Source organism: Lithobates pipiens, unplaced genomic scaffold (assembly GCF_037356315.1).
Source record: "Lithobates pipiens isolate NorthernLeopardFrog02 unplaced genomic scaffold, aLitPip1_a1.2 Scaffold_1, whole genome shotgun sequence".
NCBI lineage: Eukaryota > Metazoa > Chordata > Amphibia > Anura > Ranidae > Lithobates > Lithobates pipiens.
The window spans coordinates 115,835,664-115,897,774 of NW_027507685.1; the positions used below are offsets into that span (position 1 = coordinate 115,835,664).

At 51.9% G+C, this 62,111-nt stretch overlaps 2 protein-coding genes across 3 annotated transcripts; both read left to right on the forward strand.

Moving 5' to 3' along the window:
* Positions 1–21,376: 21,376 nt before the first annotated feature.
* LOC143972287 (mitochondrial ornithine transporter 1-like) lies at positions 21,377–31,928 on the forward strand. Of its 2 annotated transcripts, none has more exons than XM_077474394.1 (7): positions 21,377–22,022; positions 23,523–23,598; positions 24,456–24,714; positions 26,349–26,489; positions 26,563–26,658; positions 28,416–28,574; positions 31,728–31,888. In XM_077474394.1, the coding sequence occupies exons 2-7, from the start codon at positions 23,529–23,531 to the stop codon at positions 31,807–31,809; spliced, it is 807 nt and encodes a 268-aa protein (XP_077330520.1). In that variant the 5' UTR covers positions 21,377–22,022; positions 23,523–23,528; the 3' UTR covers positions 31,810–31,888. The 2 variants fall into 2 exon arrangements, with proteins under 2 accessions (XP_077330520.1, XP_077330519.1); XM_077474393.1 differs by having other exon boundaries at positions 21,681–22,022; positions 26,563–26,729; positions 31,728–31,928.
* A 1,107-nt stretch (positions 31,929–33,035) lies between these two features.
* On the forward strand, positions 33,036–58,618 carry LOC143972563 (cysteine and histidine-rich domain-containing protein 1-like). Its single transcript, XM_077474395.1, has 12 exons — positions 33,036–33,166; positions 37,300–37,436; positions 38,203–38,252; positions 38,333–38,389; positions 40,221–40,357; positions 41,693–41,796; positions 41,935–41,990; positions 42,913–42,983; positions 52,787–52,898; positions 55,363–55,473; positions 57,423–57,485; positions 58,291–58,618. Exons 2-12 carry the CDS (start codon positions 37,307–37,309, stop codon positions 58,504–58,506), a joined length of 1,107 nt encoding a protein of 368 aa, XP_077330521.1. The 5' UTR covers positions 33,036–33,166; positions 37,300–37,306; the 3' UTR covers positions 58,507–58,618.
* Positions 58,619–62,111: the final 3,493 nt, after the last annotated feature.

The following is a 62,111-nucleotide window of genomic DNA, read 5'->3' on the forward strand; positions in this document are numbered from 1 at the left end:
GCCAGGTTTTATTACAAGGGTTCTTCTACTTTTCATAACAATAAAAGTGCTAAAAAAAAAAAAAAAAAAAGAGTAAAGGGACAGTGAAAAATAATGTTAAAGTGCCCCGCCCCATCGAGGCGACCGCCCACACGTAGGACGCCCCCGCATATGTAAAGGGTGTTTTGCCCACATATACGCGGTATCGCCATGAACACCAATTCTCCCTCCAGACCTCCTCTGTAAACGGGAAACCTGCGAAAATGTTTAATGTGTCGCTTATAATGGATTTTAACCACTTCAGCCCTGGGAGGTTTTACCCCCCCCCCGCTTGGTGACCAGGCTATTTTTTGCCATATGGCACAGTGTTACTCTAACCAACAACTGCGCAGTCGTGCACCGCTGTACTTGAATACAAGTGATGTCTTTTTTTCCCCACAAATAGAGATTTCTTTTGGTGGTATCACCTCTGAGTTTTTTATTATTTGCGCTATAAACAAAAAAGATTATTTAAAAAAATTTATATATTTTTTACTTTCTGCTATAAAACATCCAATAAAAAAAATCGAATTTCTTCATAAATTTTTTCCAATACCTACTTTCCTACATATTTTTGGTAAAAGAAATCCCAATAGGCGTATATTGATTGGTTTGTTATGGCATTTTTTTTTTTACACTAGTAATGGCGGTGATCAGCGATTTTTAGCGGGATTGCGGCGGACAGATCGGACACCTAGCTGACACTTTTTTTCGGAACCAATGACATTATTACAGTGATCAGTTCTAAAAATATGCACTGTCACTGTACTGACACTGTCAGGGAAGGGGTTAACATCAGGGGTGATCAAAGGGTTAACAGTGTTCCCTCTGCGTGTTTCTAACTGTGTGTGTGGGGGGGGGGGGGGTCAGCTCACTGCATGGACGCTCTGATCCCTGTTCCTGATTAGCAGGAATAATAGATCAGAGTCGGTGGTCTGCCTGTGTACATCGACAGGCCGCCGTTCTGTCCCTACGCGATCGAGCGTGGCTGGCGGACATTGTATCAGTTGGGCCCGCTGATTGGCTCCCTTTGTGTCCAATCAGCGCGTGATCGTGACTCCAGGCCACATGCCAGGTACACATTCAGGTACATAATAGAGCCTCATTGTCGCAGTATGTTTGTTGGTTAACCCCTTCCCACCCGTGCTATAGCCAAAAGACTGCCACAGCGCAGGGTTACTTTGTTGGGAGGGCATCCATTGACATTGCGTACACTGCAGGGCTCAATGACAGCGGCTCTTTACCACATGATCAGCTGTGTCCAATGACAGCTGGTCATGGATGTAAACACAAAGCGAGTGGCGCCCTGAGGACTGTAGTTGAGAAACACTGATAATCAGGGCAGTTCCAACAGTGCCCGGCAGTGCTGCCTATCATAGCCCACCAGTGCTGCCAATCAGTGCCTACCTGATAGTTAATATTTTAAACAAAGCAGGAGTGTCCTTTTATTTTCTATATTGTGAAAGATGAGGTTACGCCGAGTAAATTGATACCCAACATGTCACACTTCAAAATTGTGCCCTCTGGTGGAATGGCGGAAAATTTTGGCACTTAAAAATCTCCATAGGCGTTTAAAAATTTCTACAGGTTACCAATTTTGAGTTTCAGAGGAGGTCTAGGGGTAGAATTATCGCTCTCGTTTCACTGATCGCTGTGATACCTCACATGTGTGATGTGAGCACCGTTTACATATGTGGCGCAGTTTGCGTTCTGCTCAACTGGATGGGGCACTTCAGAATAAAAATAAATCGGGAAGTGGAGAATAAAAATCCAGGAAAAGATCTTTTTGACATTCATTATATTTATATGTTGGGTGGTACTCCGCAAACCATTTCCATAACTGCCACTTTGCGGGGGGGGGGGGGGGGGTACGTGGGAGGAGTCTGTCTACAGTGGGAGTGGCCATTATGTTGAACAGTTCTGCACTAGAGAGAGTAAATTACCCCCCCCCCAGTGCCAGTTGATGGGTCATCTGTAAATGGCCCCTCCAGTGACAGTTGATGGGTCATCTGTAAATGGCCCCCCCAGTGGCAGTTGATGGGTCATCTGTAAATCCCCCCCCCCCCCAGTGGCAATTGATGGGTCATCTGTAAATCCCCCCCCAGTGGCAATTGATGGGTCATCTGTAAATGCCCCCCCCAGTGGCAGTTGACGGATCATCTGTAAATCGCCGCGCCCCCCCCCCCCAGTGGCAGTTGACGGGTCATCTCCTCACCACAGCTCATCACACGTGGTTGCAGTGTGGTACACATGAATGGGTTGCGATTGGTGGCGGTTCTACTGGGTGTCACATGAACAAGCCCAGAGCGACCAATCACTGGAGGGTTTACATCTGCAGAAGGTAACATGGTCTCCTATGGGAAACGCTCACATCTGTGTGATTTTCAGCCGCTGCGTTCTTGGAAAGGGGCGGGGACTTGCTTTTAAACGCAAAACAGGGAGTTTAGGTTCTCTAGACTTCAATGGACAAGCTGCAGAAAAACTTGTAATGTGTTTTTTTTGCTGCGATTTAAATTTTTTAAAAATCTGCCCACCAACAAACTGACCAAAAAAACGCATAAAAATCCTGTGTGCGAAATGCACCGCAGAAATGGAGAAAACTGCATAGGAGCGATTTCTGGTGTATCTGCACCCGGCGTGTGCACCTCCTGAACCAGGTGTAAGTACTTACCTGGGGGGGCCCTACCCTGGTAGAGGCTGCACACCTCCCGAGCCAGGTGTACTTACCTGGGGGGCCCTACCCTGGTAGAGGCCGCACACCTCCTGAGCCAAGTGTGAGTACTTACCTGGGGGGGCCCTACCCTGGTAGAGGCCGCACACCTCCTGAGCCAGGTGTGAGTACTTACCTGGGGGTCCCTGCCCTGGTAGAGGCCGCACACCTCCTGAGCCAGGTGTGAGTACTTACCTGGGGGGGTCCTTCCCTGGTAGAGGCCGCACACCTTCTGAACCAGGTGTAAGTACTTACCTGGGGGGCCCTACCCTGGTAGAGGCTGCACACCTCCCAAGCCAGGTGTACTTACCTGGGGGTCCCTACCCTGGTAGAGGCCGCACACCTCCTGAGCCAAGTGTGAGTACTTACCTGGGGGGCCCTACCCTGGTAGAGGCCGCACACCTCCTGAGCCAGGTGTGAGTACTTACCTGGGGGGGCCCTACCCTGGTAGAGAACGCACACCTCCTGAGCCAGGTGTGAGTACTTACCAGGGGGGCCCTGCCCTGGTAGAGGCCGCACACCTCCTGAGCCAGGTGTGAGTACTTACCTGGGGGGTCCTTCCCTGGTAGAGGCCGCACACCTTCTGAGCCAGGTGTAAGTACTTACCTGGGGGGCCCTACCCTGGTAGAGGCCGCACACCTCCCGAGCCAGGTGCACTTACATGGGGGCCCTATCCTGGTAGAGGCTGCACACCTCCTGAGCCAGGTGTAATACTTACCTGGGGGGCCCTGCCCTGGTAGAGGCCGCACACCTCCTGAGCCAGGTGTGAGTACTTACCTGGGGGGGGGGGGTCCTTCCCTGGTAGAGGCCGCACACCTTCTGAGCCAGGTGTAAGTACTTACCTGGGGGGCCCTACCCTGGTAGAGGCCGCACACCTCCCGAGCCAGGTGTACTTACCTGGGGGGCCCTATCCTGGTAGAGGCTGCACACCTCCTGAGCCAGGTGTAATACTTACCTGGGGGGGGCCACACACTCCTCCTGAGCCAGGTGTGAGTACTTACCTGGGGGGGCCCTACCCTGGTAGAGGCCGCACACCTCCCGAGCCAGGTGTACCTACCTGGGGGGCCCTACCCTGGTAGAGGCCACACATCTCCTGAGCCAGGTGTGAGTACTTACCTGGGGGGCCCTACCCTGGTAGAGGCCACACATCTCCTGAGCCAGGTGTGAGTACTTACCTGGGGGGCCCTACCCTGGTAGAGGCCACACACCTCCTGAGCCAGGTGTGAGTACTTACCTGGGGGGCCACACACCTCCTGAGCCAGGTGTGAGTACTTACCTGGGGGGCCCTACCCTGGTAGAGGCCACACACCTCCTGAGTCAGATGTAAGTACTTACCTGGGAGGTGGAGCCCCCGGTAGAGGCTGAACACCTCCTGAGCCAGGTGTGAGTACTTACCTGGGGGGGGGGGGGTCCTACCCTGGTAGAGGCCACACACCTCTTGAGCCAGCTGTGAATACTTACCTGGGGGGTCCTACCCTGGTAGAGGCCACACACCTCTTGAGCCAGGTGTGAGTACTTACCTGGGGGGTCCTACCCTGGTAGAGGCCGCACACCTCCTGAGCCAGGTGTAAGTACTTACCTGGGGGGGCCTACCCTGGTAGAGGCCACACACCTCCTGAGCCAGGTGTGAGTACTTACCCGGGGGGCCCTACACTGGTAGAGGCCACACACCTGAGCCAGGTGTGAGTACTTACCGGGGGGCCCTACCCTGGTAGAGGCCACACACTTGAGCCAGGTGTAAGTACTTACCTGGGGGGGGCCCTACCCTGGTAGAGGCCACACACCTGAGCCAGGTGTAAGTACTTACCTGGGGGGGGCCCTACACCTCCTGAGTCAGATGTAAGTACTTACCTGGGAGGTGGAGCCCCTGGTAGAGGCTGAACACCTCCTGAGCCAGGTGTGAGTACTTACCTGGGGGGTACGTAATAGAGGAAGTTTGGGACTTTAAAATGAAGCACTTGGATAATGGAGGTAGGTTTTAACCATATTAAAAAAAAATAATAATAATTTTTTATTGATTGTTCAGTAACAGATCATAAAAAATAATAAAGATCAAATTCATAAAGTATATAGGCGTAAGTACAGTAGAAGCATGATATATAGTATTCACATATAGCAGCACATAGTAGTAATAAATAAAATAATTGGGTAGTATGGCATGGTAGTGCCTATGACAGCAAAACCGACATCAGCAAGTACATCCACATAATAGATATGCATCCACTAGATGTAAAACAAAAATAAATTTAGTATATAGTTAAAAAAGTAAATTCATAATAAAATAAATATAAATTATATTTATTTTATTATGAATTTACTTTTTTAACTATATACTAAATTTATTTTTGTTTTACATCTAGTGGATGCATATCTATTATGTGGATGTACTTGCTGATGTCGGTTTTGCTGTCATAGGCACTACCATGCCATACTACCCAATTATTTTATTTATTACTACTATGTGCTGCTATATGTGAATACTATATATCATGCTTCTACTGTACTTACGCCTATATACTTTATGAATTTTATCTTTATTATTTTTTATGATCTGTTACTGAACAATCAATAAAATTTTTTTTTTTTTTTTTTTTTTTTTTAATATGGTTAAAACCTACCTCCATTATCCAAGTGCTTCATTTTAAAGTCCCAAACTTCCTCTATTACGTACCGATTACCGGGATGGAGGCACATACTTGTGCTTCATTTAACCACTTGCCGACCGCCGCACGCCGATGTACGTCGGCAGAATGGCACGGGCAGGCATAAGCACGTACATGTACGTGATTTGCCTCCCGCGGGTCGGGGGCCCGATCGGGCCCCCGCCCGGTGCCTGCGGCGGTCGGTTTTCGTTCGGGAGCGATCCCGGACGAGGGGACGGCCATTCATTCATGGCCACCCCCTCGCGATCGCTCCCGACGAATGGAAATCCCCGGTGACATCACTTCCTCTCCTGTAATGTAAACACAGGAGAGGAAGTGATGTATTCTCTCCTCCGTGTCGGTATTTTTCGTTCCGACACGGAGGAGAGCGGATCAGTGAGTTGCACCAACACATCCCACACACAGTAGAACATGCCAGGCACACTCACACCCCCCCTTTACCCCCCGATCACCCCCCCAATTACCCCTGCCCCCCAGTCACAGTGACACCAATGTCATTTTTTTTTTTTTTTTTTTTTTTTTGCATTGGTGTCATTTGTGACTGTAATAACTGTTAGGGCAGTTAGGGTTAGCCCCCTTTAGTTCTAATGTACCCCCCTAACCCCCCCAATAAAGGTTTAACCCCGTGATCACCCCCCGTCGCCAGTGTCACTAAGGCTGGGTTCACATTGCAGCGGTTTATGAGAACGAATGTGATTCGCACCGCACTGCAGTGCAAATCACATCCGATCTCTGTGCGATTCGAGTTCAGCCATTCGCCGCACCCGCCGCACCCGCCACACCCGCCGCACCCGCCGCAAATTCGCACGGGACCCTTTTTTTGGCCCGCAGCAGAATCGGATCGCATGGGTGTTCACACCATGCGATCCGAGTTTGCAGATCGCACTGCGATATGCGAACTGATCTGGGGGTGTCAGTAACATTTCACTGACACTCCCAGCAGTTCGCATAGGGCAGTGTGAACTGCCGCCGGGAGGCATGCGATGCGGGAACCCGCCGCGGATTCGCGGCGTTTCCGCATCGCTCCAGTGTGAACCCAGCCTAATAAGCGATCATTTTTCTGATCGCCGTATTAGTGTCACAGGTGACGCTAGTTAGGCAGGTAGGTATTTAGGTTCGCCGCAGCTTTTTATAGCGCTAGGGACCCCCATATACTACCGCATAAAGCCCCCTGATTGCCCCCTAGTTAACCCTTTCACCAGTGATCACCATATAACTGTTACAGGTGACGCTGGTTGGTTAGTTATTTTTTTATAGTTTCAGGGCACCCGCCATTTATTACCTAATAAAGGTTTAACCCCCTGATCACCCGGCAGGTGTCATTTGTGACTAATAACTGTTAGGGCAGTTAGGGTTAGCCCCCTTTAGTTCTAAGGTACCCCCCTAACCCCCCCAATAAAGGTTTAACCCCGTGATCACCCCCCGTCGCCAGTGTCACTAAGGCTGGGTTCACATTGCAGCGGTTTATGAGAACGGATGTGATTCGCACCGCACTGCAGTGCAAATCACATCCGATCTCTGTGCGATTCGAGTTCAGCTATACAGATAGTATGGCTGAATTCGTGTCGCACCCGCCGCACCCGCCGCAAACTCGCACGGGACCCTTTTTTTGGTCCGCAGCAGAATCGGATCGCATGGGTGTTCACACCATGCGATCCAAGTTTGCAGATCGCACTGCGATATGCGAACTGATCTGGGGGTGTCATTAACATTTCACTGACACTCCCAGCAGTTCGCATAGGGCAGTGTGAACTGCCGCCGGGAGGCATGCGATGCGGGAACCCGCCGCGCATTCGTGGCGTTCCCGCATCGCTCCAGTGTGAACCCAGCCTAATAAGCGATCGTTTTTCTGATCGCTGTATTAGTGTCACAGGTGACGCTAGTTAGGCAGGTAGGTATTTAGGTTCGCCGCAGCTTTTTATAGCGCCAGGGACCCCCATATACTACCGCATAAAGCCCCCTGATTGCCCCCTAGTTAACCCTTTCACCAGTGATCACCATATAACTGTTACAGGTGACGCTGGTTGGTTAGTTATTTTTTTATAGTTTCAGGGCACCCGCCATTTATTACCTAGTCTCACTAGTGTACCCCTAAATTTAGGGGTGTCTACTTTCTAAAATGGGGTCATTTGGGGGGGGGGGGTTTGTGCCATCTTGGCATTTTATGGCCTTCAAAACTGTAACGCCCTTAGAAAGCCTGAAGGCGGTGCTTGGTTTTTGGGGCCCCGTACGCGGCTAGGCTCCCAAAAAGTCCCACATATGTGGTATCCCCGTACTCAGGAGAAGCAGCAGAATTTATTTTGGGGTGTCATTTCACATATGCCCATGGCATGCGTGAGCAATATATCATTTAGTGACAACTTTGTGAAAAAAAAAAAAAGTTTGTAATTTTCCCGCAACTTGTGGCAAAATATAAAATATTCCATGGACTCAACATGCCTCTCAGCAAATAGCTTGGGGTGTCTACTTTCTAAAATGGGGTCATTTGTGGGGGTTTTGTGCCATCTTGGCATTTTATGGCCTTCAAAACTGTAATAGGTAGTGAGAAGTGAACTCAAAAAATTACGCCCTTAGAAAGCCTGAAGGCGGTGCTTGGTTTTCGGGGCCCCGTACGCGGCTAGGCTCCCAAAAAGTCCCACATATGTGGTATCCCCGTACTCAGGAGAAGCAGCAGAATTTATTTTGGGGTGTCATTTCACATATGCCCATGGCATGCATGAGCAATATATCATTTAGTGACAACTTTGTGAAAAAAAAAAAAAAAAAAAAAAAAGTTTGTAATTTTCCCGCAACTTGTGGCAAAATATAAAATATTCCATGGACTCAACATGCCTCTCAGCAAATAGCTTGGGGTGTCTACTTTCTAAAATGGGGTCATTTGTGGGGGTTTTGTGCCATCTTGGCATTTTATGGCCTTCAAAACTGTAATAGGTAGTGAGGCGTGAAATCAAAAATTTACGCCCTTAGAAAGCCTGAAGGCGGTGCTTGGTTTTCGGGGCCCTGTACGCGGCTAGGCTCCCAAAAAGTCCCACATATGTGGTATCCCCGTACTCAGGAGAAGCAGCAGAATTTATTTTGGGGTGTCATTTCACATACGCCCATAGCATGTGTGAGCAATATATCATTTAGTGACAACTTTGTGTAAAAAAAAAAATAAATTTTTTTTTTGTCATTATTCAATCGCTTGAGGCAAAAAAATAAAATATTCAATGGGCTCAACATGCCTCTTATCAATTTCCTTAGGGGGTCTACTTTCCAAAATGGGGTCATTTGGGGGGGTTTTGTACTGCCCTGTCATTTTAGCACCTCAAGAAATGAGATAGGCAGTCGTAAACTAAAAGCTGCGTAAATTCCAGAAAACGTACCTTAGTTTGTAGATGTGACAACTTTTGCGCAAACCAATAAATATACAATTATTGACTTTTTTTTTACCAAAGACATGTGGCTGAATACATTTTGTCCTAAATGTATGACTAAAATTGAGTTTATTGGATTTTTCTAATAACAAAAAGTAGAAAATATCATTTTTTTTCAAAATTTGCGGTCTTTTTACGTTTATATCGCAAAAAATAAAAATCGCAGAGGCAATCAAATACCATCAAAAGAAAGCTCTATTTGTGGGAAGAAAAGGACGCAAATTTTGTTTGGGTACAACATTGCATGACCGCGCAATTACCAGTTAAAGCAGCGCAGTGCCAAAGTGTAAAAAGACCTCTGGTCATTTACCAGCAAAATGGTCCGGTCTGAAAGTGGTTAAAGTCCCAAAATTCCCCTCCTTTTTTGCACTTACCTGGGGGGGTCCTACCCTGGTAGAGGCCACACACCTACTGAGCCAGGTGTGAGTACTTACCTGGGGGGGTCCTACCCTGGTAGAGAGCGCACACCTCCTGAGCCAGGTGTGAGTACTTTCCTGGGGGGCCCTACACTGGTAGAGGCCGCACACCTCCTGAGCCAGGTGTAAGTACTTACCTGGGGGGGCACACACCTCCTGAGCCAGGTGTAAGTACTTACCTGGGGGTCCCTACCCTGGTAGAGGCCGCACACCTCCCAAGCCAGGTGTACCTACCTGGGGGGCCCTACCTTGGTAGAGGCCGCACACCTCCCGAGCCGGTTGTAATACTTACCTGGGGGGGGCCCTACCCTGGTAGAGGCCACACATCTCCTGAGCCAGGTGTGAGTACTTACCCGGGGGGCCCTACCCTGGTAGATGCCACACACCTGAGCCAGGTGTAAGTACTTACCTGGGGGGGCCTACCCTAGTAGAGGCCACACACCTCCTGAGCCAGGTGTGAGTACTTACCTGGGGGGCCCTACACTGGTAGAGGCCACACACCTCCTGAGCCAGGTGTGAGTACTTACCTGGGAGGTGGAGCCCCTGGTAGAGGCTGAACACCTCCTGAGCCAGGTGTGAGTACTTACCTGGGGGGGTCCTACCCTGGTAGAGGCCACACACCTCCTGAGCCAGGTGTGAGTACTTACCTGGGGGGGTCCTACCCTGGTAGAGGCCACACACCTCCTGAGCCAGTTGTGAATACTTACCTGGGGGCCCCTACCCTGGTAGAGGCCGTACACCTCCTGAGCCAGGTGTAATACTTACCTGGGGGGCCCTACCTTGGTAGAGGCCACACATCTCCTGAGCCAGGTGTAAGTACTTACCTAGGGGGCCACACACCTCCTGAGCCAGGTGCAAGTACTTACCTGGGGGTCCCTACCCTGGTAGAGGCCGCACACCTCCCGAGCCAGATGTACCTACCTGGGGGGCCCTACCTTGGTATAGACCGCACACCTCCCGAGCCGGTTGTAATACTTACCTGGGGGGGGGGCCCTACGCTGGTAGAGGCCACACATCTCCTGAGCCAGGTGTGAGTACTTACCTGGGGGGCCCTACCCTGTTAGATGCCACACACCTCCTGAGCCAGGTGTGAGTACTTACCTGGGGGCCCCTACCCTGGTAGAGGCCGCACACCTCCTGAGCCAGGTGTAAGTACTTACCTGGGGGGGGGGCTACCCTGGTAGAGGCCACACACCTCCTGAGCCAGGTGTGAGTACTTACCCGGGGGGCCCTACACTGGTAGAGGCCACACACCTGAGCCAGGTGTGAGTACTTACCGGGGGGCCCTACCCTGGTAGAGGCCACACACCTGAGCCAGGTGTAAGTACTTACCTGGGGGGGCCCTACCCTGGTAGAGGCCACACACCTGAGCCAGGTGTAAGTACTTACCTGGGGGGGGCCCTACACCTCCTGAGTCAGATGTCAGTACTTACCTGGGAGGTGGAGCCCCTGGTAGAGGCTGAACACCTCCTGAGCCAGGTGTGAGTACTTACCTGGGGGGGTCCTACCCTGGTAGAGACCGCATGCCTCCTGAGCCAGGTGTGAGTACTTACCTGGGGGGCCCTACACTGGTAGAGGCCGCACACCTCCTGAGCCAGGTGTAAGTACTTACCTGGGGGTCCCTACCCTGGTAGAGGCTGCACACCTCCCAAGCCAGGTGTACCTACCTGGGGGGCCCTACCTTGGTAGAGGCCGCACACCTCCCGAGCCGGTTGTAATACTTACCTGGGGGGGGCCCTACCCTGGTAGAGGTTACACATCTCCTGAGCCAGGTGTGAGTACTTACCTGGGGGGCCCTAACCTGGTAGATGCCACACACCTGAGCCAGGTGTAAGTACTTACCTGGGGGGCCACACACCTCCTTTGCCAGTTGTGAGTACTTACCTGGGGGGGCCTACCCTGGTTAGAGGCCACACACCTCCTGAGCCAGGTGTGAGTACTTACCTGGGGGGCCCTACCCTGGTAGAGGCCACACACCTGAGCCAGGTGTAAGTACTTACCTGGGGGGGCCCTACCCTGGTAGAGGCCACACACCTCCTGAGTCAGATGTAAGTACTTACCTGGGAGGTGGAGCCCCTGGTAGAGGCTGAACACCTCCTGAGCCAGGTGTGAGTACTTACCTGGGGGGGTCCTACCCTGGTAGAGGCCACACACCTCCTGAGCCAGGTGCGAGTACTTACCTGGGGGGGTCCTACCCTGGTAGAGGCCACACACCTCCTGAGCCAGGTGTGAGTACTTACCTGGGGGCCCCTACCCTGGTAGAGGCCACACATCTCCTGAGCCAGGTGTAAGTACTTACCTGGGGGGCCACACACCTCCTGAGCCAGGTGCAAGTACTTACCTGGGGGGGCCTACCCTGGTAGAGGCCGCACACCTCCCGAGCCAGGTGTACCTACCTGGGGGGCCCTACTTTGGTATAGGCCGCACACCTCCCGAGCCGGTTGTAATACTTACCTGGGGGGGCCCTACGCTGGTAGAGGCCACACATCTCCTGAGCCAGGTGTGAGTACTTACCTGGGGGGCCCTACCCTGGTAGATGCCACACACCTGAGCCAGGTGTGAGTACTTACCTGGGGGGGGCACACACCTCCTGAGCCAAGTGTGAGTACTTACCTGGGGGGCCTACCCTGGTAGAGGCCACACACCTCCTGAGCCAGGTGTAAGTACTTACCTGGGGGGGGGCCTACCCTGGTAGAGGCCACACACCTCCTGAGCCAGGTGTGAGTACTTACCGGGGGGCCCTACACTGGTAGAGGCCACACACCTGAGCCAGGTGTAAGTACTTACCTGGGGGGGCCCTACCCTGGTAGAGGCCACACACCTGAGCCAGGTGTAAGTACTTACCTGGGGGTGGCCTACACCTCCTGAGTCAGATGTAAGTACTTGCCTGGGAGGTGGAGCCCCTGGTAGAGGCTGAACACTTCCTGAGCCAGGTGTGAGTACTTACCTGGGGGGGGGTCCTTCCCTGGTAGAGGCCGCACACCTTCTGAGCCAGGTGTAAGTACTTACCTGGGGGGCCCTACCCTGGTAGAGGCCACACATCTCCTGAGCCAGGTGTAAGTACTTACCTGGGGGGCCCTACCCTGGTAGAGACCACACACCTCCTGAGCCAGGTGTGAGTACTTACCTGGGGGGGCCCTACCCTGGTAGAGGCCACACTCCTCCCGAGCCAGGTGTGAGTACTTACTTGGGGGGGCCCTACCCTGGTAGAGGCCACACACCGCGTGAGCCAGGTGTGAGTACTTACCTGGGGGGCCCTACCCTGGTAGAGGCTGCACACCTCCCGAGCCAGGTGTGAGTACTTACCTGGGGGGGGGGGGTCCTTCCCTAGTATAGGCCGCACACCTTCTGAGCCAGGTGTAAGTACTTACCTGGGGGGGCCCTACCCTGGTAGAGACCGCACACCTCCTGAGCCAGGTGTAAGTACTTACCTGGGGGGCCCTACCCTGGTAGAGGCTGCACACCTCCCGAGCCAGGTGTACTTACCTGGGGGGCCCTTCCCTGATAGAGGCCACACATCTCCTGAGCCAGGTTTAAGTACTTACCTGGGGGGGGGGCACACACTCCTCCTGAGCCAGGTGTGAGTACTTACCTGGGGGGGTCCTACCCTGGTAGAGGCCGCACACCTCCTGAGCCAGGTGTGAGTACTTTCCAGGGGGGCCCTACACTGGTAGAGGCCGCACACCTCCTGAGCCAGGTGTGAGTACTTACCTGGGGGGCCCTACACTGGTAGAGGCCGCACACCTCCTGAGCCAGGTGTGAGTACTTACCTGGGGGGCCTACCCTGGTAAAGACCACACACCTCCTGAGCCAGGTTTGAGTACTTACCTGGGGGCCCTACCATGGTAGAGGCCACACTCCTCCCGAGCCAGGTGTGAGTACTTACCTGGGGGGGCCCTACCCTGGTAGAGGCCACACACCACCTGAGCCAGGTGTGAGTACTTACCTGGGGGGGCCCTACCCTGGTAGAGGCTGCACACCTCCCGAGCCAGGTGTGAGTACTTACCTGGGGGGGTCCTTCCCTGGTAGAGGCCGCACACCTTCTGAGCCAGGTGTAAGTACTTACCTGGGGGGCCCTACCCTGGAAGAGGCCGTACACCTCCCGAGCCAGGTGTACTTACCTGGGGGGCCCTACCCTGGTAGAGGCCACACATCTCCTGAGCCAGGTGTGAGTACTTACCTGGGGGGGTCCTACCCTGGTAGAGGCCACACACCTCCTGAGCCAGGTGTGGGTACTTACCTGGGGGGCCCTACCCTGGTAGAGGCCGCACACCTCCCAAGCCAGGTGTACTTACCTGGGGGGCCCTACCCTGGTAGAGGCCGCACACCTGCTGAGCCAGGTGTAAGTACTTACCTGGGGGGACCACACATCTCCTGAGCCAGGTGTGAGTACTTACCGGGGGGGGGGTCCTACCCTGGTAGAGGTCACACACCTCTTGAGCCAGGTGTGAGTACTTACCTGGGGGGGTCCTACCCTGGTAGAGGCCACACACCTCCTGAGCCAGGTGTGAGTACTTACCTGGGGGGGCCCTACCCTGGTAGAGGCCACACACCTCCTGAGCCAGATGTAAGTAATTACCTGGGAGGCAGAGCCCCTGGTAGAGGCTGAACACCTCCTGAGCCAGGTGTGAGTACTTACCTGGGGGCCCCTACCCTGGTAGAGGCCGCACACCTCCCGAACCAGGTGTACTTACCTGGGAGGCCCTACCCTGATAGAGGCCACACACCTCCTGAGCCAGGTGTAAGTACTTACCTGGGGGGGGCACACACCGCCTGAGCCAGGTGTAAGTACTTACCTGGGGGTCCCTACCCTGGTAGAGGCCGCACACCTCCCAAGCCAGGTGTACCTACCTGGGGGGCCCTACCTTGGTAGAGGCCGCACACTTCCCGAGCCGGTTGTAATACTTACCTGGGGGGGCCCTACCCTGGTAGAGGCCACACATCTCCTGAGCCAGGTGTACTTACCTGGGGGGCCCTATCCTGGTAGAGGCTGCACACCTCCTGAGCCAGGTGTAAGTACTTACCTGGGGGGGCCACACACACCCCCTGAGCCAGGTGTGAGTACTTACCTGGGGGGGCCCTACCCTGGTAGAGGCCACACATCTCCTGAGCCAGGTGTGAGTACTTACTTGGGGGGGCCCTACCCTGGTAGAGGCCACACACCACCTGAGCCAGGTGTAAGTACTTACCTGGGGGGCCCTACCCTGGTAGAGGCCGTACACCTCCCGAGCCAGGTGTACTTACCTGGGGGGCCCTACCCTGGTAGAGGCCACACATCTCCTGAGACAGGTGTAAGTACTTCCCTGGGGGGGGCACACACTCCTCCTGAGCCAGGTGTGAGTACTTACCTGGGGGGGGCCCTACCCTGGTAGAGGCCACACACCTCCTGAGCCAGGTGTGGGTACTTACCTGGGGGGCCCTACCCTGGGAGAGGCCGCACACCTCCTGAGCCAGGTGTGGGTACTTACCTGGGGGGCCCTACCCTGGGAGAGGCCGCACACCTCCTGAGCCAGGTGTGAGTACTTACCTGGGGGGCCCTACCCTGGTAGAGGCCACACACCTGAGCCAGGTGTAAGTACTTACCTGGGGGGGACCACAAACCTCCTGAGCCAGGTGTGAGTACTTACCGGGGGGGGTCCTACCCTGGTAGAGGCCACACACCTCTTGAGCTAGGTGTGAGTACTTACCTGGGGGGGGTCCTACCCTGGTAGAGGCCACACACCTCCTGAGCCAGATGTAAGTAATTACCTGGGAGGCAGAGCCCCTGGTAGAGGCTGAACACCTCCTGAGCCAGGTGTGAGTACTTATCTGGGGGCCCCTACCCTGGTAGAGGCCGCACACCTCCTGAACCAGGTGTACTTACCTGGGAGGCCCTACCCTGATAGAGGCCACACACCTCCTGAGCCAGGTGTAATACTTACCTGGGGGGGGGGCACACACCTCCTGAGCCAGGTGTAAGTACTTACCTGGGGGTCCCTACCCTGGTAGAGGCCGCACACCTCCCAAGCCAGGTGTACCTACCTGGGGGGCCCTACCTTGGTAGAGGCCGCACACTTCCCGAGCCGGTTGTAATACTTACCTGGGGGGGGGGCCCTACCCTGGTAGAGGCCACACATCTCCTGAGCCAGGTGTACTTACCTGGGGGCCCTATCCTGGTAGAGGCTGCACACCTCCTGAGCCAGGTGTAATACTTACCTGGGGGGCCCTACCCTGGTAGAGGCCACACACCTCCTGAGCCAGGTGTGAGTACTTACCTGGGGGGGCCCTACCCTGGTAGAGGCCGCACACCTTCTGAGCCAGGTGTAAGTACTTACCTGGGGGGGCCCTACCCTGGTAGAGGCCACACACCTCCTGAGCCAGGTGTGAGTACTTACCTGGGGGGGGGGGTCCTTCCCTGGTAGAGGCCGCACACCTTCTGAGCCAGGTGTAAGTACTTACCTGGGGGGCCTTACCCTGGTAGAGGCCGCACACCTCCCGAGCCAGGTTTACTTACCTGGGGGGCCCTATCCTGGTACAGGCTGCACACCTCCTGAGCCAGGTGTAATACTTACCTGGGGGCCCTACCCTGGTAGAGGCCACACATCTCCTGAGCCAGGTGTAAGTACTTACCTGGGGGGGGGTCCTTCCCTAGTATAGGCCGCACACCTTCTGAGCCAGGTGTAAGTACTTACCTGGGGGGGCCCTACCCTGGTAGAGACCGCACACCTCCTGAGCCAGGTGTAAGTACTTACCTGGGGGGCCCTACCCTGGTAGAGGCTGCACACCTCCCGAGCCAGGTGTACTTACCTGGGGGGCCCTTCCCTGATAGAGGCCACACATCTCCTGAGCCAGGTTTAAGTACTTACCTGGGGGGGGCCACACACTCCTCCTGAGCCAGGTGTGAGTACTTACCTGGGGGGGGTCCTACCCTGGTAGAGGCCGCACACCTCCTGAGCCAGGTGTGAGTACTTTCCAGGGGGGCCCTACACTGGTAGAGGCCGCACACCTCCTGAGCCAGGTGTGAGTACTTACCTGGGGGGCCCTACACTGGTAGAGGCCGCACACCTCCTGAGCCAGGTGTGAGTACTTACCTGGGGGGCCTACCCTGGTAAAGACCACACACCTCCTGAGCCAGGTTTGAGTACTTACCTGGGGGCCCTACCCTGGTAGAGGCCACACTCCTCCCGAGCCAGGTGTGAGTACTTACCTGGGGGGGCCCTACCCTGGTAGAGGCCACACACCACCTGAGCCAGGTGTGAGTACTTACCTGGGGGGGCCCTACCCTGGTAGAGGCCGCACACCTTCTGAGCCAGGTGTAAGTACTTACCTGGGGGGCCCTACCCTGGAAGAGGCCGTACACCTCCCGAGCCAGGTGTACTTACCTGGGGGGCCCTACCCTGGTAGAGGCCACACATCTCCTGAGCCAGGTGTGAGTACTTACCTGGGGGGGTCCTACCCTGGTAGAGGCCACACACCTCCTGAGCCAGGTGTGGGTACTTACCTGGGGGGCCCTACCCTGGTAGAGGCCGCACACCTCCCAAGCCAGGTGTACTTACCTGGGGGGCCCTACCCTGGTAGAGGCCGCACACCTGCTGAGCCAGGTGTAAGTACTTACCTGGGGGGACCACACATCTCCTGAGCCAGGTGTGAGTACTTACCGGGGGGGGGGGGGGGTCCTACCCTGGTAGAGGTCACACACCTCTTGAGCCAGGTGTGAGTACTTACCTGGGGGGGTCCTACCCTGGTAGAGGCCACACACCTCCTGAGCCAGGTGTGAGTACTTACCTGGGGGGGCCCTACCCTGGTAGAGGCCACACACCTCCTGAGCCAGATGTAAGTAATTACCTGGGAGGCAGAGCCCCTGGTAGAGGCTGAACACCTCCTGAGCCAGGTGTGAGTACTTACCTGGGGGCCCCTACCCTGGTAGAGGCCGCACACCTCCCGAACCAGGTGTACTTACCTGGGAGGCCCTACCCTGATAGAGGCCACACACCTCCTGAGCCAGGTGTAAGTACTTACCTGGGGGGGCACACACCGCCTGAGCCAGGTGTAAGTACTTACCTGGGGGTCCCTACCCTGGTAGAGGCCGCACACCTCCCAAGCCAGGTGTACCTACCTGGGGGGCCCTACCTTGGTAGAGGCCGCACACTTCCCGAGCCGGTTGTAATACTTACCTGGGGGGGCCCTACCCTGGTAGAGGCCACACATCTCCTGAGCCAGGTGTACTTACCTGGGGGGCCCTATCCTGGTAGAGGCTGCACACCTCCTGAGCCAGGTGTAATACTTACCTGGGGGGCCCTACCCTGGTAGAGGCCACACACCTCCTGAGCCAGGTGTAAGTACTTACCTGGGGGGGCCACACACACCCCCTGAGCCAGGTGTGAGTACTTACCTGGGGGGGCCCTACCCTGGTAGAGGCCACACACCTCCTGAGCCAGGTGTGAGTACTTACTTGGGGGGGCCCTACCCTGGTAGAGGCCACACACCACCTGAGCCAGGTGTAAGTACTTACCTGGGGGGCCCTACCCTGGTAGAGGCCGTACACCTCCCGAGCCAGGTGTACTTACCTGGGGGGCCCTACCCTGGTAGAGGCCACACATCTCCTGAGACAGGTGTAAGTACTTCCCTGGGGGGGGGCACACACTCCTCCTGAGCCAGGTGTGAGTACTTACCTGGGGGGGGCCCTACCCTGGTAGAGGCCACACACCTCCTGAGCCAGGTGTGGGTACTTACCTGGGGGGCCCTACCCTGGGAGAGGCCGCACACCTCCTGAGCCAGGTGTGGGTACTTACCTGGGGGGCCCTACCCTGGGAGAGGCCGCACACCTCCTGAGCCAGGTGTGAGTACTTACCTGGGGGGCCCTACCCTGGTAGAGGCCACACACCTGAGCCAGGTGTAAGTACTTACCTGGGGGGGACCACAAACCTCCTGAGCCAGGTGTGAGTACTTACCGGGGGGGTCCTACCCTGGTAGAGGCCACACACCTCTTGAGCTAGGTGTGAGTACTTACCTGGGGGGGGTCCTACCCTGGTAGAGGCCACACACCTCCTGAGCCAGATGTAAGTAATTACCTGGGAGGCAGAGCCCCTGGTAGAGGCTGAACACCTCCTGAGCCAGGTGTGAGTACTTATCTGGGGGCCCCTACCCTGGTAGAGGCCGCACACCTCCTGAACCAGGTGTACTTACCTGGGAGGCCCTACCCTGATAGAGGCCACACACCTCCTGAGCCAGGTGTAATACTTACCTGGGGGGGGGGCACACACCTCCTGAGCCAGGTGTAAGTACTTACCTGGGGGTCCCTACCCTGGTAGAGGCCGCACACCTCCCAAGCCAGGTGTACCTACCTGGGGGGGCCCTACCTTGGTAGAGGCCGCACACTTCCCGAGCCGGTTGTAATACTTACCTGGGGGGGGGCCCTACCCTGGTAGAGGCCACACATCTCCTGAGCCAGGTGTACTTACCTGGGGGCCCTATCCTGGTAGAGGCTGCACACCTCCTGAGCCAGGTGTAATACTTACCTGGGGGGCCCTACCCTGGTAGAGGCCACACACCTCCTGAGCCAGGTGTGAGTACTTAACTGGGGGGGCCCTACCCTGGTAGAGGCCGCACACCTTCTGAGCCAGGTGTAAGTACTTACCTGGGGGGGCCCTACCCTGGTAGAGGCCACACACCTCCTGAGCCAGGTGTGAGTACTTACCTGGGGGGGGGGGGTCCTTCCCTGGTAGAGGCCGCACACCTTCTGAGCCAGGTGTAAGTACTTACCTGGGGGGCCTTACCCTGGTAGAGGCCGCACACCTCCCGAGCCAGGTTTACTTACCTGGGGGGCCCTATCCTGGTACAGGCTGCACACCTCCTGAGCCAGGTGTAATACTTACCTGGGGGCCCTACCCTGGTAGAGGCCACACATCTCCTGAGCCAGGTGTAAGTACTTACCTGGAGGGGCCACACACTCCTCCTGAGCCAGGTGTGAGTACTTACCTGGGGGGGGTTCCTACCCTGGTAGAGGCCACACACCTCCTGAGCCAGGTGTGGGTACTTACCTGGGGGGCCCTACCCTGGTAGAGGCCACACACCTCCTGAGCCAGGTGTGAGTACTTACCTGGGGGGTCCTACCCTGGTAGAGGCCACACACCTCCTGAGCCAGATGTAAGTAATTACCTGGGAGGCAGAGCCCCTGGTAGAGGCTGAACACCTCCTGAGCCAGGTGTGAGTACTTTCCTGGGGGGGGTCCTACCCTGGTAGAGGCCACACACCCCCTGAGCCAGGTGTGAGTACATACCTGAGGGCCCCTACCCTGGTAGAGGCCGCACACCTCCCAAGCCAGGTGTACTTACCTGGGGGGCCCTACCCTGATAGAGGCTGCACACCTCCTGAGCCAGGTGTAATACTTTCCTGGGGGGCCCTACCCTGGTAGAGGCCACACATCTCCTGAGCCAGGTGTAAGTACTTACCTGGGGGGGAGCCACACACCTCCTGAGCCAGGTGTAAGTACTTACCGGGGGGTCCCTACCCTGGTAAAGGCTGCACTCCTCCCGAGCCAGGTGTACCAACCTGGGGGGCCCTACCTTGGTAGAGGCCGCACACCTCCCGAGCTGGTTGTAATACTTACCTGGGGGGCCACACACCTCCTGAGCCAGGTGTGAGTACTTACCTGGGGGGGGCCTACCCTGGTAGAGGCCACACACCTCCTGAGCCAGGTGTGAGTACTTACCTGGGGGGCCCTACCCTGGTAGAGGCCACATACCTGAGCCAGGTATAAGTACTTACCTGGGGGGGCCCTACCCTGGTAGAGGCCACACACCTGAGCCAGGTGTAAGTACTTACCTGGGAGGTGGAGTCCCTGGTAGAGGCTGAACACCTCCTGAGCCAGGTGTGAGTACTTACCTGGGGGAGTCCTACCCTGGTAGAGGCCGCACACCTCCTGAGCCAGGTGTGAGTACTTACCTGGGGGGCCCTACACTGGTAGAGGCCGCACACCTCCTGAGCCAGGTGTAATACTTACCTGGGGGGCCCTACCCTGGTAGAGGCCACACATCTCCTGAGCCAGGTGCAAGTACTTACCTGGGGGGCCACACACCTCCTGAGCCAGGTGTAAGTACTTACCTGGGGGGCCCTACCCTGGTAGAGGCCGCACACCTCCCAAGCCAGGGGTACCTACCTGGGGGGCCCTACCTTGGTAGAGGCCCCACGCCTCCCGAGCCCGTTGTAATACTTACCTGGTGGGCCCTACCCTGGTAGAGGCCACACATCTCCTGAGCCAGGTGTGAGTACTTACCTGGGGGGGCCCTACCCTGGTAGATGCCACACACCTGAGCCAGGTATAAGTACTTACCTGGTTGGCCACACACCTCCTGAGCCAGGTGTGAGTACTTACCTGGGGGGGCCCTACCCTGGTAGATGCGACACACCTCCTGAGCCAGATGTAAGTACTTACCTGGGAGGCGGAGCCCCTGGTAGAGGCTGACCACCTCCTGAGCCAGGTGTGAGTACTTACCTGGGGGGTCCTACCCTGGTAGAGGCAACACACCTCCTGATCCAGGTGTACTTACCTGGGTGGCCCTACCCTGGTAGAGGCCGCACACCTCCTGAGCCAGGTGTAATACTTACCTAGGGGGCCCTACCCTGGTAGAGGCTGCACACCTCCTGAGCCAGGTGTAATACTTACCTGGGGGGCCCTACCCTGGTAAAGGCCACACATCTCCTGAGCCAGGTGTAAGTACTTACCTGGGGGGGCCACACACCTCCTGAGCCAGGTGTAAGTACTTACCTGGGGGCTCTACCCTGGTAGAGGCCGCACACCTCCCGACCCAGGTGTACTTACCTGGGGGCCCTACACTGGTAGAGGCCACACACCTCCTGAGCCAGGTGTAATACTTACCTGGGGGGCTACACACCTCCTGAGCCAAGTGTGAGTACTTACCTGGGGGGCCTACCCTGGTAGAGGCCACACACCTCCTGAGCCAGGTGTAAGTACTTACCCGGGGGGGCCCTACCCTGGTAGAGGCCACACACCTGAGCCATGTGTAAGTACTTACCTGGGGGGGGCCCTACCCTGGTAGAGGCCACACACCTCCTGAGCCAGATGAAAGTACTTACCTGGGAGGCTGAGCCCTTGGTAGAGGCTGAACCCCCTCCTGAGCCAAGTGTGGAAGTACTTACCTGGAGGTGGGGGCCATGGTAGAGGCCGCACACCTCACGAGCCAGGTGTAAGTACTTAACTGGGGGGGCATACACCTCCGCCAGATGAGACAACCTGACCCCCTCAACAATGCTTCCCGGTCATAGAGGGGAGATTTCTTGGCTCCGGGGGATGGGATCCAGAATGTTCAGGTTTCCTCCTCCATAGACTATCCCACCCCTCCCCCACATCCCTCTACATGGGGGGCAGATGGGTGACTACAACACACACACACACATTACACAGACATGATCCTCTGGTGTCACCGTCAGGAAACCCCCCCCCCCCCTGAGAAATGACATTGCTGCAGTGGAGGGAGGCAGGAAGTGGCTGCAGGAGATCAGCAGCACTGAGATGTGACAAAGGAGGAAAAAAAAAGCATAATTTTAAAAAATAGTGGCAATTGTTTATAATACAGAGAGATGTGTTGCCCAATGCGAGCTTACAACAGCCAGGTAACAGGCATTTTCACAGCCTGGTCCGCTCTTCCATCCTTCCTCTTGTATAATGATCACTGACCGGTGATGGGAAATCCACTCATCATTACCCCCCCCGGTGTGGAATGCTGGTGGGCGTGGTCCCTGGAGATCAATGGACAACCACACTTACCTGCAGAGACAGGCCTGAGGAGGAGGAGAGCAGGTAGGTGGCCACAGAGTCTCCACATTCATCCATTCCATGGAAGGCAGGGCTTACACCACCAGAGGCAAAATGCTGATTCACCGCACTGCGACTGTGCGCGTTACAAGAGGCTGGGGGCGTTACATGGGGGGCTGTGCTCGTTAAACAGGGTGGGGCTGTGCGCATTACACTGGACTATGCGCGTTACACGGGGGAGGCTGTGGGCGTTACACGGGGGGTTGTGTGTGTGTGTTTTATGGGGGGGTTGTGTGTGTGTGTGTTTTATGGGGGGGGTTGTGGGTGTTACGCGGGGGCTGTGTGCATTACAGGGGGGGGCTGTGTGTGTTGTTGCACGGGGGCACATTGGGGGTACAGCTACAAATTATGGGGGGCCACATAGCAATGTTTGTAAGGCCCCCCACCAGCTAACAACTCCCTGGCTGCATTCACACCTGAGCATCGCGTTTCGGAAATTTTTTTGGGGTATTTGTGCGTTCATGAGCTGCGACATTGTTTATTAGCAAAAAGAGAAAAATATCATCCGTCTCCCCAATTGTTGCTTTTTCATCCACTTTTATTTACTATAAGTCCTTTTACTTTTCTTTCCTCTGGGTTAATATTAGGTTCAGGGTCCTTTTTTTATTAATGAATATTTATTTGTGTATTTTATTTATTTGTATTTAATTGTTGCATTTGAGCAGAGAGACTGGAGAATGGAGTGTTTCCATACTTCTCTATGTGTAACCCCCACCCCGGTGATGCTCCCAAACTTACCCGCCGGGTGTAGCTGCCTTGGCTCATTGTTGAGGATCGATTTGATTTCATTCTTAAGCCCCGCCCATGCGATCCCGTCCACATGATCCGATTGTCGGCAGGGATTGTGTGATGAGACTGTTGGCCTAAAATCTGAAAATTTTCGGGTGACAATGGTCTGTTGTCAGATTTTCCGATCGTCTGTACACAAGTCCATCACACAAAAGTCCAAAGTACAAACATGCATGTTTGGAATCAATGCTTACCTAATACGACATTAGCAGAAGGTGCCCAAAGGGTGGCGCTCAAGAGCTGTAATTCCTTGTAGTACATCGCTATGTTCGTGTTTTCATACTGGCTGCATTTGGTGGGCACAGTGGCTGCGTTTTGTGCACAGTGGCTGCGCTTGATGAGCTCAGTAGCTGCATTTGGCACAGTGGCTGCGTTTTGATGGGCACAGTAGCTACGTTTGGCACAGTGCTGCAATTGATGTGTGTTTTTTTTTTTTTCAGTTTGTTTGCACCCTCCCAAAAACTTTGAGCACCAGCCGCCACTGGACAGCTCAGTCCCTACATTTCCTCCCAGCATGTACCCCTCGCTGTGTATCATTCGGAAGGAGTGGGGCCCCTAAATCCTGTTTATTTTTTAATACTAGGGACCTGCCCGGCGATAGATGCCCAGCCCCCGTGGAAGTATTAGAGAAGAGGATGTGATAGTGTTGAAGTAGATTGTTCTCATCTCCTGATGCCTGTCCTCTTCCTATCACAGGTCATCATGTCACCTGATGCCGGTCCAGCCAATCCCCTCACAGAGATCCTCATTAATGTGACTTCGGGAGCCATGGGTGAGTTCTATGTACTGAGCGTGTTCCATCAATCCCGTGTTTATCCCCTGCCACACTGCCGACCGGGGGGGGGGGGGGACAAATATGTAACTGCAGTCATTGGGGAAAAATAGTGCCCCATCATTGGTGTCAGTGGGAGGAATAGTGCCCCATCATTGGTATCAGTGGGACTAATAAATGCCCCTTCATTGGTGTCAGTGAGAGGAATAAATCCCCCTTCATTGGTGTATATCACTAATTGATCATTTTTTGCAAATATTTCAATGTGGATTTAAAAAAAAAAAACCTTCCAAACATAAAAAATGCTGACCCAGCTTCTCCGATTGTGTCATCCAGTGACTGCAGTACTGGGTGTGACCACAAGGTGCCCCCATGTAACAATCTCAGGCCATGGAATACATTGTATTCAGATTTCTGTATTTTTATTTCATCATCTTCAGTTTCTCATTTGATTTTAGGTATTTGGTTATGTTGTTGGATTTTCTGATTACATTTCAGAAGTAATTTTTCAATCTTTATCTTTCATTAAAGTGATCCTGCCCTGCCTTGCTCAGGCACTTCCTATTATATGGTGACCACACTCTGTCTGTCTCTTTATTGGTCACACATGTTGTCACCCGGTCACATGGACTCGCTTTGGAGACTACAGGCGGCCATTTCACTGGAGTGTAGGGAGGCGGGAAGTGGCTGCAAAGAGGCCGCAGGAGATCAGCAGCACTGAGATGTGACAAAGTACATGTATATAATGCACAGTTGGATGTGGAGGGGGGGGGGGTTCAGATGAAGGAATTATCGGGGGGGGGACTGACCCATGGATATATCCAGGTAGGTGTGATGACGGGTGCACTTTGTTGCAGGGGGCGTGGCATGTGTCCTCAGTGGGCAGCCCTTCGACACGGCCAAGGTGAAGATGCAGACGTTTCCTTCCATGTACCGGAACTTCCTGGACTGCACGGTGCGCACCTATCGTTCGGAGGGGCTGCGGGGGCTCTACCACGGCACCATCCCCGCATTGGTGGCCAACGTGGCGGAGAACGCCGTGCTCTTCGCCTGCTACGGCTTCTGTCAGAATCTGGTGTCCTACATCCTGGGATTTCATGATCTGTCCCAACTCAGGTGAGCCAGGGAGTCTCCTCCCCCCATCAGGGGGACTCCTCCTCCCACCAGGGAGTCTCGACCCCTCCCCCCATCAAGGAAACTCCTCCCACACTCAGGGAGACTCCTCCCCATCAGAGAGACCCCTCCCCCCACCAAGGAGACCCCATCAAGGAAACTCCTCCCACACTCAGGGAGACTCCTCCCCCTGAGGGAGACCCCTCCCCCTCTCAGGGTGACCCCCAGAGAAGAAAGGTGGACATCAGCAGAGATCTGGGATTAATAAAAAGGAAACATTTGCTGTATAGATATAAAAAAAACTCCCAAAGATCCCCCATCAGGCCAAGGGGGGCGCTGTTTCTGGTGGGAATTGCTCCTTTGTTTCTATAAATTATATCCTTTGTTATTGTCGGGGATTCTCTTCTTATGATGTCACAGTTCTGATTTGTGGGTTGTCCTCTGTATGGTTGGAGCTATGAGATTGGGTGATACAACCTCTGGGGGGGCACTAATGCCTCCCTTGCCCCCGGGGACACGCCTCATAAATCCACGGTGTGAGGAACCAATAAAAAACAAGCATTGTGTCTTTTTATCTCTATAATCCCGCCCCCTGCAGGCTGTTATCTGTGAAGATGCTGCTTCCTGCCCTCCCCCTGCAGTGCTGTATGAGAACAGAGCTGAGTAATAGCCACACCCCTCATCACAACTGTCCTGCAAAGAATGGTAGGGGGCGTGTGTGACCAGAGAAGGGCATGTGTGACCAGAGAGGCGGGTGTGTGTGTCTGACCAGAGAGGTGGGTGTGTGTGCCCAGAGAAGTGTGTCTGACCAGAGAGGCAGGCGTGTGTGCCCAGAGAAGGGCGTGTCTGACCAGAGAAGGGGCGTGTGTCAGACCAGAGAGGCGGGCATGTGTGCCCAGAGAAGGGCGTATGTCTGAGCAGAGAGGCGAGCTTGTGTGACCAGAGAAGGGCGTATGGCCAGAGAGGGTGCATGTGTGCCCAGAGAAGGGAATATGTCTGACCAGAGAGGCGGGCATGCATGACCAGAGAGGTGGGGGTGTGTGCCCAGAGAAGGACATGTGTCTGACCAGAGAGGGGTGTGCCTGTTCGTCTGACCAGAGGGGCGTGTGCCCAGAGAAGGGCATATGTCTGAGCAGAGAGGCGGGCGTGTGTGCCCAGAGCAGGGCGTATGACCAGAGAGGGGGGCATGTGTGCCCAGAGAAGGGAATATGCATGACCAGAGAGGTGGGTGTGTGTGCCCAGAGAAGGGTGTGCCTGTGCATCTGAACAGAGGGGCGGCCATTCGTGACCAGAGAGGCTGGCGTGTGTCTGACCAGAGAGGCGGGCGTGTGTGACCAGAGAAGGGCGTATGTCTGACCAGAGAGGCGGGCATGCATGCCCAGAGAGGCGGGTGTGTGACTAGAGAGGGGGGTGCCTGTGCGTCTGACCAGAGAGGCGGGCGCATGTGCCCAGAGAAGGGCGTGTGTCTGACCAGAGAGGGGGGCATGTGTGCCCAGAGAAGGGTGTATGTCTGACGAAAGGCAGTCATGCATGACCAGAGAGGCGGGTGTGTGTTCCCAGAGAAGGGGGCATGTCTAGGTGTGTTACTGAGTATATATAATTCTTTACTCTCTGACTTCTTGATTCTTTCTCCTCAGAGACCATCACAAGGCTGCTGCGGGTTCCTTGGCCTCAGTATTCTCCTCCTTGGTCCTCTGTCCCACAGAGCTGGTGAAGTGCCGCATGCAGACGCAGCATGAGATGCGGGTATCGGGGCGCACAGGAATCCCCTATAAAAGGTTGGTGTTCCCCCGGGGCACATCTATGGATGGAATCTCTCTCTTGGTATAACGCTCTGTTTTGTATCCTCAGCACCCCGTGGTCCATTGTACGGGACATCCTGAAGTCGGAAGGTGCGGGCGGCTTGTTCCGTGGCCTCAGCAGTACGTGGCTGCGGGAGATCCCGGGGTACTTCTTCTTTTTCGGGGGCTATGAGCTCAGCAAGAGTGTTTTCAGCGGGAGTTCTGGAGGTCAGCCAGGTGAGGCAGGGGAGGGGAGGAGGTTGAGGGTGGATAGGAGGGGCGGTTGCCCTGGGTTCTGTGGTATCATGTGGGGGGCTGCATGGAGAGTTCCTACCTCCAAGCTAGCAGGGGTACTGGAAGAGGGGGAATGTTTGTTTGCACTGGGTTTTTTGGAGGGTTTTTACAGACACATAATGCTCATACGTTTTGGAGAGAGGGGGAACTAGAATCTTCAGGGTCCAGTGCAAGAAGCCATAAAGGGCCCCCCTGATCCCCGGCCTGGAGCCCTTCCCTCCAAGCCCAGTATTGGAATACCAGGGCCCAGTGCGACCTCTGTGAGCCTGGTAGTTCCACCACTGGTGTCCAGTATTTTATTTTTTTATTGTTTTATTTACTGTTTTTATTTTTTTTTTATTTTTTATTTTTTTAGGAACCCTATTGGAGCGGGTTTTTGGTGGGATATCAGGGGGGTCTAAACATACCTCTGATTGTTTCACCTTTGAGACTGAGAAAGGAGATTGAGGACAGAGCCCCCAATCTCCATCGCTGTAGCCCCAACTACAAAGCTTCCTGTGCATTCAAAAACTGAAGCATAGGTAGCGCAGTTTACTACTCTTCAGTTATAAATGAGTCGGGGTTCGGTACGGGTCACTGTCATTTCAGACAAGTAAGTGGCTGGTTAATGACATATTTACCAGCCCCTTCCCCCCTGCCCATCCTTACACATCCCCCGCAGCAGCTGGCTGGGAGGGGAGAACCCAGCAGCACTGCGAGGGAGAACGGCACTAGGACCTGAAAGGGAGTGGGGGTGGGAAAGAGCACGGGGTTCAGAGAAGGGGGTGGGGGCGGGAGAGGGCACTGGGTTAAGAGAAGGGGGCAGGAGAGGGCACGGGGTTAAGAGAAGGGGGCGGGAGAGGGCACGTTGTTCGGAGAAGGGGGCGGGAGAGAGCACGGGGTTAAGAGAAGGTGGCAGGAGGGGGCACGGGGTTCGGAGGGGGCGGGAGAGGGCACGCAGTTCGGAGAAGGGGGGGCGGGAGAAAGCACAGGGTTCGGAGAAGGGGGTGGGAGAATGCATGGGGGTCGGAGAAGGGGGCAGGAGAGGGCACGGGGTTCAGAGGCGGGAGAGGGCACGGGGGTTCGGAGAAGGGGGCGGGAGAGAGCACGGGGTTCGGAGAAGGGGGTGGGGGCAGGAGAGGGGACGGGTTCAGAGAAGGGGGCAGGAGAGAGCATGAGGTTCGGAGGTGGGGGTGGGAGAGAGCACGGGAGTCGGAGAAGGGGGGGGCGAAGTTTCTGGGAAGATAACAGGGGGGCCAGAAGAGAGCAGAGGTGCAGCAGAAGGAAGCTGGACAGGAGGGGCGGCATATAGGAGAACTGATCTCCTCCAGGTTCCTCCTGCAGCTTCTGTGAGCCCACTCCTCCTCTCGCTCCCACAGGCATTCAGCGGCTGCAAGAGAAACATGGAGGACATCAGCCCCTCTATATGCTGCCCGTTCTGTCCAGGTGTAGAGAGGAGCTGCATGGGCCCCGTAGAGCATGGGGCCAGGTCACAATGGTGACCCCTGTCGTTACATCGCTGGTGGGTGCCATTTGGCATCTTTGCCCTGGGCACTAGATGACCTTATCCTGGCACTGGTGGTAAGTGGTTGAGGGATACACATGATGTTCCTCTGTGATCCTGAGGCTATGGCTTTCCATATTTTGCAGGTCCTGTAGTGGTCACGGTCAGCGGTGGTGTGGGCGGAGCCTGTTTCTGGCTGTCTGTGTATCCGGTGGACTCGGTGAAGTCCAGAATCCAAGTCCTTTCCATGGCATCCCATCAAGAGGGGTTCTTCCTGTCCTTGCTGCACATACTGAGGAGAGAAGGTCAGACTTCTGTAGGGTTTGAGATTTGAGGTCCCACTCTACAGTCTTCAGGGGCCACACAACTATTGCTACAGATAGCTCATTCCAGGGCTTCAGCTTTACCCAGAGATCGAGTTTAAGGTGTATTCAAATCCCAAATGTTGTAATCTGAAGGGATTTAGAACCTCTGTCATGTTTTCCTTGCTGTCCTGTGTCACCCCTGGGCCGATTCCCCCTATGTTTGTCCCGGTGACAAAGAACACGGAGATGCTCCTCCAATGCAGGAATACTCTGTGGAACAAACGAGTCAGACAACATGGGAGGTTGGAAACCATAGTTCGCCAAAAACGGGGACAATCGGGAAGCAGAATACAAGGCACTGTTGTGAGCAAACTCAACCCATGGTAAGAGGTCTAACCAGTTGTTATGATGGTCAGAAATATAGCAACGTAGGAATTGCTCCAAGGACTGATTGGCTCACTCTGCAGCCCCTTTAGAATGCGGGTGATACTCGGAGGAGAAAGCAAGCTGAATTCCCAACTGTGCACAAAACAGAACCGGGACACAAACTGACTAGCCCTGTCTGAGACAATCATCTTGGGTAGCCCATGTAAGCGAAAGATCTCCCAAGCAAAAATGGAAGCCAGTTACTTAGAAGTTGGCAACTTCTTAAGTGGAATACAATGGGACATTTTCAAGAACTGGTCAACCACCATAAGGATAACTGTTGCCCTGGGAGTCGGGTAACTCCACAATGAAATCCATAGACAGGTGGGTCCAGGGCCTCTCTCCATTGGGTATGAGTTGTAGGAGGTCCACTGGAAGGTGTGGTGGAGTCTTATTCTGAGCACACATGAAACAGGCATCTGCGAAGGCGGTTACATCAGCCCGTAGACTAGGCCCCCAGAATTGTTGGGAAATGGCCCAAATAAGTTGATTCTTCCCAGTGTGGCCAGCAGCCTTGGGAAAATGGTAAGTCTGGAGCACAGCAGTACAGAGACTCTCTGGGACAAAGCAGCGGTCACAAGGTTTCTCTGGAGTTGCATGGACCTGAGCAGCAAGAATTTTATCACCCAAAGGAGAAGTAGACTGGTGCGAACCATAGCCAGAATACGATCAGGAGGAATCACAGGAACCGGAACCAACTCCATCTTGGAAGTGGAGGAAAATTGCTGTGACAAGGCATCAGCCCTTACATTCTTAGTACCGGGTAAGAATGAGACAATGCAACATCCTCCTCCAAGACCGACAAAGGGTAAACCCGGCCAGGAAGGGGTATGGCACCAGGTTGAAGGTCAATTGAGCAATCATGATCACAAAACCTACTTTGCTTCTGTCCATGGGAAACGCCTGGGGCAGCATCTCAAAGTATATCTCAATCTGGTTGAGAAACCCTCTGCATTGGACTGGATCAACCCCAAATCGCTGAGGGAATGGAGCGTAACCAGACATACCTCTTATAGAGGTAATACTTGAGGCGAGTGCCTGCACAGAGACTGGCACCGCAGCAGGGAAAGCCTGCAACTCTGGTTGTACCGGAGCAGCCACAGTTACGCCATGCGACTCGGGAGCATTTGTAACTCCATGGCAAACTGATCCATGCAGTAATCCTGCTCATCCAATCTGGAAAAAATATTACCAACAAGGTGATTGAATATCTTCTAAATTCATGGCCTTCGCCTACTGTCAGAAACCATGAACCAGACCAAGACAGAAGTACAATTAAATCGCACTTGTTTAATAATAATAAAAAGGTAAACCGAGTAAACATAGTCAAAACATAGCTAGAGTTCAGGAACCGGACCGGATAGTCGGACAAGCCAAAATATCAGGGAGCCAGAGATCAATGTAGTAGAACAGCAAGCAGGATCTGGAGCCAGAAGGGATGTCAGCCAAGCAAGTCTTTACCAGGAGCACAGGAGATAGTCTCTGTGATGTTGACCAAGGTGAAGGCAGAGATCATCTGGACTGGACGGCTTAAGTAGGCAGGACTGACGAGCAGGATATCATCAACAGGTGAGTCGCTGTAGAGAAACATAGGAGCTGGCAATTAGCCAACAGCTGAGCGGCCAGCTCAGAGAAGGAAGGGCTGAACCCAGTCCTGACAATTATCCACTATATTGGCCTTATGTACTAAGATTTTATCACGTATATTATGTATGTGCATCCTTGAATGCCTATATAGCAACTCTGTTACATATGGTTTATTATCAGCTCTGACTACAATATGTATTTTTGTACTATGGAATGTTCCAATGTATGAATAATGAATTTACATATATATATATATATATATATATAATTTTAGTGACATCCCTCATTTAAAGTCCCACTTTTTTCTTCCTCTTTTGTTCATAAATATAATGAAATCCCGCAACCTCTCCCGGACTCCTCAGTTCTGGATCTTCCTCCCGCTGGTGTCATTGGACCTAATGGTGGGATCTTTGGGGGAAGTTATGGATTCTTGCAGGAAGATGCCCCAGCATTGTACAGGGATCATTCTTGGGTGGAGGGGGGTGGGGGGGGGGGGGATGGGATCCTCTAATTTTCGGGGATATTATATGAGGAACCCATGATGTCACTACCACCGATGTTCTATTGCTGGAATTCGGCAGTTTTTGAACATGAGATGGGACATCCACCACCTGAGCGGATCTTATAGGGGAAGGCCCTCTGTAATGCTCTCCTATACTGAAAACATTTGGGGGGGGGGGGGCACATACTTCTCACCTTTTTATAGTGTACATGTGGATACATTAAGCAGATGGCTGGAAATCCTTCTCACCTTTATCCTCTCCCCCCTCCATGGTCTGTTGGCCCGGGCATTTTTTTTTTCTGTCCCTGACAATGGAGGCTTTGTGGGTTGGGTTTGTATCTCAATATTAATAAATTTATAATTTTATCACTATGTATTGATGACATTCCATAACCAAAGTGTTCAACCATCTCACCGATCCCAGGCACATTCCACCACTCACCTATAGACAATGAGCTCTGGTGATTGTGCCGTGAGTCCTCCCACCGACATCCAATGTCTGAGCCCTGAGGAAGGAGATCCGAGCCCCCCGCAATGTGTCCGGCCTCTCAGATCTCGGGGACTCTTCAGACTTTTTATGCCTCGTATTTGTGACATTTCATATCCATAACTTGGTCTTCCCGTTCTGACTCTTCCAGGAATCTTCTCCCTATACAGCGGACTGATGCCTACCGTAATCCGAGCGTTCCCCTCCAACGCCGCGCTCTTCCTGGCCTATGAGATGACCAAGAGAACTCTGACATCATGGACGTCCACATAGAAATCCCCCCCCCCCATCATCCACATAGAAATCCCCCCCCGCCCCATATCATCCTTTTTTTCCTGGCTCTCTGTACTTTATATGTGAATAAAATATTTCATTTGTTTATCCTCCATGTATTCTGAAGTGTCTTTACAACTCTGAGTGTTCCTCTGAATATCCCTCTAATACACACAGACATTCGGGGGACCCCTTATAATACACACAGACATTTGGGGGACCCCCTATAATACAGACATTTGGGGGACCCCTTATAATACACACAGACATTCGGGGGACCCCCTATAATACAGACATTCGGGGGACCCCCTATAATACATACATTCTGGGGCCCCCCCTATGATACACGCAGACATTCTGGGGCCCCCTGTAATACACACGTATGTGCTTTGGGACCCCTCAATAATACACACACGTTCCAGTCTTGTTAAATCTGCAGCTTTCATTATAATAATCTCCGATGATCCCGCCATGGGAGGTCCTTGTTCAGACACTTCCCCTTATAGGGTGACAACGCTCTGTCTGCCCCCCAACTGTGCTCCTGTGTTGTCACATGGTCTAATGGAGACTACAAGAGGACGAACCTCTGGTGTCACCATCAGGAAACCTGCACTGAGAAACGGCATCACTGGAGTGTATGGAGACAGGAAGTGGCTGCAAACAGGCTGCAGGAGATCAGCAGCACTGAGATGGGGCAAAGAATGAAAAAGGATAAAAATGGGATTTTATGTTAAAAATAATAAATAAATAAATAAAAAAGCCAATTGTTTATAATACACAACGCTTAGGAGTCATGGGCAATTTTCACCCCATAAAAGGAAGTGACTGAACAAAGACCCCCCATGGCAGGATCACCGGGGATTATTATAATGAAAGCTTCAGATTTATAAACTTTGACAATGACTTGTGAACTGACATCAGTATGACAAATCTTCTATGAGATTTCTGTGATTGGATCTACTCTCTGATATCACAAGGAAGGTCAGAAATGACGACATTGTATGTAGAAGATGGACCTCCTCCGGGGTCACTCCTCAGTCCTCCTCCAGATCTTTCTTGTCCCTTCTTGAATCTCGGCTCCTGTCTTCTGTCCATCACCTGTCACAGCTGCTGACATTCTTCTTCCCATCTTTGGTGTTGGGTTGGCCCTTCCAGGATCTAAATATAGGGCCACGTGTCCGTCCTCCACCACACAGCCTCCACAATCCGTCCACCACCATCCGGCCTCCACAATCCGAACTCCACCACCCGTACGTCACCACCCGGCCTGGACCTCGCTCAGCCTGGATCCCGTCCTCTCAACCCTCTCCTACTCAGGTATGGAATTTATTGTTTTCTTCCCTTTTATCTTCAGTCCTAGCTGACCCCGTATTCTGTATATCCTTATTATATCCTTCTTATTTATTATATCCTTATATCCGTATTATTATGTTCTTATTGCTTGTTGTGTCCGTTTAATATACTTTGTATTTATAGATGAATATCTTCTCTCTGTATTTATCCCATTCGTATCCCCCATCCCGGGATCATTCCCTCTGTAGAATCTTCTCTCCTTTATGGATAATATAGATGAGGATTCTGAGATAACAGAATATTCCAGATGTGTGTTGGATTCTATAAATATTACATTGTAATTAATGTGTATTTTTTATTATACTTTGTATCTATAGATTGTCATCTTCTCTTATCATTGGGAAATCTGGTATTAGAGAAGGTTCTAGATCTGTGTTGACTCATAGAAGTGTGTTCCACATTCCATACATTATACAATCTTCCTATAGATTTACCAAAACCATATAATATGAGGTCACACCTAAACACTTTCCATGTGTATGTAGCGAGGTCCCCGGCCTCCTTCTGTATAATGAGAACCTCCAGGGCCAGAGATAACTGACCTCCTTCTGTATATGGTGTGTTGTGAGGCATGGTGGGTGCAAGGTAGTTAAAGTTATTGGGCGCCAGACACTTCTTGAATGCAAAAAGATTTTATTTCTCTTAACATACTTTTTGGGGGAGAGAGGGTTAGGGCCAGGACACCCTTAGGTAGTTGCAAGTTCTATTGGAAGACTACGAGACTTCAACAGGACAGCCGTGCAGGGAAAGGCATCCAGCAAGACGCCACATCTGCATATGTAGGAATGCCGTCTCCTATGGCAACAGTCTTTAACAGTTCCTAACACAAAGCGTAACAGTTCTTTCACTTCCACTACAATCACTCCTTGTAGTTCTTCAGCCCACTGAGCTCCCGGTCTCTCTCACTAGACCCTCTGATTCACTGCCACTGAATCCCTTGAGCTCCTCCAATCCTCACTTTAGCATCTTCCTCAAGCATCACCCCCGCCTCTCTGCTGGGTCCCTAGCTTGGCACTCCAGATATTTCTCAAGAGTCACCCCTGCCTCTCTGCTCGGTACCTAGCTTGGCACTCCCGATACTTCTCAAGCGTCACCCCTGCCTCTCTGCTGGGTCCCTAGCTTGGCACTCCAGATACTTCTCAAGCGTCACCCCCACCTTTCTGCTGGGTACCTAGCTTGGCACTCTCGATACTTCTCAAGCGTCACCCCCGCCTCTCTGCTGGGTACCTAGCTTGGCACTCCTGATACTTCTCAAGCGTCACCTCCGCCTCCCTGCTGGGTACCTAGCTTGGCACTCCTGATACTTCTCAAGCATCACCCCTGCCTCTCTGCTGGATCCCTAGCTTGGCACTCCAGATACTTCTCAAGCGTCACCCCACTGGCCTGCTCGGTCCCTGGCTTGGCACACAAGACTGCTCTGCAAGTGTCACCTCCGCTGGTTGGGTCACTGGCTTGATCTCCGCCTGAAGTTTTCCAATTCTTCACCGTCCCCGTTCGGTGAGAATACTGCTCCGGGACTTGCTTCAGTTACTTACTGAGGCCCCTGGTAATAAGACGGATGGTCCCTTAGTGGCGTCAGCTTCCCCTCCACCTCCGACCATGAGAGGTTCTCTGGCCGGCAGAACCGCCACTTCTGGTTGGACCGAAAGCCACAATCTCAACCCTGCTCTGCTCATGTCCACCCAGGCAGCCATCCAGTTCGCTGAACCGAACACTCCGCAACCACATTTGGCCTATAATCAGGCTTAGTCACAAGTAATGGGCATGATAGGGTGAACTTTGGGAAGCCATGGAGCCTGACGATCCTCCTTGAAAGGTTTAGTGATGCTTATCAGTGGAGCTGCATTAGCAGACATCTCAATTTGTACGCTGGTGGCAGCAACGGAAAGGAACCTCACCTTCCGGCACATCACCCATCCGTTCCTCATCGCTGTCACCCCACTTCCCGGTATAAAACAACGTATTAGAAAAGAGTTCAGATAGACAGACAGGATGTCTGAATCCGTAATAGTACATCACGCTTCGGCTAGGATATGGTTGCTCTTGGTACTCGCTGTAACTGACACAACTTTAGTATCCCCTTTATCGGCCACTGGCATCCCCTTCCCCCCCGGGCACACCACTCTCACGTCTTGCTGGCTTACCCAGTTCCTCCCTGCTGGCTAGGACATCAAGACGAGCAGCTGAGCCTGTCCGCGGGCCTCAATGAGTGACTGGTGCGCTGGGTCCTGGGGTAGTCACCAATGCAAGGTTAGCAGCTTCCTGCATGACTCTGGGTATAGAACATGGGCTCTGGAGGTCACTCCCAGCCAGGATAGCGACGTTCCTCTCCCAGTCAACTTACAGTATCTGCAGAGGTTGAGTTGGAGAGACAACCTCAAATAAGTGCTGTCCTCAGCATCCACAGACGATCCAAGGCCTCAACTGCGTAGTCAGGCCAGAACATCTCTCGCAGATCAGTCCCAGAGCCTCAAAGCCTCCAGCCGTGTACAGGGCAAGCTTACCCTTTGGTGTATACCACACTCCGGTGTCAGTCAGGACAGGTTTCGTGTCGCTCGGACCGAAACAAACACCTGATGCGTACCTTTTTCATTCCGCCATCTCTCCTACAAACTGCACCACTTTTCTCTCCAACCCACAATCAGACACACCTGGCAGCACTTCCTTATCCTCCTCTGCAGAGCGGGGACTCCTCCCCCGGCCAACGGATTGGTGCGTTTGTTCACAGGGAACTGTGGCACCCGCCTTACTCATGCTGCGGCACGCTAAAACTGTACTGGAGTCCATTTTGGGGTCTATGTTAACCCTCAAAGCGCTGGTGGGAAGTGTCAAAATACCAGGCCGATCCTCCCCCATGAGCAGTGAGACTTGCGGGTTCTTCCCCACATTGGTAGTACACACGACAACACAGTCCAGAAGAAGGTCAGATGTTACTTGCCACCTTCCTATAGAGCCAGACAAAATCGTCCCTGGCTTGGCACACAACGCTGCTTTGCAAGCGTCGCCTCCGCTGGTTAGGTCCCTGACTTGATACCCACTGAAGTTTCCCTGATTCTTCACCGTGCCTGGTGGGTGAGAACACTACTCCAGTACTTGCTTCAGTTACTCACTGTGGTCCCTGGTAATAAGGTGGATGGTCCCTTAGTGGTGGCAGCTAGCTTCCCCTCTACCTCCGACCATGACAGGTTCTCCAGCCGGCAGAACCATCACTTTTGGTTGGACTTAAAGCCGCAATCCCAACCCTGTGCTGCTCTCTTGTTTCTGGATAGGCCCTTAGACAGCCTAGCAGCCAGATGTGCCCAGGATTGGCCCAATCTCCGGCCTAGCAGCCCAGGCAATACAACACACGTCCACCCAGACAGCCATCCAGGTGGCACAGAACCACCTATCACCTGACTCCACCCAAAAATATAGGTTCTCCCAGGAGGCCGGACATGAGTAGGTATAGAGGGTGGACATGAGGAGGTAAGGAGGGTGAACATGAGGAAGTATGGAGGGTGAACATGAGGAAGTATGGAGGGTGGACATGAGGAGGTATGGAGGGTGGACATGAGGAGGTATGGAGGGTGGACATGAGGAGGTATGGAGGGTGGACATGAGGAGGTATGGAGGGTGGACATGAGGAGGTATGGAGGGTGGACATGAGGAGGTATGGAGGGTGGACATGAGGAGGTATGGAGGGTGGACATGAGGAGGTATGGAGGGTGAACATGAGGAGGTATGGATAGAGTTTCCACCTCATCCCCTTAAACCCTAACACCTTTGAATTACACAGGTTCTGTGGCTAATTAAATGCAGATAAGGCACCAAGTGAGTTTAATTACCACCTTAATCAGCCATAGAACCTGTGTAGTTAATATGTGTTTGGGTTTAAAGGGATAAGGTGGCAACCATAGGTATGGAGCTGGACATGAGGAGGTATGGAGACCAGTCATGTGGAGGTATGGAGGGTGGACATGAGGAGGTATGGAGACAAGACATGAGAAGTATGGAGGGTGGACACAAGGAGGTATGGAGGCCGAACACAGCTAGGCGGCTGGTATTGTCAGAATGAGGATTGCAATGACCGCTCTCTCTTGTTGTGCTTTGTTGTACAGAATCGCCATGCTGACAGCTTCACCTCCTCCCCTTGGTACTATGAGCAGTCAAGTGACCCCGGACCCCTCCGGTGACTATGTGCTCTGCTATAACAAGGGGTGTGGACAGAGATTCCTCAGTACCAACAATCCTACAGGTAAGTGTCCAAGAAGAAGGTGTGCAAATGTGTGCAGCCCATCTCCAGTAAACCAACGAAATACAAGGATGTCCATCCAGTCCTTAGATTTACACAGCTCTGCCACACAGCACAGCCAGGTGGATGATGCTGCTAACAGTTACAACTGTGTCCTCCCTCCACCCCAAGCCTGCTGACTGGACAGTGAAAGACTGATGAGGTCATCCATCTGCTCTTTCGTCCTATCAGCAAGCTCATTGTTAGCATATTTGCATGCAGCACACATGATTGTCTCCCCCAGTCTGAGCTCTGCTGTACAGGAGATTAAATGAGGCTGACACCAATCAGATTTAGACACACACACAAGTAGTCTGTCAGAGGGAGGGGAAAACCCCAGCAGACAGAGCTCCCCCATGCTCTGCTGGTGGACCATTCATTGGCATCCTCATATCAAATGTAGAGCTATGATCCCTGCATTGGTCTTGATGATGTCAGAGGACCCTAGACTTCCAGAGTGTAGGGTAGAAGAGGTGGTGAGGACCAGTCTAGCAGCCTGGAGGAGCCTGGGGGAGCGGAGGATTCGGGCAGTAAAATGGCTGTACCCAATTCCTGTAGGCATAAATGAGCCGTTAACCCTTGCAGTACAGGCACAGCCTCTCCACTAGGAGGACGTTCATGGAGTTCAGCTTTAGATAAGGCTTGTTATGGAGGTAGGTCTCTGGATGTGATGAGAATGAGGAGTAGATGATACTGAACTCACGCAAGTTTCTCTTCCCCTCACCCGTAGACGCTTGTCTCTTCCACCCTGGATATCCCATCTTCCATGACGCTCTGAAGGTCAGTACGTCTCCTGTAGATCTCACACGCCATTCTCAATGTTCTGGTTGTTGTCACTAAAGATTTGTTTTCTGTCTCAGGGTTGGTCCTGCTGCCGGAAACGTACCACAGACTTCTCCGAATTCCTGGCCATCCAGGTGAGTTCTTCTGCCCCTAACAATCCCTCTGTGTGCCGGACGCTTTACTTTCTGGTGCCCCATGTGGGGCCCAACATGTGAGCCATCTCATCCAACATAAGTACCTTACCTCACATATGGCCCCATATTCCCACAGACACCCTCCAAAATCTTCACAAAGAGTGGAGGATATTCTAGCTACAATAGAGGGCAACTCCATATTAATGGCCATGATGTTTGGAATTGGATGTCCAACAAGCTCACATAGATGTGATGGGTGTAGGAACTCAAGTGTCCTGTACAGAGGCCTAACCTCAGCCCTACTGAACACTTTTGGAATGAATTGGACCACAGATGGTGTGCTAGGTCTTCTTTTCCAACATCAGTACCTGATCTCACAATTCCATAACAACATGATGTGACCAGTTTGGTGTGGAGGAACTCCGGTGTCCTGTACAGGTCCCTGATCTCATACCTACTGATCACCTTTGGGATGAACTGGAAAGCCGATGGTGAGCCATGTCTTCTCATCCAGCTTCAGTACCTGACCTCACAAAATGGCTAAAAATTCCCACAGACACCCTCCAACATTTTGTGGAAAGTCTTTCCAGAACAGTGGTGGATGTTATAGCCACAAAGGGGGCAACTCTATATTAACAGCCATGGGGGGAACCAAATCCATAGAAATGGCCATGGGGGGCATCTCTATATTAATGGCCATCGGGGTAACCAACTCTATAGAAATAGCCATGGGGGGCCGGAGGGGCGTCTCTATATTAATGGCCATGGTGTGGGAGGGGGTGGGGGTGGCAACTGCATATTAATGGTCATGGAGGGAGGGGGAAACTCCATATTAATGGTCATGGGGAAGGGGGCAACTGCATATTAATGGTCATGGTTATAGAATGAGATGTCCAGTGAACCCATATAGGTGGGATGGTTGGGGGGGTTCACAGGTTGTTGACCATACTGCAGGTATCTAATTTTTGATCTAAAAGTCTCTAGCCGCCACAATCGTCCTTCTGTTCGGTCTCACCTACACTAATAAGTGTGCAGTCAGTTTACCTCCCACGTGTAATTTTTGCTCTTAAAGTGGGTGCAAGCCGACCTCAATGCACTGCTTCATTGGGCAACAATACGGCAAATGAGGGTTAATGTTGATGAATGATCTGGGGCAGTCCATAGTGGAGAAGGATCTGGGGGAATCCATGGTGGAGAAGGATCTGGGAGAGTCAATGGTGGAGAAGGATCTGGGGGAGTCAATGGTGGAGAAGGATCTGGGGGAGTCATTGGTGGAGAAGGATCTGGGGGAGTCAATGGTTGAGAAGGATCTGGGGGAGTCAATGGTTGAGAAGGATCTGGGGGAGTCAATGGTGGAGAAGGATCTGGGAGAATCCATAGTGGAGAATGATCTGGGGGAGTCAATGGTGGAGAAGGATCTGGAGAAGTCCATAGTGGAGAAGGATCTGGGAGAATCTTTGGTGGAGAAGGATCTGGGGGGGTCATTGGTTGAGAACGATCTGGGGGAATCCATAGTGCAGAAGGATCTGGGGGAGTCAATGGTGGAGAAGGATCTCCACCCCCGCATTTGAAAGACCACTGCGCAATTACCGTGTGACATAAAATATTGCCACGATCGCCATTTTATTCTCTAGGGTCTTCTTTGTATCCAGTGTATATACTGTATACTCTCTATGAATCTGGTGTATATACTTTCTATGAATCCATTGTATATACTGTATACTCTCTATCCGGTGTATATACTGTATACTTTCTATGTATCCGGTGTATATATTGTATACTATGTCTCCATTGTGTCTTGGTGTCACCATTATGGATCTCTCTTCCTTAGGGTTGCACTAAGGGGCCGCACAGCAATGAGAAACCTCCAGAAACTCTAAAACCCGACATCTCTGGAAGCAAAACCGCCTCTGAGATCATTGTACAGGGCCCCAAGTCTGCAGAGAAGATGCTGAAGGAGAGGCCGAGGTAATGATAGTTCATGTCTGTTCCCCCCCCCCCCCCCATTCGCAGAATATACAGGAGAGGTAAGGGGGTGCAAAGAGACAAAAAAGTGGTTGCACCCTGTTTGGGGGATGGTGGCAAAATGTCACCGGGCTCCTTCTTCAATTATAATGATCGATCATCTGTGTGTGTGAGAGGCGCCTCGGGGGACGTCCTTGTGTCATTCCCATGCTGACCTCCAAATTAATATATAATTCATGGGCTTTCAACATCATACTGATATTATGGCCATTAATATGCAGCCCTCCCCCCCTCCAACCATGGCCATTAATAACGAGGTGCACCCTTTCATGGCTGATGATATGGAGTTGCTCCCCTCCACCATGGTCATTAATATGGGAGTTACCCCCCTTCCTTATGTCCATTAATGTAAAGTTGACCCCCCCCATGGCCATTAATATGGAATTGCCCCCCCCCCCCCAACCTATGATATGGAGTTGCCCTTCCCCATGGCCAATAATATGGAGTTGCTACCCTCTCTCACTGACAATTTTATAGTATTGCCCCCCCGGACAATGATATGGAGTTGCCTCCCCCATGGCCACTCATATGGAGTCCCCCCCCATGGCCAATGCTATGGAGTCGCCCCCCTATGGCCAATGCTATGGAGTCGCCCCCCCTATGGCCAATGCTATGGAGTCGCCCCCCCTATGGCCAATGCTATGGAGTCGCCCCCCTATGGCCAATGCTATGGAGTCGCCCCCCTATGGCCAATGCTATGGAGTCGCCCCCCTATGGCCAATGCTATGGAGTTGCCCCCCTATGGCCAATGCTATGGAGTTGCCCCCCTATGGCCAATGCTATGGAGTTGCCCCCCTATGGCCAATGCTATGGAGTTGCCCCCCTATGGCCAATGCTATGGAGTTGCCCCCCTATGGCCAATGCTATGGAGTTGCCCCCCTATGGCCAATGCTATGGAGTTGCCCCCTATGGCCAATGCTATGGATTTGCCCTCCCCATGGCCAATGATATGGAGTTGCCCCCCCCCATGGCCAATGATATGGAGTTGCCCCCCCATGGACAATGATATGGAGATGTCATCCCCCAGGGCCAATGATATGGAGTTGCCCACCCCATAGACAATAATATGGAGTTGCCCCCCCCCCCATGGACAATGATATGGAGTTGTCCTTCCCCATGGCCAGTTATATGGAGTTTCCCCCCCCCCCGACCAATGATATGGAGTTGCCTCCCCCCATGGCCAATGATATGGAGTTGTCCTCCCATGGCCATTGATATGGAGTTGCGCCCCCCCATTTGGTGGTGTGGTTATTACAGTCAGGCTGTCTGTTGTTGCAGCACTCAGGAGGAGATGCGCCCCCTTCTGGTGAAAGTTTCCCGCTCATTAGAAGAAGAGTTGGAGAAGATGACGCTGTCGGTGAAGTTGGACTCTCAGATAAAAGGTGAGGGGGGAGGGGTGGGGGACATTATAACACCCAGCACAGTTTATGAAGCTCGCCGTCTTCTCTAGAAATGTGAATTTGGTTGCTGTTATTTCTGCAGTTTTGCAATAAATCCATTCATCACCTTTTATGTTACAGAGGAGGCGGGGGTGACAGCGCAGGGGACGCGGTGTAAACGCTCCGGCTGTAAAGAGGTGAGGGGGGGGGGTAATGTGTGTACGGAGGTGAGGGAGGGCGGTAATGTGTGTTTGGAGGTGAGGGGGGCGGTAATGTGTATACGGATGTTAGGGGGCGGTAATATGTATACAGAGGTGACGGGGGCAGTAAAGTGTGTACAGAGGGGAGGGGTGCGGTAATGTGTGTACTAAGGTGAGGGGGGACGTTAATGTGTGTATGGAGGGAAGGGGGTGGTAATGTGTGTTTGGAGGTGAGGGGGTCAGTACTGTGTGTATGGAAGTGGGGGGGGGGCAGTAATATGTGTATGGAGGTGAGGGGGGGTGGTAATGTGTATATGGAGGGGAGGAGGGCGGTAGTGTGTATACGGAGATGAAGGGGGTGGTAATGTGTGTATGGAGGGGAGGGGGCAGAAATGTGTATACGGAGATGAGGGGGGCGATAATGTGTATACGGAGATGAGGGGGGCGGTAATGTGTATACAGAGGGGAGGGGGGCGGTAATGTGTGTACGGAGGCGAGGAGGGATGGTAATGTGTATACGGAGGGGAGGGGGCGGTAATGTGTGTACCAAGGTGAGGGGGGACGTTAATGTGTGTATGGAGGGGAGGGGGGCGGTAATGTTTGTACAGAGGGGATGGCATTCCCAAGTCTCATGCACATTACGGATTGTACAGCAGCGTTCAGGGCCATAAAAACAATGGCCCGTGGCTGCGTTCAGAGTGCATTTATCAGTGTAATATAAGCCCGTATGTATGACATTTATTCCAATCACAAGAATTCATATTCTGCAAGTAGAATGACATACGTGTGTAAACATGCGTCCGTACGCGTTTCGTCCTGCGTCATTACAGGCTCTGTTTGCCAAGTTCCCCCGCTGTGTGCTGAGGCCTGCTATCCCTCATTATAGAAGAAGAGCGATTACCTCTCACCTTTCCTGCAGGTTTATCAAGGAGCGGAGAGTGAGGAGAGGGTGTGTGTCCATCACCCAGGGGTCCCCGTCTTCCATGAAGGGTAAGGAGGTGATTTCTGCCCCCCCCCCCCCCCCCCCCCCCAAATATCCAATCATTCATCACCACCAGACGAGGATATTACAGTGAGGGGAAAAAAGTATTTGACCGGCTGCTGAATTTGTAAGTTCGCCCCACTGACGAAGAAACGATCAGTCTATAAATTTTATTGGTCGGTTTATTATAACAGTGAGAGAATAACAACAAAAATATCCAGAAAAACACATTTCAAAAAAGTTTTATAAATTGATTTGCATTTTAATGAGTGAAATAAGTATGTGAACCCTTCACAAAACATGACTTAGAAGTTGGTGGAGAAACCCTTGTTGGCGATCACAGAGGTCAGACGTTTCTTGGAGTTGGCCTCCAGTTTTGCACACATCTCAGGAGGGATTTTGTCTTCTATGCAGATCGTCTCCAAGTCATTAAGGTTTCCAGGCTGACGTTTGGCGACTCGAACCTTCAGCTCCCTCCACATATTTTCTATGGGATTAAAGTCTGGAGACTGGCTAGTCCACTCCAGGACCTTCATGTGCTTCATCTTGAGCCACTCCTCTGTTGCCTTGGCCGTGTGTTTTGGGTCATTGTCATGCTGGAAGTCCCATCCATGACCCATTTTCAATGCCCTGGCTGAGGGAGGGAGGTTCTCACCCAAGATTTGATGGTACATGGCCCTGTCCATCATCCCTTTGATGTGGTGAAGTTGTCTTGTCCTCTTGGCAGAAAACCACCCCAAAGCATATAGTTTCCACCTCCATGTATGACGGTGGGGGATGGTGTTCTTGGGGTCATAGGTCCTCCATGTATGACGGTGGAGGGTGGTGCTCTTGGGATCATAGGACCTCCATGTATGAAGGTGGAGGATGGTGTTCTTGGGGTCATAGGACCTCCATGTATGACGGTGGGGGATGGTGCTCTTGGGGTCAAAGGACCTCCATGTATGATGGTGGAGGATGGTGTTCTTGGGGTCATAGGACCTCCATGTATGACGGTGGGGGATGGTGTTCTTGGGGTCATACATGGAGGTCCTATGACCCCAAGAACACCATCCCCCACCATCATACATGGAGGTCCTATGACCCCAAGAGCACCATCCCCCACCATCTTACATGGAGGTCCTATGACCCCAAGAGCACCATCCCCCACTGTCATACATGGAGGTCCTATGTCATTCCTCCTCCTCCAAACACGACGAGTTGAGTTGATGCCAAAGATCTGGATTTTGATCTCCTCTGACCACAACACTTCCCCCAGTTCTCCTCTGAATCATTCAGATGTTCATTAGTAATCTTCAGACGGACCTGTACATGTGATTTCCTGAGCAGGGGGACCTTGCGGGCGCTGCAGGATTTCAGTGCTTCACGGCGTAGTGTGTTACCGATTGTTTTCTTGGTGACTATGGTCCCAGCTGAGATCATTGACAAGATTCTCCCGTGTAGTTCTGGGCTGATTCTTCACCGTTCTCATGATCATTGAACCTCCACGAGGTGAGATCTTGTATGGAGCCCCAGACCGAGGGAGACTGACCATTATTTCCCTAATCGTCTTTCAGGACAGCCACTATGAGAGATAGACTCTTCCTCTGGAAACACTGCGCCAGCCCATAAATTCTTACTTCCCCTGCCGGACCTCAGTTATTAGTGTTTCCTCCGGCGGGGAGACACTGTGCAAGGAACCAGGCCGATCAGTCGGGGAGGCTGTGGCCATTTTTGTCGTTAAAGAACCCGGTTGGAAGAAGCAGGGGCTTCGTTTGGAGAAAGCTGGGTTCAAACCGTTCGAAACCAACGTCCGCGTGTCGGGCGGGTCGAACGGTTTACTTACCTCACCAGGTACTGCCACCCCTTCCGAGTCGAGCGCGGCTTCAGGTCGTGGGGGACTCCTATCGCGTCTACAGGGACGCAGCTGGCAAGCCGTTCGGAAGATTTCCCTGTACAAGGGTACAGTCCGCCCCTTTTTTTTCTTTGAACCGAGCGGGCCGAACGACGGGCGATGTCGTATCCGGCGGAAACGAAGGCTTGACCTCGAATACGATCGACTTCCGGTTCCGGGTCGTGGAGCTGATAGGAGGGCCGGGCACAAGCTGGAGATGAGTTCGGAACGCGCACAGGCAGCGTGGAACTCTGTAGTAAGCAGCCACCTGCAGTCATGTCAGAAGCTGAGGCTCAAACAACAGACTCTATCTCCAGCATTCCTAAGGTAAGAGCACCCTGGGGAGGGGTACTCTCTATCTAGGATCCCCCCACCCCAATGTATGGTTCTATCATGGGGGGGGGGCAGACCCCCTGGGTGGCCAGGGGGGAGGGGGAGGCTCAGATTCCTTCCTTTAAAAAAGGGTCTAGTGCACTCCCAGGGTTGTATCCCGAGCTTTGGATTGACTTTGTCTTTTTCTGTTTTTTCTTTTTTTCCTTTTTTTTTTTTTTTTAGAAAGCTACGGAAAAAACTAGGTCTACGCATAGCTCTAAAAAGAAGTGTGCCTCCTGTAGGGACATTTTAGGGGAATCTTGGACCAAAGTGTTGTGCAAAGGCTGTATTGACTCCCTCGTTAGGGAAAGGGAATCTGAACAGGAGTCAGGACTAGCAGCTTCAGTCAAAGAGCTCTCGTCCACCTTCTCTTCTTTTAGGTCCCTTTTTGAAAAATTTCAGCTTCCCACGGGTCCATCTCCCAAGGATACAACCCCACCTCTAGCACAGAGTTCTGCTCCGGTCCAACCTGCTAGTACAGGGGGGACAGAGGTTGCAGGCCCTTCAGGGACAGGTAGGGAACTTCCAGACAGTTCCTCTTCCGATTCCCAGGAGGGTTCAGAGGGGGAGGACCAGGACGGGGGGGTCCAGGAAAGCCTCCAGATATAAATTATCCCTTGATGAGGTAGAGGACCTCTTAAAGACAATTTATGCAACCCTCGGTATCCAGACGGATAAAAAGCCCCTAACCCTGCATGACCAGATGTATTCAGGTTTGGGGGAGCCAAAAAGAAGGGTGTTTCCAGTGCACGAAGTTTTAATGGAAACAGTTAAAAAGGAGTGGCAGGATCTGGAGAGAAAACCCTTTTTATCTAGATCCCTCAAAAGAAGGTTCCCATTTTCAGAGGACCCGGCATGCCTTTGGAATAAAAATCCCAAATTGGATGCCGCTTTCTCCCAGGTCTCCAGACACACAGATTTGGCGTTTGAAGACATGGGGGCCTTGGCAGATGTCATGGACAAAAGGATTGACTCTCTGCTTAAAAAAACATGGGACTCGGCTATCGGCAATTTAAAGCCTGAAATGGCAGTTAGGCCACGTATACACGGGCGGACTGTCTGCCGAAACTAAGTTCGTCAAACAGTCCGCTCAAACTTTTGAATGAACGAACTTGCCCACACACGGCACTTTTTGAGCGGACTAAGTTCGTCGTACTAAGTCCGCGCAACTTTTGAAATGAACGGACTCGCCCACACACGAGGACAGTCCGCTCATTTCGAGCGCGTGTCAAGGTAGGCGGGGCCCGCGACGGAGACGTCGCGGGCTCCGCCGCCTGGAATGGACTTAAAGGGGAACTCCAACGCCGAAAAAAAATCGGCGTGGGGGTTCCCCCAAAGTCCACAACAGACCCTTGTCCGAGCACGCTACCCGGCCGGCCAGGAAAGGGGGGCGAGCGAGCGCGCCCCCCCTCCTGAGCCGTACCAGGCCGCGTGCCCTCAACATGGGGGGTGCCTTGGGGAAGGGGGGGCCGGGCGGCCCCCCCACCCCAAAGCACCTTGTCCCCATGTTGATGAGGACAAGGGCCTCTTCCCGACAACCCTGGCCGTTGGTTGTCGGGGTCTGCGGGCGGGGGGCTTATCGGAATCCGGGAGCCCCCTTTAATAAGGGGGCCCCCGGATACCGGCCCCCCACCCTATGTGAATGAGTATGGGGTACAATGTACCCCTACCCATTCACCTGTAAAATAAAAGTACCCAAAAAAAAACACAACACACGAGATAAAATATTTTATTGCACAGCTCCGGGGGTCTTCCGTCTTCGGGGGTCTTCTCGCCGGACTCCTCCGCTACCTTCTTGTAGCTCTTTTGCTAGCGGAGGAGTCCGGCTTTCTTCCTCCCCGCCGCCGGCCTCTTCTCCCGACTTCGGGGGTCTTGTCCCCCTCTTCGGTTCTTCTGCCGGGCCACCGCGCCTTCTTATAGCTCTTTTACAGGCGGTGGCCCGGTCTTCTGTCGCCGCTGCCGCCGTCGCCTTCCGTTCTTCTTCTTCTTCTTCTCCAGGAGATGTTGACACGTCGCTCTCTCCGGCCGGAATGCCAGAGCCACGCTGCGCGGCCACTTATATAGTGACAATGGGGCGGTGTCACATGGTATATGTCACATGGGTTGGTCACATGGTGACCCCGCCCCCTTACGATGTCATAGTCCCCATGTGACATCAACCCATGTGACCAACCCATGTGACATATACCATGTGACACCGCCCCATTGTCACTATATAAGTGGCCGCGCAGCGCGGCTCTGGCATTCCGGCCGGAGAGAGCGACGTGTCAACATCTCCTGGAGAAGAAGAAGAAGAAGAAGAACGGAAGGCGACGGCGACAGCGGCGACAGAAGAACCGAAGAGGGGGACAAGACCCCCGAAGTCGGGAGAAGAGGCCGGCGGCGGGGAGGAAGAAAGCCGGACTCCTCCGCTAGCAAAAGAGCTACAAGAAGGTAGCGGAGGAGTCCGGCGAGAAGACCCCCGAAGACGGAAGACCCCCGGAGCTGTGCAATAAAATATTTTATCTCGTGTGTTGTGTTTTTTTTTTGGGTACTTTTATTTTACAGGTGAATGGGTAGGGGTACATTGTACCCCATACTCATTCACATAGGGTGGGGGGGCCGGTATCCGGGGGCCCCCTTATTAAAGGGGGCTCCCGGATTCCGATAAGCCCCCCGCCCGCAGACCCCGACAACCAACGGCCAGGGTTGTCGGGAAGAGGCCCTTGTCCTCATCAACATGGGGACAAGGTGCTTTGGGGTGGGGGGGCCGCGCGGCCCCCCCTTCCCCAAGGCACCCCCCATGTTGAGGGCACGCGGCCTGGTGCGGCTCAGGAGGGGGGGCGCGCTCGCTCGCCCCCCTTTCCTGGCCGGCCGGGTAGCGTGCTCGGACAAGGGTCTGTTGTGGACTTTGGGGGGACCCCCACGCCGATTTTTTTCGGCGTTGGAGTTCCCCTTTAAGTCCATACCAGGCGGCGGAGCCCGCGACGTCTCCTTCGCGGGCCCCGCCTACCTGGAGACGCGCTCGAAATGAGCAGACTTTTCTCCGGGCGGGAACAGTCCGCTCATTTCGAAAGTACAGCGGACTGGCCCACACACGGGCGGACTGTCCGCTGAAACCAAGTTTCAGCGAACAGTTTTACGGAAATTCCGTAAGACTTTGTTCGTCAAACAGTCCGCTGAAACTGTCCGCTGAAGCCCACACACGAGCGGACTGTCCGCTGAAACACTGTTCAGCGGACAAAGTTGGGCGAACAGTCCGCCCGTGTGTACGCGGCCTTACAGTTGTGGCTCGCAATTTAGAGCACTGGCTCTCACAGATCCAACAACATATTGAGGCAGGCACAGATAAGGAAACCATTCTGTTATCCTTCCCTACTATGCTGCGAGGGATCACTTACATAGCAGATGCCTCTGCTGAGTCCGTCCGCATGTCGGGCAGAACGGCGGCTCTAGCCAATTCGGCCAGAATGGCCCTCTGGTTAAAAACATGGCCAGGGGATAATGCCTCCAAGATAAAGCTATGTGGGATACCCCTGACGGGGGACCTCCTTTTTGGCCCAGGGCTAGAGACTGTTCTAGACCGGACAGCGGACAAGAAAAAATCCTTTCCTCTTAAACGGAAAACCCCCGTACAAACTAAAAAGGGGTTTCGTCTGCAAGGGCATAGGGAAACCTCTAAACCAGAGGGGAAAAAGAAAACCTGGCCCCAAAAAAGCAGGGGCAGAGGAGGGGCGATTTTTCGCCCTCCTGTCCAGCCCCGTAAAACCCAGTGACATTCCAGCTACAGTGGGAGGAAGACTGGGGGCCTTTCTACCACAGTGGGAGACAATATCCCCCAATTAATTTATTTTAGGAGTAATAAGAAGGGGGTACCTCTTGGAATTCTTAAGACCACCCCCTCAAAGGCTCCTTGTCACGCATCTACCCAGGTGCATGGTAAAGGCCGAGGCCTTGCTAGAAGCTCTGAGGGAATTGGAGAATCAGGATGTTATTCTCAGGGTCCCAAAAGCAGAAGAGGGAAGGGGGTTTTATTCTCACATCTTTGTAGTGAAAAAACCCTCAGGAAAGTTCAGGTTGATTCTGAACTTAAAGCCCCTGAATGCTTCAGTGACATACAAAAGATTCCGCATGGAATCGATCTTTTCAGTAAAGGCTCTTCTGCCCCGCAACTGTTTCATGGTATCTCTGGACCTAAGGGACGCGTATTTACACATCCCTATAGCGGAAGCCTCGCAGAGTTTTCTACGCCTTGCCATAGATTTAGGGGGAGAAACAGTATATTTTCAGTTTCAGGCCCTGCCATTCGGGCTATCCTCTGCACCCCGCATTTTTACCAAGGTCCTGGCAGAAGCCATGGCCTTTCTTCGGCTCCAGGGGATATGTATAATAGCCTACCTGGACGACCTGCTTTTATTTGCAGCATCCCCAACACAGTTGGTAAAGGATCTCGATCTAACCAAAGGGGTCCTTACAGACCTGGGGTGGCTTCTGAACTTGGAAAAGTCCAGCCTGATCCCCCTCACAACAGATCTCCTATCTAGGTTTCCTGTTGGACTCAACACTGTTGAGAGTTTTTCTACCAAGAGAAAAGGTACAAAAGCTGGACAGAGCGGTGGCCTCTCTTCAGAGCAACCAGCTGGTTTCCATAAGGGTTCTGATGTCAGTATTGGGTCTCCTTACATCTACCCTCCCAGCAGTGCAGTGGGCAGGGCTACATTAGTCCCCTACAGACCTTCATCCTAGGGGTGTGGGACCACAGTCAGGAGGCTCTAGACACCCTAGTACATATTCCACACCAGGTAAAGAGATCCCTCTGGTGGTGGAGGAAAATGATAAATCTATCGCAGGGGCGTCTGTGGCTCATCCCGGTTTCTCGGGTAGTGACCACAGATGCAAGTGGAAAAGGTTGGGGGGCACATTTGGGTTCCCTTCTAGCCCAGGGCACTTGGGAGGACGGCGAGTTGACTCGATCGTCCAACTGTAAAGAATTAAGGGCAGTGGGACTAGCCCTCAGATTCTTCAAAAAAGAGCTCTGGGGTCACCACATTCAGGTGCGGTCGGACAACTCTTCCGTAGTGGCCTATTTAAGCAAGCAGGGTGGCACGAGAAGCGGAGCCCTGTTGTCTTTAGCGACAGAGATCCTGTCCTGGGCCGAAACCTACACCCTTTCGCTCTCAGCAGTTTTCCTGAGGGGAGAGAAAAACGTGGTAGCAGACTTTCTCAGCCTAAAGAGGCTGAGGGAGGGCGATTGGGTTCTCAACCAGGAGGTCTTCAATCTCATAATAAAGAGATGGGGGTCTCCAGAGGTGGACCTGTTCGCGTCCAAAAACAATGCAAAGACCCCCTGTTTTTTCTCCATAAAAAGGGGAGAGGGAGCCTTAGGTGTGGACGCCTTGAACCAGAATTGGCACTTCAGAACTTGCTATGCCTTCCCACCTCCAGCGTTGTTGCCAGCAGTTCTGAGAAAGTTTCAAATGGAAAGCACATCTCTGATTCTGGTGGCTCCACATTGGCCCAAGAGAGCATGGTTCTGAATGCTAAAGCAGTTGGTGGTAGAACCTCCCCTACTCTTGCCCCCTCGGGACGATCTCCTCTCTCAGGGGCCAGTCCTCTGCCCACAAGTACGCCAGTGGAAGTTAGCGGCCTGGCTACTGAGGAAGGTTTATTAAAATCTAAAGGATTTTCAGAGAGACTAGTTTCTACCCTCCTGGACAGTAGGAAGAAGGAAACTCGCCAGATCTATGAAAAGGTCTGGTTACGTTTCAACAAGTGGTGCGCAGAGAGCTCTTTCCCAGTACGGAGCTCCGCCGCAGTTTTGGAATTTTTACAATGTGGGGCAGATAAGGGCTTATCCATTAGTACCCTTAGGGGTCAAGTATCAGCCCTCAGTGTTTATTTGGAAGATCATTTGGCTGCCAACCCATGGGTAGTCAGGTTCTTTAGGGCCCTGTCCAGACAGAGACCGGTCCAGGGTCTGTCCTTTCCCAGATGGGATTTATCTTTAGTTTTACAGAGCTTAACTGGACCCCCCTTTGAGCCTTTAAAGGAGTGTTTTCTGAGAGAGCTTACTCTGAAGACAGTGTTTCTGGTAGCAGTAACAACTGCCAGGAGGGTCAGTGAGATGGAGGCCTTATCAGTCAGGGCTCCCTTTTGCGTTATTTTTCCGGATCGGATAGTTTTAAAGACCGATCCAGCCTTTTTGCCGAAAGTGGCATCCAGCTTTCATAGAAGCCAGGAAATTGTTTTGCCCTCTTTTTGTCCCAATCCCTCTGGTGAGAAGGAACTAAAATTTCATTATTTGGATGTTAGGAGATGTATCCTACACTATCTGGAACTGACCAAGACATTCAGAAGGTCAGATTCCTTATTTGTTTTGTTTTCCGGGGGCCAGAAAAGGTTGTAAAGCGTCCCGGCGCACTATTGCGAGATGGCTCAGAGTAGCCATCGAGCAGGCTTATTCAGTTACAGGGAAAGAAATCCCAGTGGGTATTAAAGCACACTCCACTAGAGCTATGGCAGCCTCCCAGGCAGAAAGAGCGGGAGCAACGCCAGAGCAGATTTGCAGAGCAGCAACATGGTCCAGCTATTCCACTTTCGTAAAACACTACAGAGTGGATCTGGTGTCGGCAGGTGAGCAGACCTTTGGGCGAAAGGTTTTGCAAGCTGTAGTCCCACCCTAACTGGTAAGTGCTCGCTTATCCTCTCATAGTGGCTGTCCTGAAAGACGATTAGGGAAAATTAGAGTTACGCTTACCGGTAACGTCTTTTCCAGTAGTCTTTCAGGACAGCCCTAGTTCCCACCCGAAAATTGGGGGGAGTCTTACAAAAGACCAGAGCGCAGCAAGATAATGGTATTTGATAAATATGTTATTAATGTGTTCTTGTGTCTCCCCAGCTGGCCGGAGGTAATCTCAATATAAACTGAGGTCCGGCAGGGGAAGTAAGAATTTATGGGCTGGCGCAGTGTTTCCAGAGGAAGAGGAGGAGTCTATCTCTCATAGTGGCTGTCCTGAAAGACTACTGGAAAAGACGTTACCGGTAAGCGTAACTCTAATTTTTGTGTTTCTTCCATTTGTGAATAATCGCATCAACTGTTGTCACCCTCTCACCAAGCTGTTTGGCGATGGTCTTGTAGCCCATTCCAGCCTTGTGTAGGTCTACAATCTTGTCCCCGACATCCTTGGACAGATCTTTGATCTCCATGGTGGAGAGATTGGAATCTGATTGATTGATTCTGTGGATAGGTGTCTTTTATACAGGCAACAAGCTGAGATTAGTAGCACTCCTTTTAAGAGAGAAGAGTTCTAATCTCAGCTTGTTACCTGTATAGAAGACACCTGGGAGCCAGAAATCTCGCTGATTGGTAGGAGATCAAATACATTGTCAGTGGGGCAAACGTACAAAATCAGCAACCGATCAAATACCTTTTTCCCCTCACTGTATTTACAACACACAGAGCAACTACACACCGCCCAGTCCAGGATCACATCTCTTCTATGGGTTCATTCACAGAGCACACTATAGGGGTTCATGATGTCACAGTTCTCTGTATACATTATATATATCTCTCTGCTCCCCCTGTAGAATGAAGTATTGGTCCTGCTGCTGCATTAAAACAAGCGACTTCAATGAATTCCTGGATCAGAAGGGATGTACCAACGGGAGACATCTGTGGGTGCAACCTCCAGGGAAACGGGTGAGGGCACACAGCAATGATAAGAATAATAGAATTTAGTATAAAACTAGTCTTTATAAAAATAATGATGATAACAATATACACAATGCCTGGAAAAAGTATTCATACCCTTGAAATTCCCCACATTTTGTTACAACCAAAAGCATGAATGTATTTTATTGGGATTTTATGTGATAAACCAACACAAAGTGTCACATAATTGTGAAGTGGAAGGAAAATGATAAATGATACAAATAAATATGTGAAAAGTGTGGGGGGGGCATTTGTATGGTGCCCCCTTTACTCTGATACCCCTAACTGAAATCTAGAGGAACCAATTGCCTTCAGAAGTCACCTAATTAGTAAATGGAGTCCACCTGTGTGTCATTTAATCTCAGTATAAATACAGCTGTTCTGTGAAGCCCTCTGAGGTTTGTTAGAGAACCTTAGTGAACAAACAGCATCATGAAGGCCAAGGAACACACCAGACAGGTCAGGGATAAAGTTGTGGAGAAGTATAAAGCAAGCTTAGGTTATACAAAAAATCTCCCAAGCTTTGAACATCTCACAGAGCTCTGTTTAATCCATCATCTGAAAATGGAAAGAGTATGGCACAACTGTAAACCTACCAAGACATGGCCATCCACCTAAACTGACCGGGCCAGGCAAGGAGAGCATTCATCAGAGTAGAGCCAAGAGGTCCATGGTAACTCTGAAGGAGCTGCAGAGATCCACAGCTCAGGTGGGAGAATCTGTCCACAGGACAACTATTAGTCGGGCTCTCCACAAATCTACCCTTTATGGAAGAGTGACAAGAAGAAAGACATTGGTGAAAGAAAGTCATAAGAAGTCCTGTTTTGTAGTTTGTGAGAAGCCATGTGGAGGACGCAGCAAACATGTGGAAGAAGGTGATCTGGTCAGATGAGACCAAAATTCTACTTTATGACCTAAAAGCAAAACGCTATGTGTGGGGGAAACTAACACTGCCCATCACCCTGAACACACCATCCCCACCGTGAGACATGGTGGTGGCAGCATCATGTGGTGGGGATGGTTTTCTTCAGCAGGGACAGGGAAGCTGGTCAGAGTTAATGGGAAGATGGATGGAGACAAATACAGGACAATCTTAGAAGAAAACCTGTTGGAGTCTGCAAAAGACTTGAGACCGGGGTGGAGGTTCACCTTCCAGCAGGATAATGACCCGAAACATACAGCCAGAACTACAATGGAATGTTTTAGATCAAAGCATATTCATGTGTTTGAATGGCCCAGTCACAGTCCAGACGTAAATCCCATTAAGAATCTGTGGCAAGACTTGAAAATTGCTGTTCACAGATGCTCTCCATCCAATCTGACAGAGCTTCAGATATTTTACAAAGAAGAATGGGCAGAAATGTCCTCTCTAGATGTGCAAAGCTGGTAGAGACACCCCCAAAAAGACTTGTAGAGAAAGGGGGTTCTACAAAGTATTGACTCCAGGGGGCGCCATACAAATGCCCCTCCCCCACACTTTCACATATTTATTTGTATAATTTATCATTTTCCTTCCACTTCACAATTATGTGTCACTTTGTATTGGTCTATCACATAAAATCCCAATAAAATACATTTTTGTTTTTGGTTGTAACAAAATGTGGGCAATTTCAAGGGGTGTGAATACTTTTTCCAGGCACTGTACTCTGATGATTTTTCTCTGGGAGAGATGGAATTATCACCCCCCCCCCCCCCCCCCATCAGCCGTCATTACAATTGTAGCACACACACAGACAATCTCTATCATATAAAGACATTGGATATCCACTTGGGGGTAAAGTAACGGGTTCAGTTTAATGCCGCCCCCCAAAGATTGCTTCCATTATCTTCTCTTACCCCTCCCCCACACTCATAGGAGAGAGAAGCAGAGGTCTGCCCCCGCCCCATGTGACTGCGCTAGGTGTCTGAGCAGATGGTCGCTGACCATAGGAGGAGGAAGAGGACAGAGTCCCCTGGGATCCATACCTTGAATATAGCTATATAAGAAAAGAGACCCCAGATCTTCTGTCATTCCTATCCTGCGGTGTAACAGAACTCTCATTGGTCAGGGTGACTCTCTTCGGTGAGGCCGCTCATATATACCAGAGCACCCACTAATTGAAGGGGGTCCAATATACAAGAAGCAGTACGAGTACCATACTTTATTTTTAGACAATCTGTAGAAAAAGAAATCCAACACGTTTTGAGGTGCAGATGCCCCCTGATGAAGGCGTATCCGAACCTCAAAACGCGTTGGCTTCATTTTCTACAGATTATCACTTAGGACTCCTCAATGGTTAGTGTGGAGCTCTTACTGCTTCTTGTATATTTGAATAGTAAATATGTCCCTTAGTTTCCCCGGGTGAATGGGGCAGTGGGGAAGGAGACCATGGGAGGGGGTTGGGTTGTGACTCTGTAGTTTATTGGATGATCTGCTCTTCCCAGCCTATCACTATCTGTCTCTCTCTCTCAGGAAGTTGCATGTCGCTATGACTGGCATCAGACCAGCAGCCTCGTCGTCATCACCGTCTATGCCAAAACCTCCATACCAGATCTCACAGAGATTTGCGCCAATCGCACGCAGGTGAGAGATTCCAGATACTCCAGCACTAGCATGCGACCAGTGAAAATAATTGAAGAGGACCTGTACTGAGGAAGCTGTGCCCAAAACCAGCAAGCGGAAGGCGAAGGACCAGTCACCAGCCTTGTCTGAGGTCTCCCTGCAGCTGATCTTCTCCCCATTTACTGACTTTCCATGACTTCTTCTTCTCTGTGTGGAAGCGGCCATCTTGGTAGAGGCGGGGCTTTACTTCCTCATATCAGAGCTGCCCCCCTCCCCCCTGGTGACTGGTAATCTGATGACTGGAGAGGTAATGAGGAGGAAGGAAGGGCAGATCAACAGAATGGATGAAGAAGAAGCAGGGAGATCCTTCCGCTGCAGGTCCTCAGGTACAGCTTCCCCCTCCAGCAAGGAGAACGGTGAGCAGCACAGCAGTGACATCACCAAATCTGATGAGACTCACAGTCAGAGGGTGCAGTGCCTTAGATGATCTTACACTGCAGATATACAGCTAGGAGGCTAAAGAACAGGAAGTGCAGAGTTAGCAGGAGTGCCTAGGTGCAGGAAGTACTCTGATATCAGGGATCTCTAGGCACAGGAAGTGCACTATCAGGAGTGCCTAAGTGCAGGAAGTGGACTGATATCAGGGGTGTCTAATCACAGGAAGTGGACTGATATTGGGAGTGCCTAAGCACAGGAAGTGGACTGATATCAGGGATGTCTAGGCACAGGAAGTGCACTGATATTGGGAGTGCCTAGGCACATGAAGTGGACTGATATCAGGGGTGTCTAGGCACAGGAAGTGCACTGATATTGGGAGTGCCTATGCACAGGAAGTGGATTGATATTGGGAGTGCCTAGGTGCAGGAAGTGGACTGATATCATGGGTGTCTAGGCACAGGAAGTGGACTGATATTGGGAGTGCCTAGGCACAGGAAGTGGACTGATATTTGGGCTTTCTAGGCACAGGAAGTGGACTGATATCATGGGTGTCTAGGCACAGGAAGTGGACTGATATTGGGAGTGCCTAGGCACAGGAAGTGGACTGATATCTGGGTTGTCTAGGCACAGGAAGTGGACTAATATTGGGAGTGTCTAGGTGCAAGAAGTGGACTGATATTGGGAGTGCCTAGGCACAGGAAGTGGACTGATATCAGGGATGTCTAGGCACCGTAAGCGGACTGATGTCAGAGGTGTCTAGGTGCAGGAAGTGGACTGATATTGGGAGTGCCTAGGTGCAGGAAGTGGACTGATTTCAGGGGTGTCTACGCCCCAGAAGTGGACTGATATCAGAGGTGTCTAGGTGCAGGAAGTGGACTGATATTGGGAGTGCCTAGGCACTGGAAGTGGACTGATATTAGGGATGTCTACACACAGGAAGTGGAATGATATTAGGGATGTCTAGGCACTGGAAGTGGACTGATATCAGAGGTGTCTAGGTGCAGGAAATGGACTGATATCATGGGTGTCTAGGCACAGGAAGTGGACTGATATCATGGGTGTCTGGGTGCAGGAAGTGGACTGATATCATGGGTGTCTAGGTGCAGGAAGTGGACTGATATTGGGAGTGCCTAGGCACAGGAAGTGGACTGATATCAGGGGTGTCTAGGTGCAGGAAGTGGACTGATATCATTGATGTCTAGGCACAGGAAGTGGACTGATATCATGGGTGTCTAGGCACAGGAAGTGGACTGATATTGGGAGTGCCTATGCACAGGAAGTGCACATCCAGTTCTCAGGGTGATAAAAGGACTAAATGTAGATTTTTCAGGGTAGACATCATTAATACCCTAGATGTTCCCTATAAGACCACAAATGTTCAGGAAAAGAAATGATTTGGGTCAGTTGAAGGTATTGTTGGTACATTTCTTGTCCGGGAAGACAACATAAACAGACCAGTCCGTGTTCTAGAGATAAGATTTGCCGCCTCTGACACCAATACCCGTGTCACCATTTTCTGCCTCTCTCTGCAGCTGGACATTCAGATCACCTTTCAGAAGGACAAAGAATTCCGGAAGAAGGTGGAGCTGTGGGGGGTACGTATGAGATCGGGGAACAGGCGTTCTCTTTTATTTACTATGGTTGGGATTAAATTACATTTCATAGATAAATATAAAATGTTGATCAATAATTCTTTGTCTTCAGCTTTGGCAGGTGAAGCCCAAGTCTCCTTTTCACATTATTAGCTGTGCAGTGTTAAACAGAGCTCTATAGATTAAGATGAAGTTTACAAAAACAGAGCAGTGGCTCCCCCTCTTAAGAGCAGTGAGTGGACCCCATCCCTCCAGTGAGTGGACCCCACCCCATCCAGAGCAGTGACTCCTCCCTTACCTGAACCGAAGAGACTGCTGTCTCTTTAGCTAACCCACAGTGCTCTGGGAATTCTGGGTCAAATGTGCAATAATAAAAATGTAAAACATCAGTTTAAAGACCTATAAACCACAAAAGTAAAAGTAAAGTAAAAATGTCTCTAAGCCTTTGAAGGGTCCATTAAAAAGGAAGCTGGCTCTTATTTATCAGTCTTATGACTTTAGTACCTGATCACCTGACATTTTCTTTTTCCTATTGGAGAGATTTCTCTTAACTTCCTGACCTGTACACACAGCTGGAAGTGAGAGAAAATCTCTCCAAAATGCCGGAAACCCCCTCATAGTTGTCACCACAATAGGTGTCCCCTTTGGAAGATTTCTCCTCTATTCCTATTTTGGTGACAACTCAAACTTTTGGATCTCCCCCCACATTCTCTGTCTGTGACACCAAGACATATATTAATGGAGGCGCGGTGTTGGTCACCGTCCAGTTACTCTCATTCTCACAGAACATTCTCTTTTGTCTCGGCAGGTCATTGATGTGGATAAAAGTTTTATGAGTTTATTTCCAACAAAAGTGGAAATCACTCTGAAGAAGTCGGATGCCGTGACATGGGGCAGATTGGAGTTGATGGCCCCCACTCCCCAGATTACAGAGGAAGTCGAACCGGAGCCGACACCCCAGGAAAGTGGCGGAGAGGATTCTGATGACAACCTGAGCTGGTCAGAGGACGAGGAACCCGAGTGAGATGCCACCATGACCTGAAGGATGGAATTTATTTACATCATTTTTTTTATGTTTTCTTCTTTCTGTGATTTTTCTGTAACATTTTCTTGATGCATATTAGATATCAATCTTACATTATGTGGTCAAAAGTCTGTGAACCCCCAGCCTTCACACCTCTTCAAGTTCAATGGATATCCTATTCCAAAACCATAGCCAGGACTCTAGAATTGTCCCCCATTGCCATTAATATGGAGTTGCCACCAGTGGCCTTTAATATGGAGTTGCCTCAATGGCCATTAGTATGGTGTTGCCATCCCCATGGCCGTTAGTATGGAGTTGTCTCCCAAGGCCAAAAATATGGAGTTGCCCAACTTTGTAAATAATAGGAAGTTGCCCTGACCCCCCCCCCCCCGCCAATTGGCAATAATATGGAATTGCCCCCTTTGTAGGTGGCTATAACTTCCTCCAGTCATCTGGTTAGGCTTTCCACAAGATTTTGGAGGGTGTCTGAAGGAATTTGTGTCCATTTGTGGGGTCAGATACTGATGATGGATGAGAAGACCTGAATCACACACCAGGCTCCACATTGAGCACCAAAAAAAGACCTGACTCACAGTCGGCATTCCAGTTCATCTTAAAGGTGTTCAGTAGGGTTAAGGTCAGGGATTCTTGCAGGACACCCCATCGTAAAACCCTGGTCATTAATTTTAAATGGCTATAACATCCTCCTCTCTTCTGGGAAGGCTTTCCACAAGATTTTGGAGGGCGTCTGTAGGAATCTGGGCCCATTTGTGAGGTCAGTTACTGATGTTGAATGAGAATATCTGGATCACAATTGGTATTCTAGTTCATCCTAAACGTGTCCAATGGCATTAAGGTCAGGTCTCAGAGCTTGTTGGCTATCCCATTCCAACATCAAGGGCATCAATAAGAAGTTGTCCCCCTCAACAGCACTAAAAACCTTCACTCTACTAGGAAGGCTTTCCACAAGATTTTCACATTCATCCCAAAGGTGTTCAGTAGGGTTGAGGTCAGGACCCTCGAGTTCCTCCACTTATCACACCTATATGAGCTTGTTGGCCATCCCATCCAATATCATGGCCATAAATATGTAATTGCCCCTTTCCCCCTCCAAGTCCATTAATACGGAGTTGCCCCCTTTGTGGCTTTCCATAAGATTTTGAAGGGTGGAATTGGGGGAATTTGTGTCAATTTCGGAGGTCAGGTACTGACGTTGGATGAGAAGACCTGGTTCACATGTTGAGCCAGAAAACAGAAGACCTGGCTCACATTGGGCACCAGAAAAAAGACCAGACACACAATATGTGATCCAGTTCACCCCAAAGGTGATCAGTATGGGTGAGGTCAGGGCTCTGTACAGAACACTGGAGTTCCTCCACACCAAACTGGTCACACCATGTCTTTATGAAACTGGACATCTCATTCCAAACCCATGTTGATTTTATATGGAGTTCCCCACTCCCCCTGAAGCCATTAATATGGAGTTGCCCCCTTTGATGGCTAGAACATCCTTTACTCCTCTAGGAAGACTTTCCACACGATTTTGGAGGGTGTGTGTGGGATATTGTGTGGTCAGGTATAGATGTTGTATAAGAAGACCTTATACCAAAGATCTTCCAAAAGTAGGGATGAGGTCAGGACTCACAATATGTGATCCAGTTCACCCCAAAGGTGATCAGTAAGGGTGAGGTCAGGGCTCTGTACAGGACACTCAAGTTCCTCCACACCAAACTGGTCACACCATGTCTTTACTGAGCTGGCTTTGTACACGGGGAGGGGCACAGTCATGTCTTTATGAAGCAGGTTTTGTACACAGGAAGGGGGGGGACATAGTCATGCTGGAACGGAAAAGGGTCTTCACCAAATTGTTACCACAATACTGGAAGATCACAATTGTCTACATTGTCTTTGTATGATGGAGGTTTACCAGGACCCTTCACTGGAGACACCTGATTGCCATCATTGGAGGGGGTTCCCTTCATTCCATTCTTACCCTGGTTTCCTTCTAAAGCACCAAGGGTGACCTCTCCTTACAATGTCCCGGTCCCGGTGATACATTTTGGTCATTGTTATATTTAAAAAAAAATAAATCTTTGTAATACCCCCTGGGAGTTGCTGGTATAATTTTTGCACCTCTTGTTGGTGGAAGAGTCTGACCTTATGGTTTTGTAGGGGATCAGAGGGGTGAAGAGCTGGCTCAGAGGCAGTCCAGTAAAATAAAAATGGCTTTTATTCAGAAAAACTGAAAAAAAAACAAGACCAGAAAGACTTGACTTATCACACGGATGTGCACACAGGTACAGCTCAAAGTTCATCAGCACACAGGCTTAGAGGTATCAGTTCATGGCTCGAAACAGAGCTACTGTCTTTTTGTGGTTTAAGCTCACCCAGCAGGCACACCATCCAGCAATGGACGTTTCCACACAATGTGCTGCTGTGTCCCTCTCTCTCTCCTACTCAACAGCTCCACACTGACACTTTCAGCACACCTGATAATAAGCAGGTCTGAAGGGGAAGTACCTGCCTTCTTCGATTAACCCCCTCTTAACCCTGCCCCAGGCTGACCCTCTACATATCCCCCCCCCCCCCCCCCCCCGTGTTCCAGGCCAGGGGTCTGGACACCACGACTCCAGTGGCAGTAGACCCGGGAAAGAACATCCGCATTTTGTACCACTACAAACCTGAAGTCCTGTAGAGCAAGGAACCACCGGGTGATTCTGGAGTTTTTATCTTTATTTTGGGCCATCCACTTAAGGTCGCATGATCTGAAACTAACTTGAAGGGTCGGCCCAACAAGTAGTAGCGGAGTGTCTCCAAAGCCCATTTTATTGCGAGACACTCTCTTTCCACAGTGGAATAATTCCTCTCAGCTGGTGTGAGCTTTCCGGCTCAAGTACACAACAGGGTGCTCGTCCCCCCCAATCATCTGGGACAGTACTGCACCGAGACCCAATTTTGAGGCATCTGTTTGTACCAGGAACTCTTTTTGGAAGTCGGGAGCTACCAACACTGGTTCCTGGCACAAAGCTTGCTTCAACCGGCAGAACGCTGCTTCTGCTTCTGCAGTCCACTGAACAACAGTTGCGTTCTTTCCCTTCATGAGATCAGTCAGAGGTGCTGCTAGACTGGCAAGGTTGGGGACAAACCTCCTATAATAGCCCACAATGCCAAGGAAATAACGCACTTGTTTCATTGTGAGTGGACGGGGCAATTTCTGAATAGCCTCCACCTTGTTTAGTTAGGGCTTAATCACACCCCTGCCTACAACATACCCCAGGTAGCGGGCCTCCTCCAACCCAACCTTGCTCTTTTCTGGGTTCACTGTGAACCCCGCCCTTCAGAGGGCATCCAAGACCAACTGGACCTTCGGTAAGTGACTCTCCCAGTCCTTACTGAAGATGACAATGTCTACAAGATAGGCTCCTGAGAATTCCTTATGAGGTCTCAGGATGAAGTCCATGGCCCTCTGGAAAGTGGCTGGGGCCCCATGTAACCCGAATGGCATTCGGGCATACTGCCATAAGCCCTCGGGTGTGGCAAATGCCTTTTTTCTTTAGCCTCTGGGGAAAGCGGGATCTGCCAGTATCCCTTGGTCAAGTGAAGAG

What these genes read in the sequence shown, in the direction of transcription:
- LOC143972287 (XM_077474393.1), top strand. Translation starts at nt 23,529, where the DNA reads ATGTCACCTGATGCCGGTCCAGCCAATCCCCTCACAGAGATCCTCATT. An exon ending in ACAGGAATCCCCTATAAAAG is followed by an intron (nt 26,490 to 26,562) that starts GTTGGTGTTCCC and finishes TTGTATCCTCAG; the next exon opens with CACCCCGTGGTCCATTGTAC. An exon ending in GAGTTCTGGAGGTCAGCCAG is followed by an intron (nt 26,730 to 28,415) that starts GTGAGGCAGGGG and finishes CATATTTTGCAG; the next exon opens with GTCCTGTAGTGGTCACGGTC.
- LOC143972563 (XM_077474395.1), top strand. Translation starts at nt 37,307, where the DNA reads ATGCTGACAGCTTCACCTCCTCCCCTTGGTACTATGAGCAGTCAAGTG. An exon ending in CCGAATTCCTGGCCATCCAG is followed by an intron (nt 38,390 to 40,220) that starts GTGAGTTCTTCT and finishes TCTCTTCCTTAG; the next exon opens with GGTTGCACTAAGGGGCCGCA. An exon ending in TTTGCGCCAATCGCACGCAG is followed by an intron (nt 55,474 to 57,422) that starts GTGAGAGATTCC and finishes CTCTCTCTGCAG; the next exon opens with CTGGACATTCAGATCACCTT.